The 72,089-nt window shown below is 37.1% G+C and overlaps 9 protein-coding genes and 2 pseudogenes across 11 annotated transcripts in view; 10 read left to right on the forward strand and 1 right to left on the reverse strand.

The window, feature by feature from the left end:
* The window catches only part of slc12a8 (solute carrier family 12 member 8), a 25,492-nt gene extending 22,390 nt beyond the window's left edge, over nucleotides 1-3,102 (forward strand). For all 3 annotated transcript variants that reach the window (XM_072685053.1, XM_072685055.1, XM_072685054.1), the window contains exons 13-14: nucleotides 1,284-1,344; nucleotides 1,654-3,102. In XM_072685053.1, the coding sequence (XP_072541154.1) occupies nucleotides 1,284-1,344; nucleotides 1,654-1,825 (233 nt within the window). In that variant the 3' untranslated portion in view covers nucleotides 1,826-3,102. The remainder of the gene's footprint in view (nucleotides 1-1,283; nucleotides 1,345-1,653) is intronic.
* A 1,270-nt stretch (nucleotides 3,103-4,372) lies between these two features.
* heg1 (heart development protein with EGF-like domains 1) lies at nucleotides 4,373-18,538 on the forward strand. Its single transcript, XM_072685637.1, has 13 exons — nucleotides 4,373-4,810; nucleotides 8,537-10,294; nucleotides 11,583-11,681; nucleotides 12,128-12,250; nucleotides 12,736-12,833; nucleotides 13,374-13,423; nucleotides 13,685-13,839; nucleotides 14,722-14,856; nucleotides 14,948-14,990; nucleotides 15,090-15,127; nucleotides 15,242-15,329; nucleotides 15,426-15,603; nucleotides 16,424-18,538. Exons 1-13 carry the CDS (start codon nucleotides 4,525-4,527, stop codon nucleotides 16,565-16,567), a joined length of 3,195 nt encoding a protein of 1,064 aa, XP_072541738.1. The 5' UTR covers nucleotides 4,373-4,524; the 3' UTR covers nucleotides 16,568-18,538.
* Nucleotides 18,539-22,286: 3,748 nt separating this feature from the next.
* On the forward strand, nucleotides 22,287-23,294 carry LOC140561251 (uncharacterized). Its single transcript, XM_072686339.1, has one exon. It carries the CDS (start codon nucleotides 22,287-22,289, stop codon nucleotides 23,292-23,294), a length of 1,008 nt encoding a protein of 335 aa, XP_072542440.1.
* Nucleotides 23,295-33,623: 10,329 nt separating this feature from the next.
* Nucleotides 33,624-34,628, forward strand: LOC140561252 (uncharacterized). Its single transcript, XM_072686340.1, has one exon. The coding sequence runs from the start codon at nucleotides 33,624-33,626 to the stop codon at nucleotides 34,626-34,628; it is 1,005 nt and encodes a 334-aa protein (XP_072542441.1).
* Nucleotides 34,629-36,598: 1,970 nt separating this feature from the next.
* On the forward strand, nucleotides 36,599-38,806 carry LOC140561253 (uncharacterized; annotated as a pseudogene).
* A 1,317-nt stretch (nucleotides 38,807-40,123) lies between these two features.
* LOC140561254 (uncharacterized) lies at nucleotides 40,124-42,406 on the forward strand (annotated as a pseudogene).
* A 2,948-nt stretch (nucleotides 42,407-45,354) lies between these two features.
* On the reverse strand, nucleotides 45,355-46,368 carry LOC140561256 (uncharacterized). The gene has a single exon (XM_072686344.1). The coding sequence runs from the start codon at nucleotides 46,366-46,368 to the stop codon at nucleotides 45,355-45,357; it is 1,014 nt and encodes a 337-aa protein (XP_072542445.1).
* A 2,789-nt stretch (nucleotides 46,369-49,157) lies between these two features.
* LOC140561262 (uncharacterized) lies at nucleotides 49,158-50,177 on the forward strand. The gene has a single exon (XM_072686352.1). The coding sequence runs from the start codon at nucleotides 49,158-49,160 to the stop codon at nucleotides 50,175-50,177; it is 1,020 nt and encodes a 339-aa protein (XP_072542453.1).
* A 4,921-nt stretch (nucleotides 50,178-55,098) lies between these two features.
* On the forward strand, nucleotides 55,099-56,073 carry LOC140561267 (uncharacterized). Its single transcript, XM_072686360.1, has one exon. It carries the CDS (start codon nucleotides 55,099-55,101, stop codon nucleotides 56,071-56,073), a length of 975 nt encoding a protein of 324 aa, XP_072542461.1.
* A 2,574-nt stretch (nucleotides 56,074-58,647) lies between these two features.
* Nucleotides 58,648-59,622, forward strand: LOC140561268 (uncharacterized). The gene has a single exon (XM_072686361.1). It carries the CDS (start codon nucleotides 58,648-58,650, stop codon nucleotides 59,620-59,622), a length of 975 nt encoding a protein of 324 aa, XP_072542462.1.
* A 1,225-nt stretch (nucleotides 59,623-60,847) lies between these two features.
* On the forward strand, nucleotides 60,848-61,783 carry LOC140561271 (uncharacterized). Its single transcript, XM_072686365.1, has one exon. It carries the CDS (start codon nucleotides 60,848-60,850, stop codon nucleotides 61,781-61,783), a length of 936 nt encoding a protein of 311 aa, XP_072542466.1.
* Nucleotides 61,784-72,089: the final 10,306 nt, after the last annotated feature.

Raw genomic sequence — 72,089 nt, forward strand, 5'->3', positions numbered from 1 at the left:
TGGGAGAGCCAGGAGTTACCAGAGTTCACTTCTGGGTTGTACTACTACTAAGTCGTTTGTAGAATAAAGTAGCTGGGGCAAATATAATTAGAATCAAAGCCATAAGAGTGTTTTTGTATGGTAGACATTTTGGAAAGCAAAAAAATGATTTTCCTGTATATTCTAGTTCTTTGGATGGAAGGATGCACATAGTGACATGTTTGGTATTTGTGGGCCATGTATTTATTGCCACTTTTATAATGTTCACACACTGTGGCAATTGGCTGAACAGAAGTTTGGCTTGTTTTGATGTTTCTGTGTGCACTTACCTACTTAACTAACCTATACAAACAGAGCTAAAGGCATTTTTTGTTTTGCTTTTGCTTTTATGTGTTTCATCTGTCTTTTATGAATTATTATGAATATACAACCATGAAGATTCAATAGATATCTATGGGGAAAGAAACTGCAAGCAATTTGGATGTTTAAAGTAAAAATCAAGGAAAAGTAAAAAGCAAGGATCTTCCTCAGGTGGTTGAGGAAACCAATTACTGAGTACTGGCATCACTGCTGTCCCAGTTCAGTCTAATCAATAGCCCACTCTAATTGACTGTCTAATTGCCCTACCATCAGATATTGTACTTTTTTAGGTACTGATTTGAATGTTTTTGCTGGCTTCATGATTAAATTGGGTGTGAATATGCACCTTCCTAGATTATACATACTCATATTCCTATTATGAATATTGCCGTTAACCATGATCATTACTTTCATTATTCATACCACCACTGCTTTGACTATATCAGTACACCTAAGCATAACAGTGGTATGTGGTGGCATGTTTTGACCCCTATTGTCCCAAGGTTTCTTCCTCCAGCTTTGAGGGAGTTTTTCCTTGCTACTGTTGGCTTTGCTCACCAGGGGTTTTATGTTGATGATTTTAATGTTGATTAATGTTTTGTTGTAATGTTTGTCTTACTTTCTGTAAAGATTTCTGTAAAGATTTCTGTAAAGCTGCTTTACAAACTTAGTTGTAAAAAGCCCCATAAAAATAAATTTGATTTAATGTGATTTGTATCTTTATCAATTAGACTCCAGTGCAGTATACTGACCCATTATTTATTCTCACCAGAGTAATGATCTGGAAACAGAAAATGCTATAAAGTCAATGTGCCATTATATTTCTCGTATTCATCCTTGTAATATTAAGGAAAATCACTTGCCGTTACAAAGGTCCCTGTACACATTTTAGGTTCGCCCTTTTCCCTGGAAGATGGTTATTGTACATTTTGTTCTTCTGACAGGTGCAGCGGCCCGCTTCAGCTTTTTCCAATGGATAAAGAGCTTTGTGAGCAACTTGGGCAGGTAGAGTATGATGAAAAGGTTATGTAAGATGTTTGATTCCCTTTTGTTCTTCAGGAAGCTCTTAAAGTGTCTGCTGTTTGATTGATGGATTTATCCTTTGGCTTGGCTCGGTGGGAAACCTCCTTTGCCAAATTCTGCAGATCAGAATGAGTGGATTAAACCTTTCACAGAGTGGGAGAACCATGGACAAATGATTTGTCCTTTCTGGACACTGAGAGAGTATTTGTCTGAGAGACTGTGTACTTGTTGAGACCATAAGTTAATGTCCAGTTCTAACCATGATGCCACTGATCTCTCTGACCCTTAAAGGCAAAAACACGAGCTTCAGGGCCAGATTGTGGTGACACCGTCTTTGTCAGAAGTTGGCATGGAAACCAAGCAGTTGACGGAGGAAAACGCAGACTTTGCCTTCCGGGACCGTTACCACCACTCCTCCATTATCACCACTGCGGATAAGATGGTGCATCCTGAACTCCGCTAATGGGCCTCGTCTCTCCTACCTCAGCCTTGTCAATTAAGTGCAATTCATTAGGGTTCTCAAGCAGGAGAGCTTAATAAATCTATATTAAATCTATATTAAATCTATTCATCAGCTGGTATTGGAAACTCCTATAGGATCTATTTTGAAAACATGTACATCTGATCTAATGCCAGATTAGTAGCCATGTTCTAGTAGACAGAGCTTATGCATTTAATTCTTAAACAATTAAACAATATAATTAAAAAAAATTATATATATATATATTATATATTAATTTTTTTTTACTAAATTACTGCATAATATAATCTCTGAGATAAACAACGTCATTCAAAGTTGTTGGATTTGAAAGGTGCACTGCAAAACATACAGATTCAGAATTTCTTCACAGAGGTGGTCATGGAAAACCGAGGTCCTGACCGAGATCATGGTCTACAACCATAGAGATCATGGTCTACAACATCATTGTATTTAGTAAATCTACATTTTTCCCTGTGTTTTCTATGCTCGTTATGTAATGCTGACAAATGCTGAAATAGTGGTGAGTGTTTTTGGGGTGGACTAATTTACCTTACAGCACCCTGCATGCATCTCCTCATCCTTTAAAAATACAATTGAGGCCAAACGCTAATCTCAGAACAATGTCTCAGACACCTATCCATAACCTAAAGTACTAGTTTTCTGTGAAGTAGCCTTTTGAAGACATCAAACTTTTCGGACATCTGTTTCCTATCCGCTGTTCTGAAAATTCTGAGGTGGTAACTTTCCTCAAAACGTAGGAAATGACTCTGATTGACTTTCTTTACGTCTAAATGACTGGATGATCCTTATTGAGGAAAACATCTGGAATTTCTCTTTAAGAGCACAATTGGACTTTGATGTGTTTGTTTTTGCTGTTGTTCTTTTGCTGTATTGTAATGTGTAATCTCCATGGAAATATGAAGTATGAGACAGTTTGGTATAAATGTGTCTCAGTCTACAGAAAGTGCAATAGAAATGCTGTGTACATCATCATCATCATCATTGCAACAGTGTGTGCAATCTTTTACAGACTGTATGTTACAGTGTGTGTTTGTGGGGGGTCTTATATAGTGTTTGTGAATTAAGTAAGAAGTAAAGATAACATGTATACCTCATGTTTGCTCTTGTATGGCCTGTGTGTTAAAACGAATAGTCTATAATTAACCAAACTGGACATTCCTGCAGGCCAACTCTTCTCCTTCTCAAGCGTCTTGTGGTCTGTGTGAAGAACAAAGGATGTTGCTAAGCTTAGCGTAAATCAGTACCAAGTGTAGTATCACAATACCAACCAATTCTGTGTCTAAAAATACAATCACTTATTATTACTGTCTGAACCTCATTCACCAAATATTTGTGCAAAACATTTTATTTACACAATGTTACAGTATACAGTATGGGAGGCTTCAAAGAATATTGTTGCAAAATTGCAATACTAAAAAAATGATTGACTTTTTACAATTGTGTACCGCTCTAGTCCACACAGCTCAGCTGTAGTCCACCATAACATTCATGCCTTTTGGAGCATGCTTATTTTGAAATGTGCTTTAATTTAGTAATGAAATGCTTTAATTTAACCATTAAATTACACAAATCTAATTCTGTTAAAGCTGCAGTATATGATAATTCGCATATCCTGATCCTACAGTGGGGAAGTGTAATTGTGCATTGAGACACCCCTAAAGGACATGCTGTACACATGCATGTCAGGACTTTACACAAATATGACTTATAGTGTTGTCCTGTCTGCTTCACCAGAGTTACATAGTGCAGTTAGCGATGAGCTGAGTCCACAGTAACAATGACAGACGCCATTCTTCATATTAAATGTCACTACTGGAGCATCAAGATACATTTATAAGCTGCTTTCTTTATTTATAAGTACAACTGCTATACATTGTTGCTGTGTAATTGGATAAAGAGGGGTTTCTTAGTTATCTTGCTTCAAAGGTTAAACGTTTAATAAGAAAAATATCCAAATGTTTTGGGATTTTTAATGAAAATGTCCATCTTTAGTAAGAAGTCCTGCTTTTGTACATTAACGAAGCCAAAACTTGTTTTTGTTTTTTTCTGAAATTATAATTACAGGTAATTATAGGGTACTTATAGGACCTGTGTCCTCCCTTTGCTTCAGTACCAGCCTCTACTCATTTGCCAAGTCTTTATACTAAATATTGGACTGTGAGGATATGATTGCATTCAGCCACTAGAACTTTAGTGAGGTCTGGATGATTAGCCCTAGATCACGCCACTCCAGCTCATCCTAAAGGTTCAGGATGGAGCTTATTTGGTCATGCTGAACTTAGCTGAGTTTCCTAATTAGAAGGGGTGTCCGGATATTTCCGGACACATTACAGACCACCTTGCACAGATTACTGCTAAACGCTTGTCCATTAAGACTGAAACCTAGCCAGAGAGGGGCGTGGCGTTTGTGGTGATGGGCGGGGTCTATGTTAAGGGAGGGGGTGTGGCCTGACGAGGAGCGGAGTCACAGTGGTCTTCAGCTTGTGCCTCATGGAGGGCGCCGTGAAATAAAAAACCCGCACACTGAGGAAAATGAAGCTCCAGGAACTCTCCGGGGAGTTTAGCGAGTGAGGATCTTGTTGAGGGATCCAGTTTTCCAATGGTGGCCCGGACCGCTTTTCCGTCTTATTTACATCACGAAGTTCGCGGTGGCTTTTATCATGGAAGCGCGTGCGGCGCGGCGCCCTGGCCGTGTGCTTGCCCTGCTCATCCTGACTCTCCTGAAAGCAGCGGCTGCTGGAAGTTTCTCGCCGAGCACAGATAGCTCGCTCACGGAGGGAGCCTATTTCACTCTCTCGGACTCGACTGGCTCGGAAGGAACCACTGGTTTGCTGAGGAGTCTGACGACCTCCCCAGAAGAGTCCACTGCTCCGAGCCTCGGACACTTTTCTACAGCAGAGTTCACGGATACCCACCCTGGGTTTGGGGAGAGGGGAGCCAGGACTGGTAAGTGAAGGGTCGCTCAGGCAGGTTTGCATCCCTGCTGGAGGAGAAACTGATGAGGGGCAGTTTACTGTGGGCCTGGACTGGACTGTACTGTACTGTACTAACTATACACACTGTACCTATACACTGCTGCACTGTGACTGTAGGGTAGTATTTATAAATATAAATATGTTTTTACCATAATTATTATTAGTAGATACCAAGAATAATCATTTAACAAATAAATAAACTACAATAATATTAATATGTAGGTGGTATTGTGTGGTATCTAATTATTTTTATTAGAAATTGTTAATTGAGTAGACATTCACCACCACCACCCCCCCACTACAGTGAAGAAGGTAATAACAAAATAGCATCATAATAATATAGCCAATAGTAATCATTCAAGTAAATAATCAATATTAATAAAACAACTATTCATGTTTAGGTGGTAGTGTGTGGTATCTAATTATGTTTATTAAATATTGTTAATTAAGTAGACATTCAAAGCTGTTATAACACACCCCCTCTGCAGTGAACACGGTAATAACTACATAGCATCATAATAATATAGCCAATAGTAATCATTCAGTAAGTAAATAAACAACAATATTAACATACTATTAATATGTAGGTGGTATTGTGTGGTATCTAATTATGTTTATTAAATATTGTTCATTAAGTAGATATTCAAAATAGTTCTAACACATCTCACTACAGTGAACAAGGTAATAAGAAAATAGCATCATCATAATGAGCCAATAGTAATGATTAAATAAGTAAATAAGCAGCAGGATAATGATATGGATAGGCACAGTATCTTTCCTCTACTGGGTTGCAGTAACTGCAGTTGAACAGTTTAAACACACTAATGATTAGTTATGAACCACTATGCTAAGTATGTAAATACTGCTGCACACTGCAACTCTGTTGGTTGGCATTCAGAGCTCTTACTGTGTGTTTACCACTTAGGGCATTAGTAGCCAACAGTGGCCATTGGGCCCTTGTTAAACACTACGTCTATGGGATCAGTCTGTTGAGACCTCAGGCTGTTTTCAGTATAAGTGTACAGAGGTAGGTAATGACTAGTTCCAGACTAGTTAAGAACAGTATATGTCAGGAAGGGAATCAGTTTTTTCTGGGTACCATTTGGACATTGAGCTTTACCTCCTATTCTGTTTGATAATATTCATTTTATGGTTGTCATTTTATTTTACTCCTAAACGAGAGAAAGGCCTAGTTTGACATACTTATATTCCTAGGATGATAGATGCTGTATGTACTAAGGATAGAACTGCAGTTTTTGTTTAGATACTCAAACTCAGTTTACTCAAACTGAAACTCAAACGTTTGCGTTCTTGCGTCATTAGTAAAGAATGGTTTTAGGATGCTTTGAATGTGTGCAATACTTAGATATTTTGTGTCATAATATTAATAATAATTAATAACAACAACAACCATAATAATAATAATAATAAAAATTGTTTTCCCACAATGGGAATCATGGTCCTATACTGATTTATAAACATTTTATAAATTGTAGAAATTGGGATTTCTAACATCTAACTAGGGAAATGAACGAATGAGGCCCTCTGCAACTAATCAGCTGAGGGACCAAGGGACCCCAAGGGATGCTCTGACTGATTTGTCTTTATAGTGTAGTTCAGGTAGTTGATGTGCACTAGACATGTTTATTACAGCACTCAAGATGGACTGTAGGTACTAGCCTGCATTCAGGTTTTGATGATAATGCTGTATTTGGAGAGTTCCAGAAGCAGAAGCTTTCAAGAACTTTTAAGTTTAGTGAAACAGATTCAAATAAATCTGAAGCAAATTTACATCTCAGCTTATCTTTCTCTTAATCCTAAACTAATCTTAATTAGGAAATTAAAGAATAAAGGAAGCTCTATCAGAAGATGATTTGACTTCCAGGTGGTTAGTCAGTCTGTCGCATCACCTCTGCAGAATGACTGCATCTCTACCTGTTGTGAACCTGCTTAGGTCTGTAATGTTTAGCTTGCTTATGTATCATGATGCAGATTCAACTGTGTATGACATTAGGAATACAGATTCAGCTGTTAGAGATGCACACTATTCTGGGACATATGGTTTGACAAAGCTGCACGTTATTCAGAGCCAACAATAGTTTATATCTCCTTTAAACACAGCCAGTTCAGAGCTTCTGCCTGAAGCCCGCTCTGGAACCAAGCAGAACATTCATTGGCATTGCTGTGCGGTTTGTAATGATTCATTGGTTCAATTTAATACAGGTTATTTTATTACACAGGAAATATTTAATTTAGCCATCTAAACCTATTTGAAATACCCATATAAAGATTAACATGAAATGATGAACTAAGTTTAGCTGGCCAAGAACATACTGAAACTGCAGCAGCTGTGTGACCATGTTACATTTGGCTTGTGCCTGTGTTCCAGTCTGGCCTGGATTAGAATGCACAAACTGGCTACACATCGTATATAACGCTTCACGTCCATGGCTTGTTCAGAAATGTTTTAGAGGAAGAGGGTTCACATGAGAAAGTCAAGGTTTCAGACTTGGCCTAAGTGGATTTTGTACATCATGGGAACTTGTATCGTTGCGGACATGCAAATCCTTCATTTCTGTTGTACTTTTAGTAGCTAAAAAAGTCACAATTTCATGATGAATGGATGACTCTGGATTATAAGTTTTTTCACTTTGACTAAAAGTTGATTAAAAGTTAGAAAGTTGTTTTCCTTCCTCAGTAAAGTTGCTATTTTGGAGATACTAGATTTTTGTGTGACAGTGATATGTTGTTAATTTTTGTATTTATGTATTAGCCTTGAAGTTATGTAAAGTTGGGACTTTTGCGAATTAAAAAAAAACCTCTCCAAATGCTTGGAATAGTGAGCATTTTGCTGTTTAAGTGATGTTTGTATATTGTAGATATGTGTGATGTGCTCTCTCTCTAGACTTTGTGCTTGTTAATAATGTTGTTAACAGTGTATGAACTCCGTGTAGAGAGTGACATTATTGTATCATGGACTTTGCTGGGTCAGCGCAAGGAAGGAAACAGCTATTCCCAAAGGGTCGGGTCACCGCCATTTTTAGGGCTCAGGCTTTTGTTAGCTTAGACGGGTTTGGCTGCCAATTGTTCTCCACCCAAAATCATTACATCCGCAGTCACTTCTGAAAACATCTTCTGTAATGGTTCCTGAGATTCTCAAAGTGCCTGGCTGTGAAAGACACACCCTAGTGGCACGCCATGCATTATGCAGGGAAATGAACTAATGAGTCAATTGTATGGAGTAAGTGACCCTATGGAATTTTCTGATTGGCTGTTTGGCACAAATGTCTTAATGGTCGCCTTCAGAAGGTGGACCTAGACTAGACAAGCTTTTTATTACAATTGAAATGGAATGAAGGGACTAGGAAGACCACATGCTTTCAGACGTTTATGGTAACACTTTATTTGAAGAGTTCCCTGCAGATGCCTATCGTGTCTTTAACTGACATTCACACTAAATTTGCAACTTCAAGTTGAATAAAACTCAAACTGAAACTTCATCCTAACACATAACACTTTCTCCACCAGTTAAGATAATCTAAACACTAAAATGGGAAACAGGGCCTAGGTAGTTTACAGTTGAAACGTCTGTAGATGATCTATAAAGAACTAACAGATAATGGTTATATATTTTGATACTTCTTTAAAGGCCTTTCAGAACTTGTTTTTGAAGTATCTATGCTTTGCTTTTCCACAGCCACTGATCAGAACTCTTTCTCTACGGACACGGAAAGTTGGACATCTCACAGTGGTCCAGAAGTGTCCACCGAGCTGCTGAGCTCCGGCACCGAACTCAGCACTACCATGGTCACCGAGTGGGTAGATCCGTCTACAGTAGCCAACATAACCGATGCCTATCTGGGTTTAGCAACAGAGCGGCAGCCTGCAACTGAGACAAGGACTGAAAGAGACCTCACTGTGACGAACCTCACTGTGACGAACCTCACAGAAAAGGACGTCACAGAAAAGGACGTCACAGAAAAGGACGTCACAGAAAAGGACGTCACAGAAAAATTCGTCACAGAAAAGGATGTCACAGAAAAATTCGTCACAGAAAAATTCGCCACAGAAAAGGACATCACAGAAAAATTCGCCACAGAAAAGGACATCACAGAAAAATTTGTCACAGAAAAGGACATCACAGACACGACAGAGTCGGTTTCACATACTGACAGCACCTACGTATCCACCACAATCAGCCGTGCTGGAGAGCGCACTCTGCTGTCCATCATATCAAACAGCACGTCTTCGTACACGGAGGAGTCTAGCTCTTCTGAAGTGGTTCCGCTTACCACTACATCAAGAGAGTCGAGGACAGAGACCACTGTAGGTAGGAACTACACTGAGGATGCCTTGTCCACTGAAGGTGATCATACCAGGGCAACATCTCAAAATCATCTGACCACAAATGCTTCCCAAGAGACTGCGTCTGAGTCTGTGCCCGATGACTCTCAAAGCACCCAGTCTCATATGGGACAGCCCAGCGTCACAGGGTCAAGCTTTGAGGCAACTTCTGATGGCACCGACAGCAACAGTAACTCTACTCTGCCTTTCACTGTGGTCAGTAGCTCTGAGAGTGAGACAGACACTGCAGCAGATTCTTCCACCAGTGGGACATCCTATACAGAAAGCAGCGCTTCTGAACCCTCCGTCACTCCACCCGTGTCCCCAGAAGATAGTCACACAAATATGTCGCACCAGGACAGCGAAACTATGACCACTGAGACTTCTACAAGGCCTGTCTATACAGAAGAAGGCAAGAAGCCAGAGGGGCCTCAAACCTATATGGATGAAACCACTATTCCAGCCCTGACCACTGCACCCCCCTCTTTGACCATTATGGATGATTCCCTCTCCAAGTTCCTCTCAGGGCAGCCACCTTTCATCCCCCCAACCAGTCATCCACCAGAAACTACAGAAGTGCTGACTACAGCTGCGGGACCAGTAACCCAGCGGCCGCAGCATACTGAGGAGGACACATACGTGGCTAGCACTGTTGCTAGCACTATAGCCAGCACTATCCTTCCTACCACCCTGGCAAGCACTAGCACCAGCACTTCAGCTCCACCTACAACACATCAGCTCCAACCCAGCACTGCTGCTAACACACATACACCCCACATGACACACTCAACCATAGAGACCACTCAGATGCTAACCACACCCACCACAGAACAGCTCCCTCTCACCACTGGAACAGCAATGCCCCCCCAGTCTCCCAGTTCATCCCAACCTGGAGATATTTCTACTGATGTAAGCACGCTGCACCTTGAGACCAGCACTGCTACACCAGGAAACACCACTGCACACAGCAGACACACAACTGCGTCCTACAGTAAGAGTGCCCCTACCACAAGCTCTGCAGTTGTGACCACAGGAAAGAGCACTGACCGAGACCTTACACAGGTGGCAGCCACAACCACGCAGATTCCTGTGATGTCCACCCCAACTCCTGGTGTGTAAAGGTCTTGAATCAACCACATATTAATTATTGTCTTAAACAACTACACCACCACAACCAAAAGTTTCAGTTTTTTACATTTTCTAAATATTTTGGTAGCAGATACATGTTGATAGCCATCAGATCTTAGAGGTGTAATGGTTCACGGCTTTCACAGATTCTGTCAACATGATTTTTGTTTGTAACCAGTAACCAGTTTTGATTTACCAAACAAATATTTTGCATCAATAACAAATTCAAGGATTTTAAACTAATGTTCGAACAATAATGTCGTTTTTTTGAGAAAAAGAACACAAAATATCTGGAAATAGATACACATTTTGATGTGGGGGTCCGTAATTGACTAAGAGGATTTGGGTACTGTCTAGGACGCATTTTAGTAGTTTCTGGTATTTTACCAGATATTTCATATTTAAATGGACATTGTGTAAGTTGTGTTTACAATAGAACCCAACCAATATATTGACAACTTTTAAGTTTTATTGGCATTGGTTAATTTATGATAACATGCAAATACGTACTGTACCAACAACATGGCCCATACCAATTTTTTGGGGGGTGCTTGGATTGGCCACTAGGGAACCCAATAAATGTTTTCTACTGTTCCGCTTATATTACTGATAGTTGTAGAGTTACAGTTATTATGTTAAAAATGTAACTGTAAGCATGTTTTTTTTTTATGAAAACAAAAAAGGTAAATTACAAAAGTGACAATAATAATAAATGGACATTATTTCAGACTGTATTTCTGCTGTTTGAGTTTATGACAATATGATATGAGAAACGATAATCATATATGTTAGTAAAGCACTGTTAACTAAGAACATTAGATGTAGCTCCATATTGATATTTTGGATTTCTATTTTATAAAGGTTTTAGTTTATCAGATTTTTAAACACAATATAATTGCTCAGATCTCAGTCAGACCCTCATATAAACAACCCATTACTAATCCCACAGTTGATTCCAAACTGCAGGAGTGTTTTTTGATTTGTTAGAAATTATGTGAAAGTATGCCAGGTACATGTTTTCTGGTTAAGCTGAAATAATATAAAATGTTTACAACATTATGTTGGTTCTTTAAACTGTGTTGTATGTCAGTGTGAAGTACTGCTCTGCCTTCCCAAACTCACTGTAATGCTAATATCCTGAACTATTACACTGCTTGTTTAATGTTCATTTTACTGTCTTAATGATGCTCCCTACTCAGCACTGAGGTAACTCACACCTTACTAGCAGTATAAGGGTGTCTCATACTGAGTCCTGTGATCTCTTTTTTCAGGTCTCTTTTGTGCGAATGGAGGCAGGGGTGTGCAGACTTCTGAGGGTGGCTACAAGTGTGAGTGTCTGCCCGCATGGACAGGAGCCACCTGCACTGAGGGTGAGAAGCTCAGCAAGGAACACATCTGCTCTTAAACACACATTTGACATTGTGTATTTAAAATGACATTAGGTAGCATTTTGACCTTACATAATAATGATAATAATAATAATAGTTTCAAAAACATCAAGATGCTCCACTGATCTTTAAAAGGAAGAATAGCTAACTGCACTGTGTCACTTTGGTGGAGCGGGCAGGACAACACCCATGCCTACCACTGTGTAATATTTGTGTAAAATCCTGTAATATTACTCTACTTCAACAGCCCAAAACTTCTTTCACTTTCAGTGTCTGTTCTGTATATCTCAGGGGTCCATTTTTAGTCATTTTGGCTCAAGGCACAAATTCCACTTCCCAACTGTAGGGGGAACCCAGGAGCAAGAAATGTTTGTGTTTTTTCTGCTTAAAGAAAAAAAGAATAATGGCGACGTGTCTCTGTTGTGCAGATGTGAACGAATGTGTGAGCAGCCCGTGCCCTGAGGATTCAGAGTGTGTGAACACTAATGGTTCTTTCAGCTGTAAGTGTCCTCTGGGCTATGACATGGAGGATGGCCGCAGCTGCACTCAAGGTAGGTTGTCAAATAGAGGTCGGCACAAGGCAGGTTTAAATACAGTCCCACATGATCGGTGCAGCAGTTGGTGGGTGGGATTAGTTTTGCAGCACCACAGTCAAAGCAGGCAGACAACCAACAGGTGGCAGGTTACAGTGGGTGGGTGGGAGGGTGCTTTTCCTTGGTGGTAGCTTAGAGAAGCGGGCTTGGGAGGTTAGATTATTACTATTGGCTATTCGCTAATCGTCTTTTGGAACACGATACATGTGCATAATGAAGCAACATAAACTACACTAGACATGACTTAATTGCACTAAATTGATTTGTCCTTTAATTATAAGGTTACATTTTAAACTATACAAAAAATCAAGCCAATGCAGACCTCCTATTGTAACACTGGCAGAACAGTAAACCTTCCACCTTAGATGTCAGAATGACTTATAAGATTTTTTCATCTTATTGTCTTTTGGATCTCAAAAAATATGTCTGATCCTTCCCCACAGCAAAGACGTTCCTAGGCAAGTTCAGTGTGAACAGCTCTCTGCACCTTAGTAGCACCTCAGCAATACCTCATGATCTCCACAAGGAGATCCTACAGCTGGTATGTATTAAAACACCATGTAAAACCTGATTGATTATAAAATGATCTCTGATCATTTTATAGAAAGCTGTGCTGAACCGGTCAGTCATGGCAGTATTGAGTCCATTAATTACCCTTTGCACTAAATGTATTAGAGGTGCAATGTTCTCCGTCATCTCATTCAATGAAACATACTGCATCTAGTAACATCACTTCACTTTCTAAAATTTCTTTGACTTTCTTAGGTATAATCAACGTTTTATTGAATTAAACTGAATTGTTTATTTCAAAAGTTTTAATGGACTTTTAGTGGACCATTCAAACATGTGGAATGATTTGCTATATTAATCATTCTCTGTTATTATAACTTGCTGCTGTACAAAGTTTTAAACATCTACAATTAATTTTTACAGATCATTCTCCTAATTATTTGAAACCTTTAAAAGCTCACAGTACTAGCACTTCATATTATTGAGAGCATTGATTCCAAACTTTTGAATGGTAGTGTGATTTAGTCATTCCTCACCTCACCTAGTTATTCCTCATTTTGTGTTTTTCCAGCTCAATGCCTCCCTCTCTGTTTTGCATGGTTATAGACGATCTATCCTGCGGTGAGTTAATATTTTATTTGATCAAATGTGACATTTTAGCTCAGTAATATTAAACGCCCGACAAAAATGTTTTTCAATTAATTTTAAAGGAATTTGACATTTGGAACTGATTAGCGGTCTAGAAACAGAACAGGTGTTTTGATAGCTCCTGCACAATTCCTGTTTTAAGCTGGTTTACAGAAAAAAACTACTGATGCATGGTATGTTTGTTTTGTGTTGATTATCAGACAGCGCCTTTGACCTTGTTGTTTTCATGTGCAGAAATTCGAAGGGATTGGATATTTCGAACATGTTCTCCATGTCTGCGAATGTGACCAGCGATGAGGTTGACAGGAACATTCAGGCATTTCTGAGAAACTGCAGCAAGCCAAACTCACGCTGCAACCTCAAGCTTCATTACCAGCTCAGTTATCAAAGTACAGTTTTCTTTCCATACATTCTTATAATCACTCTCGGCACTATACCCTACCCTGTGTGTACTTTCTGTTTTGCTTTACAAGTTGCAAAATGACATGTTCACTTTGAGTCATCTTGGCTCCGGCAATATTAACATAGCATCAGAGAAAATGAAACTTCTTAATGGGAACCAGTGGGTGATTTTATTCACACTTTTGCTATGCTGATTTGCTTATTCCCATTATGACTTGTTTTCTTATAATGAGTAAATGGGGAAAACCCATACATTTGTGTACCCAAGCATATTTTCACTATAGGAAGAAAACCTTGCTTCTCCAAAAAGGTACCTTTACAGGATGAGAGACAAACATTTAAGCTTTGAATAAATACATTAGAATTTTTTACCCCTTCTGTTGATCCAACCTTCACACAAGGTCTTTACTTTGACATTCTGGATATTAAAATGGAAAAATGTGTCTTGCAGGATTTGAGTACAGAATACAACAATCAGTTGTAGTTATACATTCATTAGTGTATCTTATACTGTTGGTTCAAAACTGGTGGTGAAATTGTTTTTGTGGCTCATTACTTGTGCATGTCTCTAAGATTTTGTGGATTTCCTCTTGTGTATGTTCTATGTTCCTTCCCCTTTTAACAAACCAAGACTTAAATTTGAATCATGCTGTTATTTTTATATTATATTTATATGTATTTTATATACATATTTATATATATATTAGATTCTAATTAGGCTCTATAATGTAGTAAGTGGGGTGAAACAATAAGGTTTTCTGAAGAATAAAATAAGCTTGATTTCTTAATGTCTTGGGAATTTCCCCACTGCGGGACTAATAAAGGACTATCTTATCTTGTCTCAGTTTGAGTTCTTGTTCTACTTTTAGAGGACAGTCTGTGTCAGAAGCAAGAAAAAAGATGTGACTTCCAATCCTCTGAATGCAATGATAAGGATGGGACTCCTTACTGCAAGTGCAATGAAGGCTTTTTCAAAAAGAACCCAGAGGACACCACATGCAGAGGTAAAAACTGGATTGTGATTTTAAAACTGAATTGACTTTTACTTTACTTACTTACTTACTTAAGTCATTCCCTGATATTCCAATATTTCAGACTGTGGTGATGGCTTTGAGCTGGTTAATGGAACGTGTGTGGGGTGAGTGTTAAGACTAAACAATGCTTCCCTAAATTTAGCATCAATTTTCATGTTGTTTTTTCTAAAATACTGATTTATATAATGTGTATTATCTTGTAGGTGTACATTTGGATTTGGTGGTTTCAACTGCAATAATTGTGAGTGGCCTTTTTTATGTCTTATGTATATTTTAATCTACATTTAGACAATAATGTCTTGCTTTTTCCAGGCAACTTGCTTTTTTAAAATTAATTTATTAATTTATTTAACAGTTTATGGGCTAATAGCGAAGGTGGTATCTCCTGCTGCTGGGGGGCTGCTACTCATAGTCATCATCGCTCTCATAGTCACCTGCTGCAGGTACGCATTTACTCGTAATGTACATTCATTAAAATGACATGATAAATTTGAGGTTTTATGACCATTAAATCAAATGGCACTCTCCTTCTATTACAGGAAAGACAAGAATGACATCAATAAAATCATCTTTAAAAGTGGGGACCTTCAGATGTCTCCTTATGCTGAGTTTCCCAAGAGCAGCCGTGTGTCTATGGAGTGGGGCAGGGAGACGATTGAGATGCAAGAAAATGGCAGCACAAAGAATCTATTACAGATGACTGATATATATTACTCTGTACGTTCTCAAGTTATCTGCTTAATCATGTTTTACTTTATTTAACTTTAATTATTTACACAGACAATTTGACATGTTCTCCATTTACCTAAAAAGCAGTGAAAACTTGTTGACTTGGAACTCACCTTTAATTGAAGCTAATGGCCAAATGTACAAATGTACAATACACTATGTGGACAAAAGTATTGGGACACACCTATTATTCATTGAATTCAGTAAATTCCAGGGTGTGTGTGGTATTATTTAAAAGTGGAAGTGTTTAGGAACCACATTTAAAGTTACAGAGCGGGATCGCCGAGTGCTAAGGAGCAAAGTGCAGAAATGTCTCCGACGCTCTGCTGACTCAATAACTGCAGTGTTTCAGAGCTGCAAAGGGGGACCAACTCCATATTAATGCCTACATATTCAGTGTAATGTGTCCCAAAACTTTTGTTCATACAACGCATATGAAAGAGTGAAATCACAGACAGGCTGACGATGCAGCTGTCCATGCAGAAGGATTCCCCCAGTCACCTCCTTTTGAAGGGGTACCAGGCATGACCAATTGGAAGGAGACCCTGTTTGATTAAGTTTTTACTTTTTCGAGCACTGCAACAACAGAGGAAAACACAGTTCTAGCTACATTTACTTTCCCTAAACATGGCAAAAATGTGAAAATATACATATATTAAAAACAGATTTTTAATAGATAGTGTTTCAGGTCAGTGTTTTTCCCCATTCTATGCAGGGCAACAAAATTATTTTCTATCTTTGGATACTCAAATCATTTGGATATTTTTTTCACATGGTTAATACTGGTTCCCCTTGTTTTTGGTTACAGCCGGCTCTGCGGAACGCTGACCTGGAGAGGAATGGGCTTTACCCGTTCTCCGGCCTCCCTGGTTCACGCCACTCCTGCATCTACCCAGCACAGTGGAACCCGTCATTCATCAGCGATGACTCGCGAAGGAGGGACTATTTCTGAAGCCCCCAACTCAGCAGAACTGCCTTAGACTGGGGCACGGGGCCTCTTGCTGGGAGCGCTGTGACAGGTGCATAGTGAGATGTGATGCTGACCACGAAGCTGGACAACACTGACCACTAAAAGGCCTTTGGAAGTGAAAATGAGCTGGCATGAAAATGAGCTGGCAGGAAAGGACAATTATCTGAGGCAGACTGGAGAAAAGCCATAGAGTTCCGATCAGGCCGATTTGAAGGCCTTCAGCATGCCTTTTCAGGTTGTGGTTGCGTTCACTTCTTTGTGTTTTTTCATTTTAAATTTTTTTAAAACCATTTCGTATTCACTTCCTTGAACTGTGAAATGATCAAGATAAATGGGGAATTACACTCAGTATAAACACAGTTATTAATTATAATTATAAAATACAGTGTTGCACTGCCGACTCTTAAACGAAAACGAAATAAGCCATAAATGTAACATATTTATACGGATGGAATGATGCACATTTACACATTGTGAAATTGCGTACGCATGACTGTTAAACTTGTGTGTGTGAATGTGTGTGTGCAGTTCTGTTTGCATTTGCATGTAGTTTTGTAAGTTTGTATGTTCTATAGATGAGAGAGGAGAATAATATCTGTAGAAAATCTGTGGAAGCCGTTGAGCTTAGCACGGGTATATTGCTGTAGATCATGTTATCAGTAGATGTAGCAGGACAGAGCAGGTCATTACCATTCACTTAAATGTGGGGTCATTGTTTTTGTCAGAATTTAGCTGACAGTAGCCGTTTTGAAACACAGACTGTGATTGTTCTCTTCAAAACCATGTGGATGTGTGCTGCCACAGCTAACTGGCTAGTTAACATCAGCTTTCTCAAGCTATCTAGCTACCTAGCATTACCCTTGTCCACAGATCGTTTTGTTTACTTTGGATGTACTGGGCAAAATAGTGGCAATGTGGAGATTTTCACTACCTTAACTGAGGTAGAGAGTGTTCTGTGTGATGCTTACTCGATAAGCAAAGTTGCTTTCAGGAAACCCAGCCCTGTCTGGTGGCTGTAGAGCAAGGTGTCATTCTTAATGCCCTTAGTAAGGAGCCCCCTCCAGCTTTCTCCAGCAAACCACAGTGAGGTTTACACAGTGAGGTTCACAGTGAGGTTTAAGTTAGTCATAATATTTCTTTTTTTATTACTGATCTTGTGGTTTTTTGGTCCATGACATTTAAAAAAATTTAAAATGGAAATTGGCCTTAAGCTTGTGAGCTACAGTTTATGCACTGTGGATCCATAACCTGTATGACAGACGTGTAGATTGTATTTTTGTTCTGATAGCTTGAATCTTGTTTTGTTGTTTTTGGGTTTTTTGTTTTTTGTCATTTCTTTTTTGTCTCCTATTTGGACCATTAACAATGCCTGAGTGTATTGACAGCTGCTGAAATGCGAGGAGAACTTTCTATCAAAACATTAAATATTAGAAAAAATGTTTCTAATATTTTTTTTCTAAAATGTTTTAAATGTTCTGAGTTGAAATTGATGACCCCACCTTTAAGGGCCTTCACTGAACAGAAATGCGCTTGGTGCTGCTTCTTTACACAGTGCAGTTAATGGCACTGCAATCGTGATAAGTAAAGAAAAGTGTTGCCATGTTGTTTAATTTATTCCGCTAACTTAATGTCATTTCCAGATACACATGCGATTCAGTTGCATGTTTGGAAGTACCATCTCCACTGTGAGCGTGTTTGGTGTTTGTGCAAGAAGGAAACAGAAGGCGAAGAAAGTGGCCTAATTTGGAGGCAACTACCTGTTATCTCCTGCATGTGTGGTTAGATGTACTATATTTCTAGATGTACTAGATGTATTATATGTCAGCAGCTTAATGCTTTTTAATATCAGAGATATGCTTTTACCTGTACCAGTATTCTTTCCTCCTCTGTGGATGGTCACCTAAATCTGGCGTTTTAGTCAGACATATTTAAATAAAGAAGCAGTAATGATGATTCATGTTTTCATGGGCTTTCATTCTTACACCTCTAACAGACAGACGCGGTTCAGTCCAGGACAGATTCACTAATATCTGATGAATCTCACACATATTAGTGAGATTCACACCTTTCTACACAGTAAGTAGAAAGTAAAATGATCTTGTACTGAAGTTAAAGATGAAACATTTGCTTCAACATTTTAGGCAAAGTCAGTGTATTATTTTTGAAGATAAGATAATCCTTTATTAGTCCCACAGTGGGGAAATTCACAGTGTCAGAGCCAGCTAAGGGATAGCAAGACACTCAGATGCAAAACGTAGATAAATTATCACTATATAAACAATTCCTTCTAGTAAAGAGAAAAAACAATATTATTTACAGATAATTGCAAAATGACCCTTAATTGCACATGTATTGTATTGTAGTTAAGTGTGTGTGTATGTGGTCCGCTGGGAGGAGTGCTGGTTGTGGAGTCTGACAGCAGCAGGAAGGAAGGACCTGCGATACCGCTCCTTCACACACTTGGGGTGAAGCAGCCAGTCACCAAAAGAGCTGCCCAGTGCTGCCAGAGGCTCATGCATGGGGTGGGAGCTGTTCTCTAGCATGGATGCCAGCTTGGCTGTCATCCTCCTGTCTCCCACCACCTGCACTGTCTAAGAGTGAGCGATGATGATTCAGAAAAAATACTGACTAAAGGAGATGCCTACCTGATAGAGCTTGTGATGTAGTGGGTGATTAGAGTATGGGGGAAGGATATGGGCTGGGCCCTATGTGTAGTGTTAGGTGCAGGATCATCTTCCTGTATTAATTCACTTGTACAATTTTAGAGTGTGTAGAATGAAAATGAGCAACTTGAAAGAATTGAGCTCTCAAAAAATTTTATTATTATTTTATTTTCTGTTAAGACAAATATTAAAGCTTTATAAAGACTCTGAATCCTCAAACTGTGTCCCAACAATCTAAGCAGCTGTCTAGCACTCTGACAATTAAAACATTATCAAATGAAAAAACACGCCTGATGCATTTAGAAAGTCCTGTAGATGGATGAAGTCAAAATAGAACAAAGGCATATAGCCAAAATGTCAAAGTCATGTTTGGAGAAAAAAGAGTGCAGAGCTTATTTGTTTGTGTTATTTTGAGTTGTCGCTAAATGTCCAGTAAACACTTTTGTTCAAAAAAAGAGCAGATTCAATTAATTACCAGAAAGTTCTGGAGAAAACAAATCACACCTTTTTCAAAAAGCTTCAGATAAAAATTAATTATTAATTATTAATTTTTAATTAATTATTAAAAATTAATAATTGACCATGACTGTGGCGTTATCCTTTTTTGTTATTTAGAACCTGTAAATGAAACAAAAGGGTCTATGTCTATGGTCTAAGTCTAAAGTGTGATCTATTTGCTTTTTGGAAATCTCACTAATCTTTTACTCATTTAACTATTCACAGCACCAAATATGTTGACCAGGGAAGTCCAAATGTTTGCATGCCACTGTATATGATTCATTAGAGAAATGTCACGCTTTAACATCTAATGGCCCAAAACTCTACTGCAGTTTTGCCTTCTTGCCAGATGATTTAGCAACATGGAAATAAAGGTTACTCAGTGCACCCGGAAAGGCAGGGCTCTCGGATCTTTAATCTATTCGCTCTTTTAGTCTTATTCTCCTGCACAACACCCACACAGACACATAGCGGTAGTGCAGTGTATATCCTTACTAAAAGGAACAGAGGTCAAATGCAACGAAAAGGGGAGAACTTTAAATAGTAAATTAACTGGATTTGTAAACTCATTTTGTATATTGCTTGGTTTAGCTTTACAGCTTCCCAACATCATCATTTCCATTGTAAATACAGAAGGAAATGGTTATGGTAGATTGAACATCATTTGCATAGCTATGACACAGTGGAATGCAAAGTTTTGGGCACCCTGGTCAACATTTCTGTTACTGTAAATACTACAGTAGTACTGATCCCTAGAAAGCATTATGTTTATGATAAAAGTTTTATTTATTGTTTTACATTGTATGTCAGACTAGTGTGTTATTTTTGTTCAGATTTTTTCTTTCTTACAAAGTCTAAAAAGTCTTAATTAGCTTGTTAGGGCTGTGGCTTGCTAGGTCTAAGGCCAGGTAAGTCCTGTCCTGTGGACTGATAAAGTTAAAATAGGTTTTGTTATATGTTTGCAGAAACACATGTGAAAAAAGTGTGCAGAATTGAATGAAAGTCCTCTCCAACTGTTAATGCCAGGATGGATTTATCATGCTTTGGGCTTGTGTTGCAGCCAGTGACACAGGGAGAATAGATTAAACTAAATAGCAGCAATGAAAATAAACATTACACCTTCCTAAAAAGCTGCAGATTAAAAGAGAATGGCTTGTTTAGCAGGAGGATGATATCCCACCCCAGTCCCCCACCTAAACATCATTGAAAAACAGTGGATAGTGCATTCAAGAAGACCCAGGAATCTCACAGAACTAGAAGCCTTTTGAATGGAAAAAACATTTTGGCCAGGTGTGCCCACGTTTTTTGCATGTCACTGAATGTGTGTTAATACAGCATGGAGCTGCCGTGGACTATATGTCACCATGGCACTTGACAAGAGTAGTTATTTACTGAATTAAAAGAGGAGGATCAAATTATACAATGTAAACTATAAATATTATTGAGGCAGGGCTGTCCGTTGCCTTCAGCAGTGTGAGCAACTGAAATTTGCTATATTTAAACTTTTAAATTAATTAATAGAATTTTAAAATACAGATGTAGCGCCATGTTCAATAGTTTGTAGGTACAGCTACCAGAAAATTACACTTTATGTCATGTGTTTGGTGCAACTCTACATCACTGTCCTTAAAGAAGCTTTAATACATTTAGTTGTGGACCTAAAGTTTAGCTATACACCTGACTGTTTGGCACATTGGCACCTTCAGTGGCAAGTTAATATCTGCAATGCAAGTTTCAGATATAAAAAGATCCCACCAGTTCTCATGCGATTAGTCATTGTGGTCGATGACAATGCGACAAAATCAATATTTTAAGTCAATGCATCATTTCAACATTATATTATAATTATAATATTATAATGATAATATATAATATTTTTTTACTTTAGTTTTTAGGTCTCTAAAATGCTTCCGTTCAAGTTTCCTCGTTACCACTACGTAACTGCTCCATGAGGTCAGTTGTTTCTGGCTCCAGCCTGAACGGCTTTGTTAAAAAAAAACAAAAAAAAAAAACAACTGGGGCTGCAGCAGAGTCCGACCCGACTGTGAAATAGATGTTAAAAGTTTCCAAAGACACAAAACAATGAAGGTATGAGAGGACCTGAAATTATTAGCATTAAAACAAAAAGGGCAAAGTTTTTCTAGGCAGACCACAGCAGTACTCGCACGATGAGATTAGATTTAACAACTAATTGACAAAACAATCAACAGATTAATCAATAGAAAAACGGTTGTCAGTGGCAGCCCTAGATCCCACAAGTGGGACTATGCCTCATTGTCTACAGTGTGGGCAGTTTATATTGGTAGTAGAAATGTAATACTTCATAAACAAAGTAAAGATGAAGTACTGCAGTAAACAGCAGTAAATGGGAATCCACTGCCTGTTGTAGGTCACTGTAAGTTACCGTCTTTTGCTAACCCACTTATCTGGCTGTTTTTTTCTGAGGGAGTGACAGATTTAGAAGGACGCACCTTCTCACCTATATATGATACATGGCAGATTTCTGGACATCTACAGTTCACAAAGACAAGGCAAGCAAAATGTCTCCCTATTATTCTTGGAATGGCCTTGAAGTGAATCATGTAGTTTTTGCTTCAGTGAACATCACACTCTCCCTTCCCAGCATGCTTTTGAACATCATTTTTATCTTCTGCATGGTCTTTCCGCAACCAGGAACAGAGCGGCTGAAACAACCTCTCAGTGTTTTACTGGGATCACTTGTTGGGAGCAACATCGCACTTCATGTCTTCACTCTTCTGGCTGTCTTCTTTGATCTGATGTTATCATTCAATGCACTAATCTACGATATTACAGCGGCGGTTATGTTGTTTACCATGAGGATCAGTATCACCTCAACCCTTTGGCTTAACGTGTTCTACTACTGTCAGATCGTTCCAGCTCAGCATTCTGTCTTCCTCTGGTTGAAGAAGAACATTAGAGTCTTCATATACTCTGCTCTGATCATGGACAGAATCTTCTTTTTGTATGGATTCATAGCAACTGTTGTGTCTCTCCTTAAACAGTCTGGAAACTGTGCTCCAAACGATGCTGCTGTCGAACTTACAAAGCAGAACAACACTAACTCAAACAGAAGTCTACTGGTTAATACGCTGCGGCTAGAGTTAGGCTATTTCTCAGTCAGTCTTTGTGTGATGTTGGCATCAAGCTGTGCGACTATTCTCTACCTGCAGAGACACATGAAGAGCATGAAGGAGAGCAGCAGATCTTTCTCCTCTCTTCATCTTCAGAGGCAAATGAGAGTGACCGTCACGGGCATCATACAGGCTCTCCTTTACTTCTTTTGCTCGTCTTCAGTTGTGGTTAATGAATTTATCTCAATCCTCATGCCTTCATTCTTTGGTTTGCAGCAGCACATTATCTGCACACTTATTTTGTTATACTCTTTTGGGACAACCATTAACATGGGTTTTGGTCAGTCAATATTTCGCCAGGGTGCAATCAATGTTTGGGAAAAGCTGCTTCAAAAACGTAATCTTTACACTTGTTTGAGCAGATGTTCCAAAGAGGAGAAAAGAGAAGAAGCTTGAGCGATTTAGCCACATTTGGGAAACCAAACAAAGCTTCTTTTACCTGTCTATGCTTTTGCTTGGGCATGTGCATCAATGTTTGATAAAGAAAGCTTTTCATGAAAGAGCAAATACCAATGTTTACCGCCACACCTCTTCTTAGACAGTGAGTTATTTGTGATCAGAAGGACAATAATTAGGCAACTACATTGAGAGAGAGTTTGCACTGAGACTACCTTTCTCAGCCTTGCTGCCAGGGTAGCTATGCACTCTTAGTGAAAAGGGTTCAAGATTATGAACTCATAACAGTATGTACTGATGCTCTATACAATCATTTTCAGTAAAGAACCATGTACACATTTCTGTAAAGAAACAAGTACACATTTCTGTAAAGAACCATATACACATCTCAGCATTTCTATCATTAATAATTTCTCAGTCATTAATTTTGACATTCAATGATTTCAGACCTTACATAAAACCAAATCATTAGGGAATAGAGAGGGAATAGAAAGGGAATAGAAAGCAAGGACATTAGATTACCCTGTAGCATAAAGGAATTTGCCTTTACTTAGTAACTGACAACAAAGATGTGGTGTAGCCTTATCTCTGAGATCACATTATCATCAGACCACACTTTCCATGCACAATTAAATGAAATTGATTGCTCTTTCAACACTACTCATTCATATGTCTGTTTCATGTTATGGTTCACAACATCATGCAGCACTACTTTTTTGGCAGTATCAATCAAACATATAAAGCAAGGTACAGTATTTCATTAACCAATAACATTAACATTAATAATAACTACTGCAATCATCTGGGCCATCTGTGTGAATGTATTTCTAATATTTCCCAAGTAGGATGTGTACCCATTCTCTATAATTTATATTGACTTTGAGTCTTCTATCTAATATTTTATATTTCATGTTTTATACGCAATTGTCTGGTTGCTGTAGATCTGCAACCATATAGTCTGGGAAGTATTCCAGCAGCTACAGATTGCATATATTGTGTGCAGTGTAACCCAGTTGTGATGGAAGTAGGCTGTAGACTGAACAGTTATGCTGTAATATAGTGTTTTGTGGTGCTCCTTCTGGTAATACTATCTTACAGTGCACATATGTACACAATGTATTTATTGATTTTTGTTTTATATTGTAATTACTTCAAATGTGCATGTAAAGTTACTTTGAAAATTCAGACATGTACTCTAAACATAAAACTACTACTGTAACAGACTTTATTCTCAAAATCAGAAAGAAATCTATTAATAGGTTATATGTATAACAAGCAATAGTAATAAGGACTGTAAAATAAAGTTCTACCTTTTATTTAGCATATTTTGCAGGATGAAGCATGTTATGTTTAAAATGTTCAACAAACTAATGTTCAATAAACATTTTTAATGTGAACAACACAAAGTAAGTCATTACTGTGTTTGTTTAATTGCCTTTGCTATGGGACTAAAACACTGGATACTGGATCATGATAGAAAATAAAATTGTCTGGAAGGAATTATAATATCCACTTATGACAAACATTAAGTATGCATTTACATTATAGCATAAAATAACTAATAGAGCTGATTAAAAACAACAATCAGCTATACTGAAATATAAATCTTATATTTTTCACATGTGCAGCCCAGTCAAGTCATTTTCAGTGTGTTACTTGTTATGAGCTCATTGGTGAGGCATTATATTAGGCAGAGCCATTATATTAGTTTTATGGTCACATAAACTATATTTTTAAGGTTTCACATTTTCATAAACCTCCCTCTGTTCTGGATGAATTGGCCAGCAAAGTGCATGGGTGATTATTTAACCTCAGAACTGTACTGAGAAGTGTACTGATAACTGTAGAAGTGTAAAAGCACCAAATTTGTTCACGCTACATTACTGGTTTGTTTATGGGGTGGTTAATGTCAAAGTGCTCTGGCATGCTTTCAGTTCATAACACCATTACCCTAGAGCATTGAAAAATAACCTAGAATTAACAGTGTTAATTTGCATTGCAAATACAGATGGAATGAGATTTGTAAGTAAGAAAGAGCTACATCAGGAAACGAGTAAGAACTCTGAGCAGCTCTATTTTTGTGGGGAGAGTCTCTTATAAAGGAAGGAAAGGACTTTCCACATCCCGTCAAGCTGGCTTTTAATGCAATTGAATACCATGTTTTCTCCATTGAACGGGTTCCACAGCTTTTTACTGTACATGTGCCTTCCTTGAAGTCAGATTTTGTTGGGTGTATTAATAATTATGGCTGTTCAAGTAGACCATGGCTGGTTCACCATTACAATTGAGTGATTTGAATTTGACATTTTACATTTTCACAACGTTGTCATATGGCAATAAACATGCCAGCAGAAAATTTTCTAAATAAATGTAATAAATAAATGTGAGAAACACAATAAATAAAAATGATTTTGGGGATATTAATGCACAGATATTACATGGGTTGAATGTTCTTGTGCAATATGAGGTCTAGCAAAAGTCTTTAAAAGAAGTCTAACAGCAAATGCTTTCATTAGTGAGTGACAAAGTAAAAGTCATCAAACTGAGTATCATATAGAGCGAATGGTCATTGGCAAAGTCACAAACATACTGGCAGCCTTTTTTAATACAGCAAGAGAGCCATTCAAAAAATCCTGACAGCATATGCCAAACAAATTTATGTTTGTGTAAAGCTTAACTATGTTGTTAAATAGCGCTCTGTAAACATCACGCTGGGTGTTCCATGATCATACTGATATATCCAGACATAGTGACCCCAACTATATGTGTAGAGAAAACTATTATGGTCTTATGTCAAAAAAATATTTTCTGGTGATCTCAGCAAAAAAGAGGTGATTGAAGAAGATAATCACTGAATTCTTCCTCTATCAAACATGATGGAGGCACTGTTATAGCATGGACATATATGGCTGGCAATGAAACTGAGTCCTTATACTGAGTTATAATATATTGACAAAAGTAGAAGAATGAATTATGAAGTGTATGCAGCTATACTTTCTGCAGAATGTACAAAAGTGTTTGAGGTTGTTCATGGTCACTTCCATGTTTTGAACTCTCCATTATTCAACAATGTCAAAAAAATACAGTTTTCTATTTTAGGGCTCCTTTAAAAAACATGTGCAATGTGTAACTAGCTATACGTGTCTAATCTAATTGTTTAATTAATGTGTTTAATCTGAAATTAACCAAAATGCCCAGTGCATTTCTGTTATGTTCCATTCTCCCAAAGATTGTTAGATTGTTATTGAATACCAACTCTGTGCTGTTCAACAGTGGTGCCGGCAGGAATACATTTCATAGTATGCACAAGAACCCAACTACCTGTTTTTATTCTTACTCTCTGAATTTGGCATTTTGGCACAGGTAGATTGAACAGACAGATTAAACAGTAAAATAGTTTTCCTACTATTTGAAGTTCATTCCGATTTTTTGTTTATTTGCTTGCTAACATACAAGAAAAGCTAAATCCATCATTGCCAGCAATCACGATTAAGCACCAGAAATGTTGAACTTGCAGTGACCTATAGATAGACATTAACACCAATCTTTAGCCCTCAAATATAATGCATCATAACATTATGAGTGTAAAGTGGAGCTTATTCTCAGACACATTATTCAATAAAAAATCCAAATAATGTGCTGTTGTCACAGCTTAATGTTCAAGTAAGAATGGTGTATGCATGGTGAATACAGGATTACAGCTTCTGGCGCCAGTACTGTTCATCGGTTGGAAGCTTGTCATATTTTTCACACTAACATGCCTGTTTCAAATTCCCTTATATTAATACTTTGTATTATTCTAGCGTCTTAAGAGCAGATTCTATCCGATAAATTATTTGCAATGAGTGCAATCTCTGCAGTACTGACGCCACTTGTAACAATGGCTGCCCCTTCTGGCCTCAGAGGGTTCTGCAGATGGCTAGACCATGTGCTTTGGCTTAAGCTCTGCCCCTCATCTGACATTATACACCAGACTCAACTGAAGCTCATGCCTGGACTCATTAGGACTCCTTTGAAGCTCCTGGCTTTCAGCGTGACTTAGCGAAGCCTCTGTGCTGGCTTTTTAAGCTGGCTTTGTTTTCTGGAATTTGAAGTATGTTTGTGTTTGTTATATTCCTGCCTCTGCCTGCCCCAACTACAAACATGGGAAAAGCCCAAATAAATCAATTTAGCACATGTAGCCTGCCTCAACTGTGTCAATACAACTACTGCTTGCTTCATGGGTGCTGTTGCAGACGCCATAATCATGCTGCGACATACTGCATGTGGCTGGGGCAGGGGGATACATGATCCAGTAGATTGTTTTCCCAACAATGAGAAAGTAATTTTTTCTTTCTTTTCCTTTTTTTGTGCAGTTTAAATTAGGATCATAGTAGGTGTGCATGTTTTGCCTGGTATTTTCTCAGTGTCATTTTACATAGTCTGGAGAGTAACTTAAAGGATAAAGGATAAAGGTGCACGTATTCGTATATAACTCGTATAACTTCCATTGGGTGGTATCGTCATACGAATGCAGAGGGGCAGGAGAATCCTGATTTGTACTCATCACTACCAGTAATTGATTCTTTTTTCATGAATTGCCGTGAGCACATTAACAAAATCAAGGTGGTGGTATGAAGGGCTCACAGTGGACTGAGAGGATAAGCTCTTATGTGCAGTATGATCCTTCAACAAATTTGTCTGGTCTGATCAATTTCCAATGTAAATCCACATGGAAGCAGATGTAAGGCATTGCATAAAATTTTCATATCTGTCACAGGAGTGACGGCCTGTAAGTTTCACTAATCATTACCGATTCCAGGTAGAAGGAATGGACATATGAAAGTAAAATCAGTTGGGCATTGTGTTATTATTGCAAATAACTTCTTTGAATGTACAACATTTTTTCCAGTGTTTAGTTCAACCAAAATGAAGTCTTATCACCAACGACTGATCGTTGAAATTATGTTATTTCCATACTAAGCTATATACCATAAAGTCTATAACCATTCCTTCTCATGAATATGAAACAAATGCTGTAAATCAGGGGATTATACAGCAGGTAATATGATTACTAGATAGGAAGAACACTGTAAAAGAAAGGCCATCACATTGCATGATGAATACAGTTGTGGTTGTACATACAGTACAGTCATCATGGGTATGAACATCATGCCAATATTGGTCTTTCAGTGCTTTCCTTAAACTGTTCTTACACACGCTCCTGAGTTTGATTCACTCGTACCAGCACAACACACATTAACACACCAGCACCATGACTGTCAGTGTCATTACAGTGTTGAGAGTGACCCACCACCCCAATAATTGCCATCAACAAGCTTCTGGGTGGTAGAGTTCAGCTATATGTGTTGATTTCCTGGCACTGACCAGAATTTAAGCCTGTCCACATATTTTAGAACCATTAAAAAACTTTTCAAAACCTTAGTGCTTGCCTGCTTTATCCTTTTCTCAACAAGTGTGCAAAACATGTGTTGACTGTAGAGTGCGACACTGGTGTTCCAGCAGCTTCCAGTTCGTGCCTGGTGGTTCTTGGTTTGTTCCTCTTAGCTGAGGATGACAGTTTTGCACAAAATTCTGACCCTACCACGTTGTGTGTCTCAGTATTCTGAATGTGAACATTATATTATGCTGCTGGCTTGCATCTGCATGATTCCATGCATTACACTGCCACATGACTGGATATTTAGATCATCGCAAAAAATAGTAGTTGTACAGGTGTTCCTAATAAACTGCTTGGTGTATAATTCTGTTGCAAGTTACATTGACGTGTTTCCAAATAGTTGGAAAAAAAGCACAGTTACTGAAAGAGAGAAAGCAGTCCCGTGTTGTTGATCATTGATGTGAAAGAGCACTCTGAATGTCCTAAATCACTCGTGCTTCTTTCCAGTGGGTGCGATTTGCATTGTAAAAACAACTGAGACGTATACATTACAAAGTTTTCATATCTCAGTAAGATGAGCTGGCTTACACAATCACCAAATTCACACCTCAGAGTTGCATCCAAATAGCAGGTGTGGATTTGGTGGACATTTCGACTCAGGTTTAATAGTGACACCATAATAAAGCTCTCCTGTGCAAATTGTCATGAATGACTGGAACAAATGACATATATGATCTGACCCCATAAACTCACTGCATATTCATAAAATGACAGTGAGTAATACTGGTTGACCTCAGGACACCTGTCATACAAGCTTTACAATGCCACGTTTGTAGTGTCAAATACAAATTTGTTCTTGCTTTGTAATTGTCTGATCTGACTTTCTAACTTTCTACTCTCTCCATCCCGTATATAAATGGTTTATAGGAGATTTTGAAAGTTGCCATTTTAGGAGACGAATTTCTATACATCAGCAATGTGTAGGTCAATCCATTATTTGCATTCCCGTTTTCTGTGAGATGTTGAAAGTAGAAAGGTAAAGCAAATACAAAATGGGTGTGTGGGGTTTTATGGATACTGCTGACTTTCCTTAGACACAACTCATCATAAATGTCTTTAACGAGCGTTTTGTGGAACCCCAGTAATAGCCTGGTCATTTATGTTACCTACTGACCCACATTCTGAGTCAATGACAGTGAAACAGCACAGATCATTCCCGATTATATGTGCTCAATGTGTATTCATCTGAAGAACTTTCTTCAGGTTTATCAGGAAATGTAAGTATCATTATGTCTTTTTGACCCTCTAGGAGGAGTTGAGGGACTATCAGAGAACCTCAGTAAGGCAAACCCCGAGAAATTTGTAGCTGTTTCATGAATGAGGCCAAGACCATGCCCTCAATCCGGTCTCCTATTATTGAAGAGCTTCTCTGTGTTGTTGGAAATGTCATCGACACCATTGGACAGTGCATGTACTATTTCACTGTAGCAAAACAAAACAAACAAACAAACAAGCAAAAAAGATTTGGAGTATTTGTACTTTATCATACACTTTTTGAAATGCCTTATATCATTGATTGGATTTTCAGGTCTTGATCTGACCAGGTTTACTCCATTGTATAATTCCCATTGAAATATGCGCAAAACATAATACAGTATGTCTGTTTATTCTCCAAAATTGAGCTTGAAGGATGATTAGTAACATACCTGGAATCCTTACCTTAGGACTTGTGTAATGTCAAGTTTTTGTATGAACGCAGTCAACCGTGAAGAAAACCGTGAGCAACTTTGCCACATTGTCTGGGTCGAACACTTTGCCTTTTTGGAGGGTGTGTTATTAAGGAGGAGACACCTCCTTACCAATAGAGAGCATATATGACGGACTCGAGAACATTCGGGAGGGATCTGAAAAAGAAAAAGTAAAGAAAGCTGACAATAACCCTGAGGGCGTCTCTGCTGAAAAAAAGTTCTACACTCTGCTTCAAAAGGAACGAGCCTCCAGAAAGCATTTAACTGCTTATTTGTCATCCGGAAATAATGTTTCTCAACGTCACATCAGTTTCAGCAATTACAATGAGTTCCACGGCTTTTGCTTCAGTGAATGTTCCTCTCGCTGTAGTTAGCATCATTGTGAACATTTATTTTGTTTTCTGTATGACCTTCCCTGGGCAAGGGTCAGAACAGCTGAAGCAACCTCTTAAAGTCTTACTAGGATCACTGTTCGGATTCAACACTGCTCTTCATGTCTGCAGCCTTCTTTGGGCTTTAAGGGATTTTCTGTTTTTTACATTTTCTGCATCAAATATTGTATTTACTTATGTTGTCCTAGATCTTGTGTTGTTTTCTGTAAGGGCCAGTGTCACATCTTCTCTTTGGCTCAATGTGTTCTACTACTGCCAGATCGTTCCTGCTCGACACTCTTTTTTCATCTGGTTGAAGAAGAATATTAAACTCTTCATATACTTTGCTCTGATCTTGGACAAAGTCTACATTCTGTTGGGATTGGTCATAAATGTTGCAGACACTGCTGTTTACTTTTCTACATATTTTAAATATATTGAAATTGTCAATTACACAAATGTAAATTCATTGGAAATGTTTGCAACAAGTATTTTACTGTCTCAAATAGTGCTGATAAACTTTTGGATAAGATTCTGTCTAAATTTGGTCAATCTTTGTGCAATGTCGGCAGCAAGCTGTGCGACTATTTTCTATTTGTGGAAGCACATAAAGAACATGAAGGGCAGCAACAGCTACATCTCCTCTCCACATCTTCGAAAACAGATGAGGGTGACCATCACAGGCATCTCACAGGCTCTCCTTTACTTCTGCTGCTCAGCCTGGATGACACTTGATGCACTCCTTAGAATTAAATTACCTATCATGTTTGATATGGATCGCCATATCCTTTGTACTTTTATATGTTTTTACTCTTTTGGAACAACCATTAATGTGTGTGTTGGTCAGTCAATGCTTAGGCAGCGGGTTGTTCACCTTTGGAAAAAGATTCTTCTTTTATTTTCAATTCTGAAAGACTAATTCTTTATTCTCATAATACACCACCCTCAAGTTTACTATTTATGGTAGAAATTAGTTTTTCTTTTTTGTTTTGTGTATTAGGTTGTCTCTCCTGCTTAGAAATCTGATATGAACTTATTGCAATTGCATATGAACACTATCAAAACCAAGTATCTGCAAAATGTCACATTTACAAGATATATTTTTATTTTCATTCTAAAGGCTGGTTATGAACACACAACATACAAATGTCTATTTCATTCTAATACTTCTGAAGGGCAATGTACTTTATGTGACCTTTATGGTAAAATAGTTTAAATACAGTGCCCTTTCTTTGTTCATTAATGTAATCATGAAGGGCTTAGCTTAAAGGTCCAGTTTTAATTTCAGCAGTTTTTTGTTTTATTGTAATGAGGTATGGGACTGGACTTCAGTGCTGTACGTTAATCAGTTTTGCCATTATTGGATTGTTAGAAAATGTGTTGAAATTAAACTCTTTAAACACCACAGCTTTTTATTTAGAGTACTGTCATACTGCATGGTCCCTTTAAACTAACCATATGAACATAAAGTTCCATTAAGTCTCCACACTGTTTTAATTTTACAAGACATTACATGGTCTTATCCAAGAACTGTTTATTTTTTAATTTACAGACATTTATTGTCATCTGTAAATTTTACGAAATAATTAAGTTGTTTAATTGTCTGCACGTAAACACTGTCCATGAAAATGAGCCAGAAATGTTTACAACTTGCTTAATATGAGTCTAAGTATAGTCTTGAGAAAGTATAGTCTCTGGGTTGTGAGGGGATGAACTGAGTCTTAAAATGTTAGAGATTTTTAGTTTTGTCTTGCTATGAGCAACAATCCTGGCATATCATTCTAAAACCCTTTTATTCTGGAAAAACTGCAGCTTGGAGGTCAGAACTCAGGCATTACACACAGTAAATGCAGTGTTTAAGAGAAAGTCACAATTTTTTTTTTTTTTGTGATCAGTTTTTAATCAGTTGAAGGTTTAGTAAGTTTTCAAGAGTTGTGATCATACTTGTATACTTGCATAACAAACTATATGGAAGCCAAAATACAACAAAGTGAACTGTTTCAAGTTGTGTTGCTTCTTTCCTGCATTTACTTCACATAACACTTTTTTCTGTCCATCATTTCTTTTTGTAACAAACTGTATGGCTGGGAGCTCTGCCATAGCAAAAGTGAAAGAAACAATCACAGAAGCTTAGAAGTCATTTAAAAAGAAACAATTCATACATTAAAGCTGTTGGTATATCAGTTAAGGGCGGGTCTGAGTCAGTCTACATGTGTCCCAAGTTTAAACCACCGTCTTAAGCAAGGTCAATTTGCATTACAAATCCAAGTGCAATGAAACCTACTGGGCTATGTTGAGATACATAACCTGATTCTCACACACTTCACTAAAGAACCCAAAAAGGGGTCATTTTAATGTTGGATTCTAAGGGGACTGCAGATAAAAGAAACCGTGGCTAAGACATGCAGCCTTTCAACTGAAATCCTGACATTCTAAAATCTCTTTAGTTTAGCATTACGCATTACAATAGTGTTGGTAATGTCAGATACTGATGTAAACAAGGTATGGGTACAACCCTGTACAGATTCAACCGACATGTCAGACATATATTGGAAAATGAGGTGGTTAAAAAAAGTCAAGGTACTTAATATTCAAATACAGGTAAGAATTCAGGCAGACAGCCAGTGCTGTAAAGAATGCAGATGTGCACTCACTGACCTGTTTGTTCCCTTGAATAGAAGGGGCGTATCACTGCTCAGTGATCAATCATGCAATTCATGCAGAAAGGTTACTAGAAAAGCCCTAGTTCCCTAGACATGGGTTAGAAAACGGCACCATTTTACCAGTAGAGAACATATATGATGGACTTCTGAGGACTACATTTGCAAAAATGGCTCCAAATGCCTCTGGGGTTGACCTTTTTAGAATGAGTTCCAAAGCTTTTGCTTTGGTGAATGTGTTTGTGGCTGTTTTCAACATCCTTATGAACCTGTTTTTTATCTTCTGTATGGTCTTTCCACAACAAGGGCCGGAGCATCTGAAGCAGCCTCTGAAAATCTTGCTTGGTTTATTGATTGAGTGCAGCATTGCTGTTCATGTCTGCATACTTATTTTTGTTCAGAATGGAGATGTCATTTTCGCCCCAGAATCAGCCGAGTTCTTAATCTACCACATTATAGAGGAAGTTATGTTGTTTACCATGAGGACCAGCGTGACCTCCCACCTTTGGCTGAGTGTGTTCTACTACTGCCAGATTGTTCCAGCTCAGCGTTCGTTCTTCATCTGGTTGAAGGAGAACATCAGAGAATTTGTTTACTCTGCTCTGATCATGGATAGACTCTTCTTTTTGTCTGGCTTCATCAGCAGCGTTTTATATTTTTCTGAAATCCATAATTTTCCTGAGAATATTGCTGCTGCAAATCCCAACCTCCCAGACACACAACAGAATGCGACATCTGCAAAGTATCGTAGGCTGTTTGATTTATATGTGATACAGTATTGGATAAGATTTCCTTATTTCTTGCTCAGTCTTTTTGTGATGTTGGCATCAAACTGTGCGACCATTCTCTATCTACGGAAACACATGAAGAGCATGAAGGACAGCAGCAGATCCTTCTCCCTTCCTCGTCTTCAGACACAGATGAGGGTGACGATCACGGGCATCGTACAGGCCATCTTGCAAATAATCTGTTCATCCTGGATAATATCTGATGGACCCCTTCGATTGACATTACCAAGCAATTTTGATCCAGATCGACACATATATAGTACTGTTATCTCTCTGTACACCTTGTGTTCAACCTTGAACTTGTGTGCTGGTCAGTCAATATTCCGACAGCGAGCAGTTAATGCATGGCAAAAACTTGTGCAATATTTCACAACCCTGAATGACTGAACTAGTGATAATACATACTCGTTACATGCAATAGACCAAGGTTCCTAATCCCACTGCTGATCCCATTCCTGAATGTTTCCAGTTTTTCCTGCTCTAGGACACCTGATTCAGTCCACAGTGAGTTTGCTTAACAGGTAATGAGTTGAATCAAGTGTTCTAAATGGAAAATGCACAATGTGTATAAAGTTGGGTTCCCAGGGCTGGTGTTGGGATCTCTTACAATAGAGTTTATGTAAACAACTTGTGATAATTTATCAGACTCTCAGTGGAAACACCAGTACTTTACAAATGCAAATTCAGCCCACGATTTGTCTGGATAGTTTACCTAAGTATGGCTAGAGATGACATCTTGACTTTTTTAATGTCCAGATTTTATCTAAATGTAAATAGCTTATAAGCTAACAAATGACATTTTTTGCTTTATGCAGGAGCTTACTTTAATTTTGAAATGAAAATTAATATTAATTAAAAAATAGTAAATAGGTTTTAGGCTAAGTGCTAATTGGCTGTAAAGTTGGCTGTAAACATTGGCTGAGTAAAGTTTACACTCACTGATCTCAAAAGTGTACATAAGCCACTGTCAGAAAGTCCTACAACTGCAGTGGAAAAGCATAAAACAATGTGTAGTGTTGTTTTATAACAACACTACATATTTGTAACATTTTTGTGCTATTCTGTATTGAAGTGCATTGTCTGTAGAAAAGCTTTTGCACAAAGCTCCATATGATACTATTACATTTTAGTATCTCTTGGAAGCATCCTCGAGCATCCTTTACCAACCAAGGCATTATTAAATCTTCCTAGAAATTCTCTGGTACAGCTGTGTGGCCTCTTTAACGTGTTTATAATAATTATGCATTAGTATTGTATATTTAAGATTGTATTAAACTGTGACTCTCTGTACCTTTGGAGACACATAAAGACCATGAAGGACAGCAACATCACATTTTCCTTTTTTCTATCTACCGAGACAGGACTATCATAGGCATCTTCTCTTTTTTTGGCATTTGCAGCAAAACATAACAAAGAGGTTACTACACTGTACTTCACTGTCAAAAAATGGTCCTGGATTTACAATTTTACAAGTTAAAATAAGTGCCTATTTTATGTACATGTCTGTACACCAATAGACACACAGTTATTTAAATAACTATTATTCCTATCTGTACTATATCTCCCAAACTGTCTATTATAATATGTATGTATATATTCTTATGCATATATCCAAATTTTATATAAATATATGCAAATGTCTGTGAACACCCATTTTATTCTAGCACTTAACTACTTTAGGTTGCACCTGTTGCTGATGGTGCCAACATCCTGACCTCACAAACACTCTTGTTGCTGAGTGCAATCAAAATCTCACAGCAGTGCTCCAATATCTAATAAAAATCCTTTTCTGGACAGTAGAGACAGTTACTCCAACAAAAGCAGGACAAACTGTTGATTCCAGAAGAATGATGTGTGTGTATAGGTGTAAGATGGCTTTTTTAATCAGTGGCTATTTATTTTGGTAGAACTTACACCCAGACACAGACCTACACCCAAAGTAAATTTGACGAATAAAGATTCTGAATCTGATTCTAATTCTGATTTATACAAATATTGATAATTATAGATATTAACCACTGGTTTCACAACTCCATCTAGTGGTTGAAATGTTTCACACGTCTTAATGCTAATCACTTCCATTGAAGGAATACTCCAGCTTTGCCATCTAGTATCTCTATCAGGCATTTCTGCATCATACAGTTGATTCCATGGACTATACCTCTGTTAGAAACAAAGAGAAGAACAGAAACATTGAAACACACCTACAATAGAGGCCATTGAGCATTTGTTGAATTCCTCATGTCCTGTGGCATTGCTGTAATCTTATACATGCAGGCTTCTTGTTCTGAAATACTGAAATATTTAGGAAATAGCCTTTAATGTTTTATTTCACACACACAAACTCTGCCCTATACATGAGCAGCACTTCAACGGATTCCCTAGATAAGAATGAAGCTCTACCCCTGCTGAAAAATCCAACTCAAGACCTCAATACAACTCAAGACGTCAAGCTACATTTTGCTGGTAGCTGGTTTTGGTATGTTGATCCAGTTTTGCCAGTCATGCTGGTCATGCTGATGAACCAGACTGGTCGCACTGCTCAACCAACATGCTTGATCTAGCTTGCAACTAGCTTGATTAAGTTGATAATGATCATAGACCAGCTAAACCATCAAACTCATGAGACTTAAGGCATGAGACTTAAGCTCTTAGATAACTTTTACCAAGGGGTCAGACCTTAACTGGCTTGATAGGGCTATGGCTTGTTCACAAACATTGTCCGGAAAGGCAATGCACATTTCTAAGTTTATATGTATTCTAACTCCTCAATCCTTGTCCCAACAATCTCTGAGACCTTGCCCAGCACACTGGACTTTAAAATAATTGTTGGCCACAAAGCAGAAGAAAAACTAAAACCAGGCAGTTGTTTTCTCTGTTTATAATGTACTTAAGAAAATGCAGGAAAGGAGGTTATGTTGAGCTCTGGAAGAGCAGACAGAACAGTTAGAAAGGCATTTCAAAACTCCTGTTAGACTGCAAAAGACCCATAGGAAGATTTATCAGACTCTGGAGTGGTGTTGCATTGTTCTACCGTTGGAAGAATCATCAGACGAAAATCTTGCATACATCCTAGCCACAGAATTCATCATCACAAGTGTTTATTTGCTCCAAAGAGTCCCATTCAAATGGCAATGCTTCTGTACAGTCGAGTGACCATATGTCTCATAAAAAAGCTGATGATCGAAGAAGAGGATGGATTTACAGCAGGATGACAGACTACCTCAAAAGGCGCAAGCTGAAAGTTTTGCCATGGCCCTTAAAGTCCCCTGACTTATCGTATAGAACTAGAATTCCTTTATATTCATTAACAAGCTGTATTACTAGCCGTGCCCAAACTTTGTGCCCAAACCTCTGTCTCATGTTTGGGTGTCCATTCAAACAGCAGGCCACACAAGTGATTGAAAATCATTAGTGTGTTTTACCAATGTGAGTATTTTGCATTGTAAATACAAATAGGAAGAATTACGTACACCACAGAAGATCTTTCATACATTTATCTGATTATTTTGAATAAATAGTCAAAATGTAAGACATTGCCGCCCCCTACACCTGTTAGATAATGAGGTAAACCTTCTGTTTGATAATCATTCGTGATTCAGAGAGTTAAGATTTGAAAGCTAAAACCTTTTTTGTTTCAGTGAATGTGCCACTCTCTGCTGTCGGCATTCTTTTAAACATGTTTTTTATCTTCTGCATGGTCTTTCCACCACAAGGAGCAGAGCAACTGAAAAAACTCCTCAAGGTTTTACTGGGATTACTTGTTGGGTGCAACATGATTATTCATTTTTGTTGCTTATTTATTGTTTTCTATGAGTTTTTCTTATGTGAGGTGGTTTTGGACTGGTACACATTATTGGTCATGTCAGATCTGATTTTGAATGTTATGATGTATACCATGATGACCAGTGTTACCTCCTGCCATTGGACAAATATGTTTTACTTCTGCCAGATTGTTCCTCCTCGGCATTCATTCTTCATCTGGTTTAAGAGGAATATAGGAGCGGTAATTTATTCTGCTTTGATCTTAAATGCAGTCTTCTATGTGTTTGGGATGGCTGTAGATGTAGCTTATTCAGTGGCACGTCTAAAATATTACCATGCATATAATGTATCAAGTGAAATGGTGGAGGAACTGTGGAATTCAATGTTTGTAAACAGTTTAAAAATTAACGAACTTCTGGACCAGATTAGTCTTTTTCTCGTTCAGTCTTTGTGTGATGTCGACATCAAGCTTTGCAACTGTTCTCTACCTGTGGAGACATATGAAGAATGTGGAGGAGAGTGGTGTCTCCTCTCCTCGTCTCCAGAGACAGATAAAGGTGATCATCACAGGCATCACAGTACAGGCACTGCTTCACTTCCTCTGCTAAGATGGAATTTTAATAGATGAAATCATGGCTAAATATGTCAACATGGGTTTTGACATGAATGCCTATATCCTCTACACTTTCATGTCTTTGTACTCTTTTGGGACAACCATTAACATGGGTGTCAGTCAGTCATTGTTCCGGCAAGGGGCCATTCATGTTTGGCAAAAACTTTGCCAGACTCTCGGTTTCTAATTTTACTACCTGAATAAATGACTGTAACTATTCATCAATTGTTTCATGTATGTAAAACATTTGCTGTAAAGAATATTCTGTAATATAAATTTATATTGAACCTGATGTTGCAAAGTTTACAGATTGTAAACTTTATAATTGGCTTGATATTAACATTAAATATTGCAAATATCCCAATACACAATGTCTCCTGAGTATCATTTCCATGGAAAAATATCACATACACATAATGTTCAATATTTAAACATATTACCAGCTTTAAGGTTTTCCTGTTAATATGGTTTGTTTGTTCGTTTTATATTCTTTGTTTTTATTCCACTATAAAATGAATGCAAATACAAAGTGAGCAATAACATGTTTAATGGTTTATGCACTGTAACAAATGTTTATAGTTTTTGCAGCATTACTTTAATGTACTATTTATTTACCTCTTGTAATATCTTGATCAATGATTTGGTTTGAATACTCTGGTTACTCTTAAACCTTAATTGTGTAAAGAGTTAAACATATATATACATTTTTACAGAAAATGGCTTCTTGTTGTAACTAGTATGTGCAGAGTGGATCAAGCTGAATTACCTTTTTAAATGTGGTACATTAAATACATAGTAATAGAGGTCACCTTCTTAATCAAGGTTTTCTCTGTTTTATATGTTTAATACTAGTCTAATTAGTCATATTCTTTAACTTCCTTCCCTGCACACGTAACCAAAACTAACATAACATCACACAGTGACACAGTGTAAGGGGTAGCTCTAGGTTGTCACGCAGGCCACAAATCAAGCCCAATGCACAACACCTGGGCAAAAGGCTATATATTATATTCAGCTGCCCACTGCTGGATAATTTGACTTTCTCTTTTGTGTGTTTCTCCCATGTTTTTTTTCCCTACTGTCTAAGCTCCCAGTGCCCTCCCCTCTTTCCCTTGAATTGTCTGTGTGTGTGCGTGTTTGCACACATACCCTGGTCACGACCTTTGACGTGAACTGGCTTCCCCGGTCAGACACTATGTCCCTTCGGACTCAAGCAGGTCAGTGATAAAACCGAGCTTTCCAGAAGGGAAAGAGCTATGTTTCAATGAGAGCTAAAACCTTTGTTTCAGTGAATGCACCACTCTCTGCTGTCGGCTTTCTTTTAAACATGTTTTTTGTGTTTCACTGCAAGGAGCAACACAAACTTCTCAATGTTTTAGTGGGATCCCTTGTTGCGTTCAACACTGTAATGAATTAATGTTGCTTATTTATTGTTTTCTATGAGTTTGTCCAATGGAAGTCATATCTGGATTGGGATATATTATATGTTATTTCTTATCTGATGATGACCAGTGTTACCTCCTGCCATTAAAAGAATATGTTTTCCTCTGCCAGATTGTTCCGCCTCAGCTTTCATTCCTTATCTGATTTAAAAGAAACACTAAAGCACAAGAGCTATGATTTATTCTGTTTTGTTCTTAAATGTAATCTTGTGTTTTGTTTTGGATGGCTGTAGATGTAGCTTATGAAATTGACAGATTAAATTTTTTATGCAGCATCTAATTCATCAAGTGAGTCTTTGTGTGATGTTGACATCAAGTTTTGCAACTGTTCTCTACCTGTGGAGACATATGAAGAATGTGGAGGAAAGTGGTGTCTCCTCTCCTCACCTCCAGAGACAGATACAGGTGATCATCACAGGCATCACAGTATAGGCACTGCTTCACTTCCTCTGCTCAGATGGGATTTTATTGGATGAAATCATGGCTAAATTTGCGAATATGAGTTTTGACATGAATGGATATATCCTCTACACCTTCTTTTCTTTGTCCTCTTCTGGGACAACCATTAACATGGGTGTCAGTCAGTCATTGTTCCGACAGGGAGCAGTTCATGTTTGGCAAAAGTGCCAAAAAGTGCCATGTTTGTTTGTTTATTTAATTGTTTTTATTCAACTTTAAAATGAATATAAATACAAAGAGAGCAATAACATGTTTCATGGTTTATGTGCTGTAACACATTTCTGTAGTATTCACAGCATTACTACTGCATAATGAACAAATTCTAATTGTAGAATCTGAATACAGCATGTCGATCTGTAAAACATCATGGTCAAAATTCAGTGGCGGGTAAATCTATAGTAATCTATAGTATATTTTATCCTTTAATTTTACAGTGCATAATTATTTTACCATTCTTAATTTACAGTGTTAAAATGAGTGCAGTAATGCATTTTGATGTGATTGCCATATCAGTGCTGTATTTGCTGTAATAACAGTTACATTACTGCCATTATTATTGCTGTATTAACAGTTACAGTACCATGATTATTACTGTAATAACAATCAAAGTTTTTCATATGTACTGTGAGTAAATTTACAGTATGCATACTGAATAATTTACTGCAGCAACGTACTAGGTAATTGCTGCCAGCACATTACTGTACAATTCACAGTGTTCTTTTTACAGTATGTATACTATGATTTACTTGGTTTAAATTTATTAAATAGAATTGATTTGCATATTCTCATATTGCAAACAGATAATATAGGAGCTTTTACTGAAGACTAATTTGTTAAGTTTCTCATCTTCTGAATGAGTTTGAGACTTTTCTAAAAATGTGAAACTTTCTTTTATTGTTTTGACTTTTTGGTTCATCGGTTTGATGAGTCTGTCTGTCTTTCAGTAGCCTTGTTTTTGTCAGTTTGCCAGTGATGTGAATCTTGATTGTTTATCCTAATGTCTACTAAAAAACTTGTGATTGCATATAAATTGTAAATATCCCAAAACAAAATGCGTCCCTAGTCTCATGAACATTTCCTTGGTAAAATATCACACAATTGAATGTTTAATATTTAGTTTCATTTTGTTACATTTTGTTACAATGGAAGTTAAAATGGTTGATTTGGTTATATGGTTGGCAATAACTTGTTTCATGGTTTATGTTCACTGTGAGGTTCATGGTTTATATGGAAATTGATTTACATATTCTTATCTTAAAAATATGCAGTACAGGAGCTTTTCTCTCCTTCTGACTGAGTTTGGGATTGTTCAATTTGTTTAACTTTCTTTTAATGTTTTGATGATAGTGGACATGAGAAAGGAGAGGAGACCTCATCAGCCACTATTTATCCAGGACCTTGAGGTAGAGAGGGTTAGCAGCTTTAAGTACCTAGGGGTCCACATCAGTGATGATCTCACCTGGACACTGAACACCACATATGTGCTAAAGAGGGCTCAGCAGCGGCTGTACTTCCTCAGGAGGCTGAGGAAATTTGGCATGTCACCCAGAATCCTCAGCAACTTCTACAGCTGCATCATTGAATCAATCCTGACCAGCTGCATCACTGTGTGGTATGGCAGCACTACTGTGAGGGACCGCAAACGCCTGCAGAGAGTGGTAAAGACTGCTACCAAAATCACCAAGATGGCACAACCCTCTCTGCAGAGCATCTACAATCTCAGAGTCCACAGGAGAGCTGCCTCCATCATCAAAGATCCCACCCACCCCCAACATGGACTATTTACACTTCTACCTTCAGGTCGGAGGTACAGAAGCGTGAAATGCCGGACTACCAGATTAAAGAACTCTTTCTTTCCCACAGCCATCAGACTCTTAAACAGTTGAGCTGATGGCTCCCCTCATAGACATCACTGTATTTATAACAATTGCACTAACTCATATCATTTTGCACATTAATAGTTGCACTACTGTACTTGACTGTTTGTGTCTGCATACAGCTGCACACATCGTTTTGCACATGTAACTGTTCTGGTATGGTTATATTTCAGCTCATTTTGCACAAACACCACTTTACTACAGACTGTTACAATGTAACTAATGTAGCACACACCTGCACAATGTATATAGCCTGTATAATTCTAAATTGTTTACATTTTATATTTTTATTTTATATATTCTCTGCATGTTTAATTTTTGATCCTTGTTATTTGTCTATTTATATTTATACTTTTATTCTATGACATCCAATGTGGGCAGCAAAGTAAGAATTTCATTGTACAGGGAAACTAGTTTCCTTACTGTGCATATGACAATAAAGCTTTGAATCTTGAATCTTGAATCTTGAATCTTGAATCTTTGCTTTGTCCGGTGTATGATTCTTTCTGTCCTGCCATAGACTCTTTGCCAGTGATGTGAATCTGGATTGTTTATGCACACATGCGTTTTTGGTGATCGGATCATATTCAGATTTTATTTGCTCACATGAGAAACCAGGTGTAAACACCTCCAAGTGTGACTGGATTATGATCGGATCACTCAAACCACATTTAGAGATGGGTCTCATCCACATTTAATACAACTGTAAACGGAGTGTGTTTTCTGTGTCTGGATTCTGTCAGTCAAGTGGGAACATGTCTGTCAAGAAAGATATCAGTGACAATTACTGTGGATCTTGACTTTTCTCTCCCTCTTGCTCTGTGTGTTTGTGTGTTCCTTGTGCTCACTTACCAGTAGATGAGAGCAGTATTACAGCGTTTATTCCCTCACAGAAATAGTCCATCACATTTTCTGATCCGTTACGACAATGTAAGAACCATCTATTTTCCAACATTAAAAAGCAATTTTAATAAGAAACTATTGATTACAGAAGGTAACATGGGAATAACGTATGTGTTTATGTGCTTTTAATGTGGGAAAGCAAAATCAGGAAAGTGACCAGAAAAAAATCATCCTAAAAATGACTGCTTTTCCCACCGATCCTCCTTCTCTTCTCCATGACATGGAAACTGATTGTGTGATGCAATCTTGTCACCTGTCCAAATACCAGAGGGGATAAAAGAAGCTGCCGGAAAATACACTGAAGCGGCTTCCAGTGGAGGACACATGGGAGTACCAGGAAGTCTTTTAAATATTTTGAGTGACATCACCACATGCACGCCCAAAGAGTATACAATGGCATTTTTTCCTATTAAAACAAGAAGTACAGTCAGATTATACTGTTCACTGTACCATCGCAGTGAGCAGGTGTTTGAACATTCACAAGTAACACATTTAAATAGATGGAATTGCTGTATATCTACTGGCAACTATGATTGGCTCAGGCGTATATGGAGTATGGTGAAAGCAAACATTGTAATCAACATCATATTTTAAATAAAAAAGAGATCAGTTGTCCCATTTCCCCATTAACTGCACGTTCTCTCCGTCTCTCCTGATCCTTCTCTTCTCCTCTTACACATAAATCTAGCATTAGATGCTTATCCCAAGACTCCTATTGGTATAGTTGGGTGTTCTTTCCTGAACAGGGAATCAGACTCTAGCCTGTTATGGGGAGTTCAGCCATGTTACCCACCCAGGTGACACCACCTCCCTCACAAGACAAAGCCACACCATTTGAACCAGGCTTTTGGAGCCTGGCAAACAGTTATGGCTAAATAACATTACTTGTTTTGTAGTGAACTAGGTGAACAACACAATAGGGGTGATATTTTGGTTTTTAAAAAAGATAATATTGGGGACACATGAATGTCTACTTCATTTGTATGGCAATATAGACATACATAAAATACATTAAAAAATAAACTCAGTTTGTGTTAACATATACACTGTTCAGTCCGTCTGGTGTGTCTGCTGTGTGCACTGCTTTAGAAAGGAAGCATGAATTTCTCAGGTTACTAATTAAGAATTTAATGTCATTAGCAAATTTCAAGTCGCAAATGTCTTAACGAACCTGTTCATTAACACTGTCCATATTAATTTTAACCTGTAGAATTCATACACTTTAGAAGCCTAATTTCACACACACACACACACACAAACACACGCACACGCACACACACACACACACACACACACACACATGGAAGCCTATTTACAATTTTGTTGTAATCATATTTTTATTTCTTATGTATCTTTACAAAATTAAACACTTCAAACATACATCTTTACACACATTAACATAACTACCCACACACCAAATTAATGTAAACACAGTTACAATAGGGGTCATAACATGCATAGTATTAATTGCATTATACCAAATATTGATATTTGCTTTATTAGCACCATTACATTTAAGCAGTTGAAAGTTCCATGTACATTATATCCATAGAGGATAAACATGCTCTGGGGTTTCCAGCAAACTGCAACCATTTTTATTGCTGGCGACAATTTCTTTTGGGTGTTATGTCAGTTTGGGATATGTGGATCATGTGACATGATTTCTTGGTTGCTTCGATGGTTGTGGATTACTTTTGTGATCATTCAGATTCTATGCAATCAAAAGGTTTTTAGTATACTAGAGTGCATAAACAATCAAGATTCATATCACTGGGAAAGAGGCTTCTGCAGGACAGACAGACTCACAAAACTGATGAAGCAAAATGACAAAGGTTTTCAAGGAAACTTTAAACGTGTTACTGTGTTTAAATATTGAACATGAAATGGCATGTAATATTTCATAATGATTAATGGTGATTAATATCAAGCCAATTATAGAGTTTACAATCTGCAAGCTTTGCAAAGACAGGTCCAGTTTTTAAAGTTTACTTTACAGCATATTCTTTACAGCAAAAGGTTTACATACCTGAGGAAATTTTCAGATGAAGTTACAGTCATTTATCAATGCAGTGAAATAAGTAGCCGAGAGTCTGGCAAAGCTTTTGCCAAATATGAACGGCTCCCTGCCGAAACAGTGACTGACTGACACCCATGTTAATGGTTGTCCCAAAAGAGTACAAAGAGATGAAGGTGTAGAGGATATATCCATTTGAGTCAAAACTCATTTTAGCATAAATTGCCAAGATTTCATCCATTACAATTCCATCTGAGCAGAGGAAGTGAAGCAGTGCCTGTACTGTGATGCTTGTGATTATCACCTTTATCTGTCTCTGGAGACGAGGAGAGGAGACACCACTCTCCTCCACATTCTTCATATGTCTCCACAGGTAGAGAACAGTTGCAAAGCTTGATGTCGACATCACACAAAGGCTGAGCGAGAAAAAGACTAATCTGGTCCAGTAGTCCACCAATCTTATCCTACGGTTTACAAGCACCGAATTCAACAGTACATTCTCTGTTTCACTTGATACATTATATGCATTGTAATATTTCAGACGTGCAACTGCATAAGCAACATCTACAGCCATCCCAAACACATAGAAGACTGCATTTAAGATCAAAGCAGAATAAATTACCGCTCCTATATTCCTCTTAAACCAGATGAAGAATGAATGCTGAGGAGGAACAATCTGGCAGAAGTAAAACATATTCTTCCAATGGCAGGAGCAAACGCTGGTCATCATGGTATACATCATAACATTCAAAATCAGATCTGACATGACCAATAATGTGTACCAGTCCAAAACCACCTCACATAAGAAAAACTCATAGAAAACAATAAATAAGCAACACCAATGAATTACAGAGTTGCACCCAACAAGTAATGCCAGTAAAACCTGGGGGAGCTTTTTCACTTTCTCTGCTCCTTGCGGTGGAAAGACCATGCAGAAGATAAAAAACATGTTTATAAAAATGCCGACAGCAGAGAGTGGCACATTCACTGAAACAAAGGTTTCAGCTTTCATTGAAACAATAATATACTTATAAGAAGAGCTGTTATAACCCATGTTGGTATCTTAACTCTTGAATCACAAATGACTAAGAGCAGATCATAAATGCATGTGCTTTTAAATAATCTTGAGATAGAAGGTTCTCTTGTAATTTAATAGCTCCCCAGAGGTGTAATGGGTGGTAATATCTTACATTTTGACTACATATTCAAACTAATCAGAGAAGTTTATGAAAACCACATGAACTGTGGTATATGTAATTCTTTCTGTCTGGATTTACAATGCAAATTACTCACACTGGTAAAACACACCTGTGCTTTGCCTGTTTACATGTGACACAAACATTATAATTATTGTTGTGCAAATTTATGTAGATGTGAGTTTGTGTTAAAAAAGACACTTTTGATATTGTATTTATTTAAGTAAAATATTTATTTAAGGCTCTCACCAGTAAATTCTGACTATTGTGTAAGCACCTAGAAAATAAGTCATCAGTGAGTAAGGACTACATCAGTGAGGTGACAGACTGAAATGTGAAAGGGATGACGAGGGAAAATCACAGTGATGCTCTGAGAGTACCTGTTCTAATAATCTGCTGAGAGTTGAGTTCTTTAAATAAGCGGCTAAACTCAATTAAAGCCAGGACTGCATTTATTCTTGCAAATCCTGGACATTTCATGCATTTTTATGCACTGGCTGCCTTTGAGAAGTCTTGGTAGGAAAGAAAAAGTTCTGGTATGCCAAAGAATAAAATTCGAGCAGTGCATTCACCGGTTACCCCTTCTGCTACACAACCTCCTCCGCCCCAACCCTACATGCATTTTGTTAATGCACAATAAACCACGTTAATCATACTACAAATCATAGTATGGATTTCAAAATACATATAACCCACAAATGCAGCTAAAAAAACAAAAGTGACATAGACGAAAGGGAACAACCCATTTATTATAGATGAATTTTCTGAGAAAAGCATTCCGAAACGGTCAACAAATCCATTCATTCAACAAACAGATTATGTATTTTTTATGCATACTGTCAATTTCAGCTTCACAATGCACAGCAGATGGCTTTTCAATTAGGTACGACACAATATCTGCCTCGTTTGCAGTCGCCATTTGAAGTTAAGCTACTAAGCTACTTGCTTAGTATCAAAGAGTGGGTGTGTAGCACTCTGAGAACGCTTAGTGGAAATCATGAATCTGAGTTTTCTGTGATTTTGTCCGGTATGGGATAGACTCACATACCGGCCCTTCAAAATATCATTGGACATCCCTAAATTAATTAACAGCTATCAAAACATTGCTATAACATGTTAATGTAGTATCCTGAATTGGTTGATGTTTTCATTTTACTTCATTAATGAAATATATCTTTATATAATTTTTACATACACCTTTATTATCCCTTCTCTGAAGGGTTAGAAGGGCCTGGCTGCACATCACTGTGTATACACAATACTATTAAATTATAAAAATTGACTAAGTATAAGATTAGTACTGTAAGTATTCTTGAAAGATATGATCTTTAATCATCATTTCAGTGCATTTGAGTGCTTCTTCAGTGACTAGACTTCTTTCATCACAAACAAGTTTTGTTCTGCCTTTTCAGCAGATTGTTAGAACAGAACCTCTGTCTCTTTGGTGGTATGTGGGTAAGTCCAGCCGTCCAGTTCTGTCTATGCCAGCTCAGAGTCACTGGCACTATTGGGCATGTTCCCAGAAGATCACACATTACAAATGATACACTTGTGTGAGCTCTAATACTCTAGACTTATAGACTTATAGACTTTCCAAAAGTAAAAGAAAATTTCTTTGAAAGAAATTTAAAAAAGAAACAACAATGAGATATCCACTATTACCTACATGGCTGGTCTAGCACTAGTAAAACTTAACCAAACAGAAGGCTTTCTGGCTAGAACATGTTCTAATGTTTTAGGTTAGATGACCTACACTTAAAAGGTCAACAACAAGTAATAACCTTGGATTTACAAAAAGGATGTCCAACAACCGATACACTAAGGCACCATGGCAACACACCCAGCCAACAAAAATGTGAACTGTCAAACCAAATCTGACTGTACCAGATGTCCAATACCAAAAAGGTGGAACTAATTTGTTTTTATTATGCCACTGAAATAAGTGCTTTCTAGTGTTACAGACACAGTAGTTTTGGATAGTGGTCCTCACTTTGTGTCCTGTTTTAATGCCTTTGTGTATTTCTACACTGACTAGACTTCTTTTATCATATAAACCAAGTGTCATTCAGATTTTTCAGCAGGCTGCTAGAACAGGTAGTCTCAGCTCATCATTATGATTTCAATGTATCATTCCTTTCATATATTATCATACATTATCATATTATCATGTCTGTCTCCCAGCAACTGACTGGAATGTACATAGTCCTCAATCGCTGCTGACTGGTTTTCTAGGTGCTACTGATTTGTAGGTGAGAGCCTTACAGAATTATTTCAACATAAAAAAAAATAAATAAAAGTAGTAGTTAAAGGGTTATTTGTATTGTATACAAACTATATAAAAGGTAAAACATAATGAAAATGTAAAAGTATTATGCTTATTTTCCCTTTCATGTTCCAGAAAAAGTCGTTGAAAATCAGTAGTGTGTTTTACCAGTCTGAGTATTTTGCATTGTAAATCCAGACAGAAAAAAGTACATACACCGCAGTACATGTTGTTTTCATAAACATCTGATTAGTTTGAATATGTAGTAAGAGATTACCACCTATTATACCTCCAGAGGGCTATTAAATTAAAAGAGAACCTTCTAACTCAAGATTTATGACATGCTCTCAATCAGTTGCCATTTAGAAAGCTAGGATTTTCAACATGAGTCTGAACAACACTTGGGATGATTTCTATATTGTAATGAGAGCTGAAACCTTTATTTCAGTGAATGTGCCACTCTCTGCTGTCGGCATTCTTTTAAACATGTTTTTTGTCTTCTGCATGGTCTTTCCACCACAAGGAGCAGAGCAACTGAAAAAACTCCTCAAGGTTTTACTGGGATCACTTGTTGGGTGCAACATGATTATTCATTTTTGTTGCTTATTTATTGTTTTCTATGAGTTTATCTTATGGAAGATAGATCTGGATTGGGATATATTATTTGTCATGTCAGATCTGATTTTGAATGTTATGATGTATACGATGATGACCAGCGTTTGCTCCTGCCATTGGAAGAATATGTTTTACTTCTGCCAGATTGTTCCTCCTCAGCATTCATTCTTCATCTGGTTTAAGAGGAACATAAGAGCTGTGATTTACTCTGCTTTGATCTTAAATGCAATCTTCTATGTGTTTGGGATGCTTGTAGAAATTGCTTATGAAATTGTCAAATTAGATTTTTATACAGCATCTAATTCATCAAGTGAATTAGAGGATGCCCTGTGGAATTCCTTGCAAATTAGCCGTCGGATAAAATTAGCGAACTTCTGGACCAGGTTAGTCTTTTTCTTGCTCAGTCTTTGTGTGATGTTGACATCAAGCTTTGCAACTGTTCTCTACCTGTGGAGACATATGAAGAATGTGGAGGAGAGTGGTGTCTCCTCTCCTCGCCTCCAGAGACAGATAAAGGTGATAATCACAGGCATCACAGTACAGGCACTGCTTCACTTCCTCTGCTCAGATGGGATTTTAATAGATGAAATCATGGTTAAATACTCTTCGGTGGATTTGGACTGGAATGGATATATCCTCTACACCTTCATCTCTTTGTACTCTTTTGGGACAACCATTAACATGGGTGTCAGTCAGTCACTATTCCGGCAGGGAGTCGTTCATGTTTGCCAAAAACTTTGCAAGACTCTTGGTTACTTATTTCACTGCATTAATAAATGCATTCAATAAATAATTCAGGAAAGTAAAACTCATTCTGTACAGAATGCAATTTAATGGTGCAATAGAATAGAGTAATTTACAATTGTTTTGATATGAACATGAATTATTATAATATATTATAATAATTATTAATATTTCATCAAATACATTTCCTCTGTCTAATTTTTCAGTTTGTTAAAAATGTACATTTGAAAATTAACAAACAGCTTAAATCTTAAATCTTATCTTTAAGTAAGTAATGGATCAACTTTTTACTTTTTACATTATTTATGCTTATACTTATCAAGCATTAAACATCAAGGCTGGACACACAGCAATTAACTAGTTGATTTTCCTATTTTTAATACAAATACTGTAAAGTAATTAATGGAAGATTAAGGTAATAGTCATTTTCTTGCAACACACCTTACAATTATCAGTTAATGTTATGTATCTCATTTAGTCCTTTTTGTCAATAGGTGGAGCACTTTTCAATCTATGTACTGTGAATACTCTCTTCCTGGAGAGTAAAGAAGCAGGAAGACAAAAAAAGCCCCTTCACCATCGCTGTTTTTTTTTTATAGAGGGTATGCATTGACGTCACATTCCCACTAGAATATGCCCCCATTAGTCAGACTGAGTGGCAAAACGTTCTACAACATAGCTTTATTAAGGAAAACAGCCAAACCGGGAATGAAACAAGCAATTATCTGCACTGGACTCAAGAGCGATCCATCCAAAGAACCAATGGTCCATGAGTGGTGATGTGTAGCTAGGAGCGTCCAACTAAAGGCTCAAATCACACGTTTAGAGGATAAAACCTCATATCTGAAAGCAAAACATTGACTTAGGAACGTCCTAATAGTCTTAGGAGTGTTTTCAGGCACATTCAGTAGACTGATCATCCAGGTCAAAGCACATCGCTAAACTTGCATAAGTTGGTTTGTTTTTCAACCACTTGTTTTCAAAAGGTGACGTCATATTTTGGTGCCTGGATTCCAGTTGTTTCTGCAAATCACAGCAATTCAGGAGTTCCTCCTTTCTTGAGCTTTCAACAATCTGTAAAAAAAAATAGCTAAGAATTCTTGCTCAATCTGTCTGTAAAGTCAACTGCACAACAGCTTTCTCATTTTTGATGTTTCAGTGTTTTAGCAGCATTCACATTGAGTACTCTTTTTGACACTTAATGGGTGTGACCGCAGTGATTCCTGTCACCTGTGACATTATGTACATACCTTCTGTTTGTGTTCCCTATGTAAATTTTAATGATGTACTCTATATCCTTCCTCCATATCTCTGAGGTAATCAGATCAGTTGTCTTTGGCTGTAACACTGTCTCTGCTGAAACTGTGATCAAGCCTTTGCAGTTGCAGTGCTGAGACTGTGGAACACCCTACTCTTGGACATTAGGTCCACACCCTTCATTGCTGCTTTAAAACTTTTTTAATTTTACTGGTTAGCCTTTATCTCTTCTGAATTATTGTATTGGTCTGTTGTACTGCATTCATGTGTTGTTTTTTTATTTATTAATTTTTTGAAAATTATGTATAGCACTATTTTTTAAATATTATTAAAAACCTACTTACTAAATTGTCCCAAAATGGCTGTACCGTTTCAACTGTACATTTTAAAATACATGTTAGCAGTTAGCAGTATCCAGTGTGTGGTGTAGATTTGTCTCTTTACTGGTCCTACATTCACACAACATAAGCATTTGTCACTTGAATCAGCTGTATAATGAATTCTGCCATGACTATTTAGTATTTACTACAACAGTAGTAATAAAGTGTTATCCCTTGGACCATCAACTAATTAGTATTCTAAATGGAGGAAATGAGATAGAGACAAAGATAGTAGTTGTGTAACATATTGAATTGATGAATTATGGTGATAGTTTATAAATGTCCTGCATGTGGTTAAATCTATTATGTTACATTAGTAAACAGTAGGTCATCAAGTTTTCTTCTAAAATCACAGGTGCCTAGAATTCAGTATGTATTGTTTTTAACTAGGATCGTAGTTGATCCGTGCTGACCATCAAAAATCCAATGATTTGTATACTCACCTAGGTACCTTTCTGCACCTAGATAAGGTATGGTTGTGTGACAGCAGTAATTTTCATAAACTGCACTCGATTCATGCACAATTTGAATTGTAAACACAAGTGGAGTTATGTGTTTTCTTTAAATCAGAACTGTTTACTTTTGCACCAATAATGCTTAGCTTCTTGTCCACCCTGTCACATTCTGCTTCAACCTGTCATGGCCTTGTCCACTCAATCATCTTCATGTTTTATTTAAATAAATCAGTAATTCTTCACAGGTAAATAAACCATTTTAATTGATTTATCATACTTAACAGGGTCAAGTGTTTTTTTTATGTAAATATTCTGTGTTTGTACATGACAGGGTGGACACAACTTGTGGTTGCATGAGAATATTTATATTTGTTGTTGGAAAACTGATTAAGCTTGACAAACGTGTTTTCTGTGTCATTTTATTAAGGAAATGAATGAAACAAAGCTGAACAGATTCTTCTGTACTAACATCAGTTCGGTCATGCGAGTTAAGGAAGGACACATGTAAAACAGCTGCTATGATGGGCAATCAAATACTCTGACTTAATGAAAGAAAATGTATCTCGTGCATGACATTGGCATCAGTTCCTACTTATGTTTTTGGAGAGCAGACAGACTCGTAGCACGTTCCTCCTGGTAAAAGGTCTTGTAATTTGAGACCCAATGTAACCGATCATTTGTGTAGTGTGCAAACTACAACCACTAAAAGATTTCTGATTACAAGACAAGACATTGTGTACTAAATAAACATCTATGGTGGATTCATGAACATTGACATTACTCATTGCAAATGAATAGGCCTGTATGTCCTTGGGTGTTATTTGTGATTTCCCAAAAAATATTTACTACACTTTTGAAATTGAACAACAATTTGTTAGGAGAGTAATGGTGGTGCTGAATTTCTTCCATGTATACATCATCTCTCTCACAGTGGACTGGTGAAGGTCAAAGTCCACTAAATCTGTCCACTACCGCCAATATTACTGACTGGCCCCTGGACATGGATAGACCTTTGATGAAGTCCAGATACAGATGTGTGCATGGGCAATGTGGAACAGGTAATAGGGCAGCAGTCCAGGGGCCCTGAAATATTTGTTGTGTGCACACATCTCACATGTAGACATAAACTGACAGACATTCCAAGCCATATTTGGCCACCAAAATCTCCTTTGCATCAATTCTAGAGTGTGCGTAGATCCTGACTGGTGTACACCTATTGCATGACCTTAGTCCTGACCAATGCTGGGACATAAAGGCATTAAGTGGGTGCTCCTCCTGGGTCAAGTTCAGTCAGAAGAGCCTTTTTAACCACTTCCTCAGTGCCCCAAGGCAGAGGGAGAGAGGTACTTTGAAATAATGGACTGCCTGTTAAATTCACACCTGATTGCCATCACCTTTTTGGAAACCCTCCAATTAGCCCTAAATGATCTCCTATGATACTCCTTGAGGTTCACATTTTTTCTGACAAATATATTAAATGTTGGACAATTTTCTTAATATTTTTCTTAATATATAATTTTTTTTAATTATTCAACAAACATATACATTGCCCATGGTCAGACCTGTCTCTGGACTTAAATATCTACCCAAATCCAGGGACCAGTCAGTGATATTGGTGATAGTGGACAGATTTTATAAGGCTGCTAGATTAATCAGCCTGCCAAAACTTCCCTTAGCCAGAGAGACAGCCCAGATCATTTTTCAACAAGTTGTGTAACACCACTACAGAGCGGCCTGGCAGTGGGCTCAGGTGGCTTTGGTAGCCCAAACTTAAGGTTAGCGATGTGGGGACATAAAGGCATTGAGTGGGGTTGGGTTCAGTCAGAAGAGCCTTCCTGACCATTTCCTCAAGAACAAGAGAGGTGGGATGCAACCACTCAGCCACTGCCTTGAGCATAGCTGTATCCATAGCCAGCTTTTCCACAACCTTTAGAAAATGAACTTTGGGTACATGGACCTGGGATTTCTCCAGTTTCACAAAGAGGTGGTTCTCTAAGAGCAGCTGCAGGACCTGGCGTACATGGATGAGGATGATGAGGATATTGTACACAAAGACGTAGAGACTTAGAGAGTGCCTTCCAGAGGACGTCAGGGATGCTGGAAGATGGCAGGTGCATTCATCAACCTGAATAGCATAACTAAATACTCACAGTGGCCAGTAGGAGTAATGAATGCAGTCATTCCACTCATCCCCTGGTCTGATTCATATCAGGTTGTAGGCGTTGCATTTTTGAGTGAAATTTTGAGCCTATAAGGGGCTTGGTCTGTCGGCATGAATGGGTCCATACAGTTTTAACTCTTTCTACTACTATCATTAACAACACACCTGCACACAGGGCTGTGAGGGTTACTTTTTACATGCTTACATGTTGTGATAGAGATTACTGAGGGCTGAGGGCTGAGGGCATACTGAGGTATGTGGTTTCAATGCAATTTGGCAGGTAATACCACTTCTTTATAATGCAGCTGTAGTGCAGCTTTCTTTTATCCTCATTATGTCTCTTTTTGCATGTATTCTGTTTGGACCCTGTGAGTTGTAATGTGGGATTAGGTTATCCTGTGTTATGTGTGTGTGTGTGTGTTGTTCTCTCACCATATTGCCATGATCCATAATTGTAGATGCACATGATTAGTCACCACAAGATTTAGCTGTTAGTAAACAGCTTGTAGCAACAATTAAGTCACTGTGAATTACAGCTCAGTATTTAGCAGCAATGCAAATGTTGTATCCTGCATTTTTATTAATGATTTTTGAGGAAGTATTACCAATTGCTTTGCATAATATGAGCTGATATTAGATGAGGCAATGGCAGTAGAAGATTTCTCTCTGGAATGATGCATGGGAAGTAAAAGACTCCTGGACTATAAACCAAAATGTTTCACTTTATTCCTTGGAATTTCTCTATTTCGATGAGTCTTGAAACCTTTCAATCAGTGAATGTGCCTCTCTCTGTTGTCAGCATTCTTATGGACATATTTTTTGTCTTCTGTATGCTCTCTCAGGTTCCAGAACAACAGCGAAAGAAACAACCACTTAATGTTTTACTAGGCTCCCTTGTTGGGTGCAATACTGCTCTTCATTTTTTCACTTTTTTGTTTGTTCTCAGTGATTTTATAGACTCTTTGTCAGAATCAGACAGTCATGTTTTTTATTATTTTACGGCACAGTGTTTGCTGTTTACCATGCGAGCCAGTGTCACCTCCTGCCTTTGGCTGAATGTGTTCTACTACTGTCAGATTGTTCCTGCTCAACATCCTTTTCTCATTTTGTTGAAAAGGAAAATCAGACACTTTGTCTATGCTGCTTTAATCCTCGATAAATTCTTCTTTTTGGGGGAGTTCATTGTTCATATTGCATCCTATGTGATAAGTCAACACAGCTCATACACAAGCTGTTATAATTCCACTGATAAAATAGACAATGTAATTGACAATGCATTAAGGACGGACATATGGTTAAGACTAGTTTTTTTCTTGCTCAGTCTTTGTGTGATGTTGGCATCAGGCTGCGCAACTATTTCATACCTGCAGAAACACATTAAAAGCATGCAGACGAGCTGTAGATCTTCTCCATATCTTCGGTCACAGATGAGGGTGACAATCACAGGCATGGTACAGACTCTCCTTTACTTGCTCTGCTCAGTCTGGCTAGTACTTGATGATTTTGCTTACTATGTCACTAATGCAGATTTTGACAAAAAAGCTTACATCATTTGCACTGTTTTATCATTGTACTCTTTTGGGACAAACATTAATTTGGGTGTTGGCCAGACAGTTTTCCGGGAGCAGGTAATTCTCATTTGGCAAAAGCTGAAGTTGTATATGGATTCCTGGATTAAATTAACATAATTACATACACTTTCATACAACATTTTTTCAGATTTTTTTTTATGTTTCAGTGTTGTCTGCATTTATATTTTCTCTCTAATTTTTATATTAAAATATATATTTTACTTAGACAACTTTTTTTTGATGCTTCCTAAAATGATTTTGATAATGATCTATTGATATATTTTGATGTACATCCTGTTTTTTTCTACAGCTGGTTTTTGTGCATTTATTCCTACTGTGTGAAAGGAAAAGGTAACAATGTACCTTAGTTTAGCATAGATTTGTTTAGTTGCCAATAAAAGCAAAACATTCCAGTCTGTTTGCCAAGGATAACACAATAAAATTTGATACGTATTTCAAGTATTTGATATATATATATATATATATATATATATATATATATATATATATATATATATATATATATAATGGATATTACATTAACACAGGTAGCATCCAGTCCATTATACATATGTTCATAAAAAGTGACATATTTGAAAAACAGATTTTTCAATGCTTGTGCACAAAAATTAGTGTATCCAGAGTGCCCGCCAACCCATAAAGTGTGAAATAAGACTGTTTAAGCCATTATATTTTGACTTACTTGTGTGCTAAGAGTCATTGTCTTGCTGCATTACCTACTTATGGTTAAGTTTTAGTTTATAGAGACATATCAGGACTGGGCAGCACACAGACAGAACAACATAGCCAGGGCATTCCAATGTATGGAAAAGAGAGAGGATAAAGTGAAACTGAGAGGGAAAAACAGTGGGGTTATGAGGGTTGTGGCAGAGGCAACTTCACTCTGTGGGAAAACTGGTCCAGTAGCGAGGCAGGCAGTGGCACCCAGTCCCAGTAAAAGTATTTAAAACAAACTACAAATGTATTAATAATAAACATATACTTAAAGTAGTACAAGACAGAGGTAAAACAGAATGGGGTAATATGTAAACCATCTACAACATAAATAAAAACATAGCCTGTAATGGATGGTTAACCAAAAGCTTAAATAAAGGGTTTTTAATCTAAATTTAAACATTGAAAGTGTGTCTGTATCCTGAACAGTAACAGAAAGGTAATTCCGTAGTTGGGGAGCTTTATGAGGATAAGGCCTCTCCTCCTACATAGTTTTTCTTTTTTAAGGGACTTAAAGTAAGCAATCATCTTGTTAGTAAGATACTGCCAAGATACTGCAGGGCCAAACCACTGAGAGTTTTTTTACATCAGGAGAAACATTTTTATAGTCAGTGTCTAATTTAACAGGTAGCCAGTGAAGGGATGAGAGGTCAATCAAATAGAATCTAAATCAAAAGAGAGCAGATTCTTTCATTCCTACCAGATTTTCCAGCCCATCGAGTTATATTCTCTAATAGAATTTGTCATTTTCATATATAGTTCTGCACTCATTAAATGTGTATTGAGGAATGTATGCACCACATATCCACAATATCCCAATGTATCTGTCAATAATTTAATTTAATTTAATTTAAAAGTAGTAGAAACCCTCCATATAGTGCAAGGTGGTAAATATCATGCAGCTGATGAATCTTGTAACCTTTTCTCATCCCTAAAATAACACATCTGCTCTATATTGTGTTCTGTGTGCTCTTTGTGCTCGTTGAGCTTTCATATATCTGAAAAGACTTTGATAGCCAAGCTATTAATTTAGCTAAGTACCTTAGATCAGCATACTTTCTGATATAGTTCTGCATTTATTAAATGTGTAATGAGCAATTTATATGTCACAACTCTACTATAATACCCCTTTGTATCTGTCAATAAAATATAATTGAATTAAATTGAATTTAATAGTAGTAGCAGTAGTGGTAAAAGAAACTCATAATAGTAACAGCATTTGAAATTGTTATTACTTTAGTATTTAAGTGATGATTTAATAGAAAAAATATACTTAAATAGGAACATGGATACCCAGCTCTGTATGCTTCTCCACTTTGTCAATTATGAATAAAAATCAATATATGTAAACATTTGTCATGCACTTAATCAAATCTGTTGTTTGATTTTTCAGTCTCTGAATTATTATGTGATTTGTCTTGTGTTCTCCTAATATGAAAATTAGTTTTAATATGCTAGTTCCATCTTCCTCATTTATTTTAAATGGTTCTATTCTCATCTTAGTCTCTCATATGTGCCAGGTTGAAATTTTCCTAATTACATTGTTCACATTTTCTGGCCATTATTTTCATTTTCCACTCATTTAAAATCCTGTATATGTTTTTATATGATTTGGTGACCAAATCCTCATTCCTAAGCATATAATTACAAGGGTCTTAATAATTTATGTTAAAATACAGTCAGTGTTTGTCAGGTGTTCACAGTCACTGCTCAATATTTAGCCAAAATGCCAATGCTGCACGTTGCCTATATATTTCTGTCCATCGTACATGTTGTTATTAATCAATTTTGTGGAACGGGGAGTATCACCAACTGCTTTGCATAAGATGAGATGATATTAGAGGAGGTGATGGCAGAAAAAGGTTTCTCTTTGGAATGACGTGTAGGAAGTAAAAGACTCCTGGACTATGTGATGCTAAGAGAGAGCGAGAGAGAGAGAGAGAGAGAGAAAACAAAATGTTTCACTTCATCCCTTGGAATTTCTCAATCTCGATGAGTCGTGAAGCTTTTCAATCAGTGAATGTGCCTCTCTCTGTTGTCAGCATTCTTATGGACATATTTTTTGTCTTCTGTATGCTCTCTCAGGTCCCAGAGCAACAGCGATTGAAACAACCACTTAATGTTTTACTAGGCTCCCTTGTTGGGTGCAATACTGCTCTTCATTTTTTCACTTTTTTGTTTGTTCTCAGTGATTTTATAGACTCTTTGTCAGAATCAGACAGTCATGTTTTTTATTATTTTACGGCACAGTGTTTGCTGTTTACCATGCGAGCCAGTGTCACCTCCTGCCTTTGGCTGAATGTGTTCTACTACTGTCAGATTGTTCCTGCTCAACATCCTTTTCTCATTTTGTTGAAAAGGAAAATCAGACACTTTGTCTATGCTGCTTTAATCCTCGATAAATTCTTCTTTTTGGGGGAGTTCATTGTTAATGTTGCATATGATAGGTATGTGATGAGTCAACGCAGCTCATACACAGACCGTTGTAATGTCACAAATATAAATGTAATATGTTATGCATTAAGGACGGACATATGGTTAAGACTAGCTTATTTCTTGCTCAGTCTTTGTGTGATGTTGGCATCAAGCTGTGCAACTATTTCATACCTGCAAAGACACATGAAGAGCATGGAGACGAGCTGTAGATCCCCTCCACACCTTCAGTCACAGATAAGGGTGACTATCACAGGCATTGTGCAGACTCTCCTTTACTTCCTCTGCTTAGTCTGGCTAATGCTTGATCATTTGGCTTACAATGTCACTAATGCGGATTTTGACTCAAGAGCTTACATCATTTGCACTGTTTTATCATTGTACTCTTTTGGGACAGAAATTAATTTGGGTTTTGGTCAGGCAGTATTCAGACAGCAGGTCATTCTCATTTGGCAAAAACTTCTGTTCTTTAAGTTTTCAATGCCTTCAGCTTTATGAACTTTTTTTTTTCACAATCTTTCCACAGAATTCACAGAATGAGTGAAACACTGGCTTAAAGTTTTTGTCACATCTAAATACATGTATTTAATATTATCAATATTTTGATTTACTTTTGAACTATTCTTTAGGTCCATGTTACCATCAGTACCAACTACATTTGTAATATACTTGAGCTGATTTAATGGGAGTTCACAGTTCACAGGTATCCACGCTTAAATCCTACACAAAATAATTAGTGATATATTGATATGATATGAGGTGCAATGATCTCATTCTAACATTTTGAAGTCAGGTTATGTGGATTAAAGTTGATCAGTTTATCCAAATAATGGCCCCTGGAATTCTTGCTTTGTCTTTGTGTGGTATTCTCTCACTGTGCTTCTGCTCCATCAATTTGATTACTTCTAATGCTAGCAAGGATGACTACAGCAATGTCGGTTTGCTGCTTACATAATATATTTAACTTTCATACATCACAAGACAACATATATACAGCAAGAAAACTTCAGTGGCACATTACTGCTTAATGTTTGTCTTTTAAATGGTAGCACCTGATAAACCAACTGGAAGAAGATTTTTAAACATTGTCATTTTATCTTGTTTTATGGACTGTAGATGTATTTTCTACCAGTTCATTTTAACTTTTAATTTATCACCGAATGTGTTTAACAGACTTTATGAGTTTAGTGACTGATACTTTATATGGACAAAACTATTGGGATATCTGCTCATTCATAGTTTCTTCCAATATTGAAGGCATTAAAAAAGAGTTTATGCAGCTTTGTTGGAATAACTGTCTCTACTGTCTAGGGCATGCTTTATATTAGATTTCGAAGCACTGCTGTGAGAATGTGATTGCATTCAGTGACAGGACAGTTGGTGGGGTCAGAATGTTGGATGATCACCACCCCTCCTCATCCCCAACTCTCCAGCTCATCCCAAAAATAATGTTTGAAGCTTCATAATTTCAGAGAACACAGTTGTTCACAGTGCAGTGATTCACAGTGCAGTATTGCGCAGCAATTTTGATTTTCTGTATATCTAATGATTTCTACTAATCAATTTTGAGGAAAGGGGAGTATCACCAACTACTTTGCATCGTATCATCTGATATAAGATGAGGTGATGACAGAGAGACATTTCTTTCCTGAACGACATGTGGGAAGTAAAAGACTCCTGAACATTGATGATATGTGATGCTGAGAAAGAGAGAAAAAACAAAATGTTTGACTTCATTCCTTGGCATTTCTCTATCTCAATGAGTCGTGAAGCTTTTCAATCAGTGAATGTGCCTCTCTCTGTTGTCAGCATTCTTATGGACATCTTTTTTGTCTTATGTATGCGCTCTCCAGTGTCAGAACAACAACGAATGAAACAACCACTTAATGTTTTACTAGGCTCCCTTGTTGGGTGCAATACTGCTCTTCATTTCTTCACTTTTTTGTTTGTTCTCAGTGATTTTACAGACTCTTTGTTGAAATCAGACAGCCATGGTCATTTTCTTACAACACAGTGTTTGCTGTTAATCATGAGAGCCAGTGTCACCTCCTGCCTGTGGCTGAATGTGTTCTACTACTGTCAGATCGTTCCTGCTCAACATCCTTTTCTCGTCTTGTTGAAAAGGAAAATCAGACACTTTGTCTATGCTGCTTTAATTCTCGATAGATTCCTATTTTTGGAGGGATTCCTTTTACATGTTGCATCCTGTGTGGTAAGTCCATGCACAGACCATTATAATTCCACTAATATAAATGTGGCACGTGATGCATTAAGGACGGACATATGGTTAAGACTAGCATATTTCTTGCTCAGTCTTTGTGTGATGTTGGCATCAAGCTGTGCGACTATTTCATACCTGAAGAGACACATGAAAAGCATGGAGACGAGCTGTAGATCTTCTCCAAACGTTCGGTCACAGATGAGGGTGACTATCACAGGCATTGTACAGACTCTCATTTACTTGCTCTGCTCAGTCTGGCTAATGCTTGATGATTTTGCTTATTATGTCACTAATGCAGATTTTGACAAAAAAGCTTACATCATTTGCACTGTTTTATCATTGTACTCTTTTGGGACAAACATTAATTTGGGTGTTGGCCAGACAGTTTTCCGAGAGCAGGTAATTCTCATTTGGCAAAAACGTTTTTTGATTTTTTGATTGTTCCACAGAAAAGAACAAAATGATTGAAACAATCTCTAAAATCAACATTATGTAGCATTTGATAATATTGTGATGCTCTACTGACTTATACTAGTGATAATAGCCTTTCTATCATACACACTATGGGCTTGACACACTGTTTTCTCTACTATGTAACATTAGGGAAGTTGACAGGGCAACATTTGTGAGAATGCATTAAATATTAGTGTAAAATCCTAAAATATTAGTCTACTCCATCAGTCCACATGCTTCTTTCACTTTAAATGCCAGTTTTTGGGTTGGCAATAATTACATCGTAGGAAGAGCCCAGGAAAAATAAATGCCCATTCTCACATAATGCTGCCCCAAAGCTTTACTGGTATCACTTGTTGAATGCAATATTGCTGATGCTGTTTTTTTCCTTTGTGATTTGAGTATGTTCAGGCAACTGTGTGGTTTTCCATGTTCTCTTTTTGTAAAATAAATGGCACTACTCATGATTGAGTTGATTCTTTGCATAATGAGGTTACTGTATAATAAGGTCATCTTTTTAATTCCAATTTTTACTACATGTGTAGATACTACATGTGTAGAAATGTAGTCTTGGGGTCTTACAAATACATTTCTCTGTTGTTCAGTGTATTAAAATGTTAATACAAGTCTATAAAAGTATATCTTGCCTAATTAAAAACAAAAAAGGCTTTACAAGATCTTCTAGTGTTTTATTACTACAAGAACAAGAACTCAAAGTTTTCTTTCCCTTGAAACAACAATTTGCCAAAACTGTGTGTGTGTGTGTGTGTGTGTGTGTATATATATATATATATATATATATATATATATATATATATATATCATGATTTTTTTGCTGGCAGTATTTTACACAATGTGTCCTTTCCACAGGGATCCAGTGGACATCGAAGCTCAGATTATTTGCAAAGCTCTCAGGAACATGTGATTAGACCCCTGTAAAACATTTTGCCATTTCCTGATTAATATCATTAATAATAATTAATAACAGTCTTAAGACATACATATCAAATATTATCGTATTATTATATTATCATGAATCAACATTCACTTCTCAGCAGATTTTATGCATCATGCTTTGTTTTTTGCTGAACATATGGGCAGGGTAATTGCATATCCCATTAAACAATTTTGAGTTGTTCCCTCAGTAAATGCCTGTAATGGACATCAAAGTTGAATTTAAAGCAAAAAAGAAGAACCCGCATTCACATTACAGCATCTTCAGAAAACAAGAGGGTTGTGTAAATAGACAATTCTTTCATAGCATTCATGTAAACATTATAATATTTAATAAAAAACAGCATTTAACACTGAGTTGCAATTCACTGCCCCCCCTCCTTTATCAAGTGATATTTATGTAGAGCTGTCAGACACAATTTGCAATCACTACATCATTAACTGCTACATTCCTGCACCTTCACCCATATGATTCATATCAGGTCATTTAATTTCTTATTATTGTCATGATATTTTGTGTCTTGTAAATAAAAATACGAATGGCAGTTGGTTCAGTTCCATGTCATTTTTCATGACCTATTATATAGTAAGAACAATTATTTTTATGCATCCACAGCACCTAAACCCACCTTTAACTTATACTCAGGCAATACTCAAACCCAATAGTCCCTTTACAGGCAGCTTGACAGAAAGACACAATGATTATGTTATGGTCAAATAAATAGCATTCTGTGTTTTGAATATTTTATATATTCAGTGAGCGCCATTAACAAGTTCTTACATGTCAGCTGAGCTCTGGGGTGGATGGTATCTCATATGCTTGGGAATTGCCAGTCACATTCTTTTAATGGATAATCACACACACATTAGCATGGCAGCTTTAATGAAATGCTGTGCTTCATTTTCAACATATTGCTCTGTAAGCCTCCCACATCATCCCATTCTGAGGCAGCTGAAATGGTTCCTTCATCATCCTGTAGCAATAATTTGTTTTACCGAGATGTATGCAAACCCATCAGGTGAGCTCTGGGAACATTCAGATCATTTGCAACTGCAGGTGGCTCAGCTTCTGACACAAGAAAGTCAATCACTGTAGAGAGATGGCATACACAAAAATTACATACAAGGCGCACAGGTTACCAGAAGAAATTGGATAATGTGAATTAAATTTAAATGAGTACATCCACAATTAATGTCCCCTGTACATCAATCAAGAATAATTATTTTCACATGAATAAAATAATTTAACATCAGGATGTCCCTCTTACCTGAATTCCATTTCCCTGCAAGTTCTTTCCCTTTAAACGCCCCTTCCTTCCCCTTCAGTTTTTGTGGATGTTAACTTGTGGTTGTTGTGCTCACCATGCTCAGGTAAACCTGTGGACTTTCAAGACTTTTTTGTATCTCCTGCTTTTAGAATCTTGTTGACTTTTGTGCTTTGTAGTTTTGAACTTCTGGTTGAACTTTTTGGGTCTTTGTCTCCTTTTTGACCTATATGGACGTCTTATTACAAGTCTTTTCATTTTCTTTTGGACATTATGGAGTTTTGTCTTTTGTTCCTGCCTTCTGTTTGTTAAATAAAACCTGCCTAATGGATCCTCTTCCTGTGTCTGAGCCCCCTAATTACAAAAGGGCTACAACAGATTAAATTAGATTGATTAGATTAAATCATTTCAAGTGCTTGACATTAATTTAAGGATTCATTAAACTATTTTACTGTAAAATAATATTTAGTAGGTTATCATGGAAAAGACATCTAGCAGTGTGATCCATTTTCCTTTTGTGTGCTTCATGCAGAGTGACCTGCAGTTTGACTCCTATAGAATTATCAGTAGTATTATAGCATATTACTTTATTATAATTAGTAATAGTGGTTAGTTAGTAGTATTCTTATGTTGGTCTAATAAATAAACATCATCATTATTATACAAATTATATAGTTATCTAATTATTACACATTGTTTTTAATGCTTCTTTGTATTTTTTTGCAATCTTTGTTTAGAAGGTTTAATTTCTGAGTCTCTTTAATAATCTTTCTTTCAGAGGCTATATAGTGCTCAGGAAAACCAGAGATCTATCAAGGAAGGGGCTCCTAATCTACATAAATATGTTTATTGAAAAAAATATTTATTTATCAGTTCCTGAGTAAACTTTTGTTGTGTTTTCTTGCAGAGAGATGTTCCTCCATGGGATCCCCTTACTATATTTCCAGTAATCAGGAAATTGTGGATTTGCCTGATGTTTCTGAATTTGTCTTTTCTGAATTTACTGTTTGTGGATTTGCCTGATGTTTCTGAATATACTGTTTCTGAATTTGCTTGTTCCTTGTGTTTGTTTCTTAATTTGTGATTATTTCTGTTTTTCTATTTCTATTTTTTCTGTTGTTTCTCTGATTTTGGCACATTTTAATGAACCTATGTGTTTCTGACTTTGTTGGCATGTTTATAAATGCAATTCCTAAAATTGTTAGGTTTTTGAAAGGCTGTTGCATTTTTGGTTTGTTAATGTGCTTTGCAATTAGGAGCTTTAATAAAATGTAATATTGCACAGTTGTGTGCATTCTTTATGAGAACATATTTGTTAGATGTTTCTTAAAATGCTTAAAATTCTTAAAATCTTCCAACCCCCAAACCACCTTTAGCCTCCAGACCTGCCCCAATTTCCGAACCTGCCCCTGCCTTAGATACCTGATGTGCCCAAGTCCCTAAACAAGCTACAGTATTTGAACCCACCTCTGATTCAAAGTGGGTCACAGGTGTGATAAGTGATTGTTTCTACCTGCTGGTGTATACCTTGTGTTTTACAACTGGCTAACCAGGCAATGCAAATGAAGGATTAGCTTTCAAGCCAGCATTGAAGCAAGATAATCACTCATCTGCAGATGTCTCTTTGCATATCAATGCTATTTTGGTTATTTGCTTGTATTATTGTTTTTGTAGACATTGTATAGGAAAACATCCCAAGGAAAGTAATCAAGGCTTTGCTCTGAATACAAACTCCCTCTAAGATAAAAACACAATTTAGACAATAGATGTTGTAAACATGATGCAAGTGCTGTACATTGGTTGGCAGTTTTTTTGGCCCATATTGTTTACACATAGATTTTTTACAGCTTTGAGATTTGAACTGGTTTGGGAAGTATGTGGGTCTATTGTATGCTTTAGTTTATAAATTTTACTTTCACTCCAGTGTTTTGAATGATCTTGAATATAAATGGGGGGGTTGTTGTGCTTCCTTCTGCTACATAATCTGTCATACTTTCTAAAATGTCAGTATGCTCAACAAAGAATATTCTTTCTACATTATTATAGCACCTTACAAAAGTATTCAACACCCTTTATCAGATTATGTAGATTACAAAGGAGTATTTGCAGGCAGTATGCTCTTAAAGTAAAAAAAAGAGATTAAAAATGCCTTATTTGTTGGTAGATACTATATTTAACAACATGACATGCATGAAATGCCTTCGGGCTAGCACATTGTGGAACCACTTTTTGTTGCAATATCAGTTTGCCTGTGCAGGTAAGTTTCTATTAGCATTGCACACAGGTTGGGAGTGGTTTTGGCCTTATTATCGCTTTTGCTGTTCAGATGATTTCTTCAGGTTTGTTGGACAAAATGGATGAACATTGTGCTGTAGATCCTCGATTGCATTGAGACCTGGAGTACAATAGACCTACTATTCCCATATTAATATCCATTCAATAGAAAGCAGCACAGGAGTGGTTGAACAACAAAAAGAGGCCTGAGATCAGTATTCAGCTGAAAGACACATTTTCTAGTTTTTTAGTAAATAAAGTCGGTTTACTTACAGTATCATCAATTTTGAATCGATCCTGTCTTCAATTCTGTCTAAAAGCTCAATATTTGTCTCAGTGTCTCAGTGTCTCAATGTCTCAGTCTATGTCATTCAGTCCGTTCAGCAAGTGACCTTCCGCTAAACCAGACCTTTCCATGAGAAAGATGGTAACATCCAACTTTTCAAATGGTGGTTGATCTTGTGCCTTATAACTGTCCTAGTGTCCACAGTGGTAGTGGTTGGTGTGGCGCAACCGATAACACCACCACCTACCATTGTGTTACAACAACACCATGTGGGAGACCAGGGTTCGATTCCTGATCTGGGTGACTGTGCTGCGCTACACCAATAAGAGTCCTTGGGCAAGACTCCTAACACTACATTGTTGTACATGTTGGGTGTGCAGGAGTATGAGTGAGTAGAAACACCAGCATTGTCAAACCAGATGCTGTTCACACAAACCGTTACACAAACTCTGCCTCCCCTTGACTTCACAGATTTCATTGTCTTATTGTCTATGCTGTATATAAGATATCTGCCGGTTGGATGGTGTGGTTCATCACCGCTGGGCTTGCCCAAAACTTGGTGAAGCGGAGGAGGCTGCAGTCTTGAATGTCTCTCCTGACCTGATTGTCAAGCTTTTTGTCTAGAGAAAAATGGCTTCAGAAAAAATTAACTATATGTTGGTATGTCATAAATTTCTGTCTTTTTAGAGTGTCCTGCAGGAACCTCTGAAGGAATATTCAGAATTTATTTGACAGTGGTTCAGCTGGACGCCTTCATGATTACTGAAAACCTGTCCACCAATCATATTAGTAGTTGGAGTCCTGTTGGAGTTTTTTGTAATTTGTTCTAACAGAGCGATTTGCATAGCAAATGGAGATAAAACAGCAATGTGTGCAGTACAGTAAACTGTAAAAGTGAAAAACTTTTTAATGGTATTAGCTGCAAATGCCACATTGAAGTATAAAAAAAGAAAGTGTGGGTGAGTTAGCTAGAAACAGAATGGATGTGCAATGAAGGTGAAACTGACCAACGATGTTGCTCAAAATATTAGAATTCACAGCCATTGCTCAGCAGTACAATAGACTGCAACCCATCCATGGCAGTGAATACACAGACACACACACAAGTGAATTGGGGGTGAAAACACACACCCATTGGTGGACATCCACCTCTTTAGGATAGGTGATGTGCTCAAGAGTACCTTATCCTTGAATGTTGAGGGAAGTGAAAGTCCCCCAAGTCCCCTTCACTAACCTTTCTGCCATGACTCCCCTAAGATTGATGATAATAATTAGTACTTAATTATTTGTTTATTTTCCAGAGTGGTCCTTGAGTTGTGCAACCATGCTCTGATGGTGAGTACCACTGTTTGGGCATAAACCAATCCATGCTGAGGAGCTGGTAGTGAATCAGTCAGTTTGTTTTAAAGGGTGGGACTTTCTTGTACAGAGGACATATGCTCATCATCATTTGCAGTTCAGGACAAGTCCAAAATGGATCCTGAAATGAGCAGTGAAGCTTTTGTTTCAGTGAACGTGCCGACCTCTGTTTCCAGCATTCTCCTGAACATCTTTTTTGTTTTTTGCATGATCTTTCCACAGCAAGGAACTGAAAAACCAAAGCAACCTCTTAAAGCTTTACTAGGATCACTTGTGGGATGCAACATTTCTGCTCATGCCTGCATTCTTGTGATGGTTTTTAATAACTATTTTAACTTGTTTATTTTATGGTGGTATATGTCTTCCATTGCGATTTATATCATGATGATTAGCATCAATTTTTCTCACTGGTTGAACATCTTCTACTGCTTCCAGATTATTCCAGTGCAACGTCCGTTCTTCATCTGGTTTAAGAGGAACATCAGGGTCTTCATATACTGCGCTGTGCTCATAAATATAGCTGTCTGTCTTTTGGGAATGAGTGTGAACGTTTTAGTAATGACAGTTTCTAGTAATAATGTGACAGATTTGACAGCGATCTTTGTTTCAGACCGCGTAATGTTTTGGACAACATTAGGCCTTTATTTCCTCAGCTTTTGTGTGATGTTAGCATCAAGCTGTGTGACAGTGGTCTTTCTGTGGAGACACATGAAAAACATGGAGAAGAGCAGTGACTCCTTTTTCTCTCCTTGTCGCCAGAGACAAATAAGGGTGACCATTATAAGCATCATTGTACAGGCTCTCCTTCATTTGACCTGCTCAGCCTTGGTCATTATAGATGAAATCATAATTGTTGTATCCATTATTAACTTTGACATGGACTTTAAAATCCTTTGCACAGTCATCTCTTTGTACTCTTTTGGGACAACTATTAATCTGGGTATGAGTCAGTCAGTATTTAGACAGCGAACAGCTTATGTTTGGCTAAAATGTTTCAGACCTTGCAGATTTTTTTCTGCATCAACAACAGCCCAAACCTTTTTATCTAATGTATATAATAAATAAATAATAAATTGTCTAGCTTAGAGTAGTGTTTTTTTGTAAATGTATATTGCATATTGTGGATATTGTGTATATATATATATTGCCAAATTAGACAGATAGTAGTCAATAGTCACCTTTGTACAGTTCTACAGTTACCAGATCAAGCCAACTTGACACCCCCCATAATCAATTAATCATTTCAAGTAAGCATGTAGCTGTTCACAAATGTCATTTTGTTGATATAACCATTGAGAATGGTTGTAGTGTTCATTAGCTTTAACTGCTCCTGCACATAATGCATCAACATAATGCATGCAATATCTGCATCAACAACAGAACAAACCATTTTATCTAATATATTGTCTAGTTAAGATTAGTGTTCATTGTAAACTTATGCTGATTGCAATAAATACAATATATACTTTAACCATTAACTGCTACTGCCTGTCTACCTCTATCAGTTATAGGCACAGGTTACAAATTATACATTTATGTCATATATAACTATTCTTGACTCTTCTTGGCTGTAAAATCTAATCATTTTTTTTTTATAGAAAATATTATTTGTTTATTTTTCATATTTAATATATTATATTTTTTCTGGAATATACTGGTTTTCATTTTGTTTATATGTTAGTATTTGTAGATAACAATAGTTTTCTCAACTCTAAACAATTGTTTTTATTATATTTATGATTTTCATATAAATCGCGTTTTTAACATAATAAGTAATTATTGTTCATTTCTTGTCACAAAGCCTTCATAATACAGTGCTGTTTTATCATTTACAAAATAAGACTGCAATTGAAGTTAAAATGTTAAAATGATATTAAAATGTTAAAATGATAAAATGTTAAATGAAAAGTCTTTTCACTGATAAATGGTAAACATGAAGATCATGCATAGTGATTTAGTCTATTTAATACAAAACCATTACTCCTGGAAAACCACTTTTGAAAACAACCATCCTTCATGGTATAACTAGTAGCATAATTCAGTTACTGTTTAAAATAGTGTATTATTTGTGTTTTTGTAAAATTTTGAAGTGAAAAAAATAAAGACGTTTGGGGAAGCCAAGAGATATGAGATCTCAAAAAGATCAAGTTATCATGGACTTAATTAGTTTGTTAGCTCAATAGATGTTAGTTCATTGTTGGTATTGGCCAGGTGATGATTTCAAAATAAATACTATGACTCCTCAAATCTAATCAAAACAATCAGCAGCCATGGAGCCCTCAAGCAAATGCTTAACACTCTTAAATGATTTGCAAGAAAAGACTATAAGAAGAAAGCAAAATAATTTAGGTATCCATTGTAATGCAATTGTAATTGCATTGCAATTGTATCCATTGTAATGCAATTAAGAAATGGGTTGAGGAAGTGCGGAAGTCAAGTTGAGGTCTAGAAAACCAAGAAAATGTTTGTAGAGAAATGTTTGTAGGATTGCTAGGAAGGTAAAGCATATCCTCCATCTGACTGCAAAAAGCATTCAGGAAGATAAACCAAACTCAGAGTGGAAATATCGTTCACAGTGTGTCTGCAGGAATTACATTTCAGCAAGAATCCACCGTGAATTTTTTGTAAGGGGTCTGAAGAGTTGAAACCATTTAGAGATGGAATAGAAATGTGTGCAGAAAATGTAAGCTACAAAAGCAGTTTTATGCTATTAGCTAGAATTCAATGATCAGAGGTTCTGTGAATCTACACTGAAGCAAAATAGAAACTGTGGGTGTATTACCTGGGACATAATGGATACATAATGTAGATGAAACAGATCAAAGCTGTTCAAGAGAATCATTTAGTACATTAGTCATGGGATTTAAAAAATAAATAATACATACTTACTTGTTTACTTTCCATAGTGGTCTTTTGAGCATGCAACCATGCTCTGTTGGGGAGTACCACTGCATAATCCAATCCATGCTGAGGAGGTGGTGGTGAACCACTCAGTTTGCCTTCATAAAGGGTGGAATTTTGTTTATGCACCATTTGCAGTTCAGGAGGACAAGTTCTAAAATGGATATCTATAATTTTTCACATTTCTCTGTTGAAATGAGCAGTGAAGCTTTTGCTTCAGTGAATGTGCCAGTCTCTGTTTCCAGCATTCTGCTGAACATCTTTTTTGTTTTTTGCATGATTCTTCCACAGGACGAATCACAAGCTGTGTGACAGTGGTCTTTCTGTGGAGACACATGAAAAACATGGAGAAGAGCAGTGACTCCTTTTTCTCCCCATGTCGCCACAGACATTTAAGGGTGATCATTATGAGTATTGGCATACAGGCTCTCCTTCATATCACCTGCTCAGCTTTAGTTATTATATCCCTTGTATCCCTTATCAATTTTGACTTCAAAAGAAATATGCTTTGCACAGTCATCTCTTTGTACTCTTTTGGGACAACTATTAATCTAGGTATGAGTCAGTCATTATTTAAAAAGCAAGCAGTTCATATTTGGCAAAAATGTTTTAGACCTTGCAGTTCTTTATCTGCATTGACAACAGCCCAAACCATTTTATCCAATATATTGACTAGCAAAGATTAGTGTCTGTTGTAAAGTTGGTTCTGTAATAGATATGTTGCCACATGAGACAGATAGTAGTCAATAGTCATCTTTTTACCATTTGACAGTTACCAAGTCAAGCCAACTTGACATCCTAGGTAATAAATTAATCCTTACTATTAAGCATGTAGCTGTTCACAATGGTCATTTTGTTGATATAACCATTCATAATAGTCGTCTCTAAATGGAACCAATTTGGTAAAATGTCTGCAAGGCAACTCTGCATATCATAGATTCATGCTACTTATTTAATATACTGCATACTCAGGTAGTTGTGATGGGTGTGTAACAGGTTTGGCTGCAAAGGTCATACAGTTTCCAACAGACTGTATAGATGTATTGTCTTAGTTATTTAGTAGAAGGGCATGTGCCTTTCCAGTTTCCACAAGTTCAGACATTTTAGAGTGGTACATTAAACAGCTGTAATCAGTGACTAATAAACACATGGAAGGTGCCAACATCTGATCAAATGTTAAATACATACAGTTCTTCAGCAAATGTAAAAGTTGTGGAAAACACTTCAAGAAAACCACTTTCATCAATAGTTT

The sequence above is a fragment of the Salminus brasiliensis genome, chromosome 8, assembly GCF_030463535.1.
Source record: "Salminus brasiliensis chromosome 8, fSalBra1.hap2, whole genome shotgun sequence".
NCBI classification, from domain to species: Eukaryota; Metazoa; Chordata; class Actinopteri; order Characiformes; family Bryconidae; genus Salminus; species Salminus brasiliensis.

Coding starts and splice junctions, on each gene's coding strand:
- heg1 (XM_072685637.1), top strand. CDS start 4,525: ATGGAAGCGCGTGCGGCGCGGCGCCCTGGCCGTGTGCTTGCCCTGCTC. Junction 15,128..15,241: donor TGGTTTCAACTGCAATAATT/GTGAGTGGCCTT, acceptor TTTATTTAACAG/TTTATGGGCTAATAGCGAAG. Junction 15,330..15,425: donor CTCATAGTCACCTGCTGCAG/GTACGCATTTAC, acceptor CTTCTATTACAG/GAAAGACAAGAATGACATCA.
- LOC140561251 (XM_072686339.1), top strand. CDS start 22,287: ATGTCTCCCTATTATTCTTGGAATGGCCTTGAAGTGAATCATGTAGTT.
- LOC140561252 (XM_072686340.1), top strand. CDS start 33,624: ATGGCTCCAAATGCCTCTGGGGTTGACCTTTTTAGAATGAGTTCCAAA.
- LOC140561256 (XM_072686344.1), bottom strand. CDS start 46,368: ATGGGTTATAACAGCTCTTCTTATAAGTATATTATTGTTTCAATGAAA.
- LOC140561262 (XM_072686352.1), top strand. CDS start 49,158: ATGAGTCTGAACAACACTTGGGATGATTTCTATATTGTAATGAGAGCT.
- LOC140561267 (XM_072686360.1), top strand. CDS start 55,099: ATGTTTCACTTTATTCCTTGGAATTTCTCTATTTCGATGAGTCTTGAA.
- LOC140561268 (XM_072686361.1), top strand. CDS start 58,648: ATGTTTCACTTCATCCCTTGGAATTTCTCAATCTCGATGAGTCGTGAA.
- LOC140561271 (XM_072686365.1), top strand. CDS start 60,848: ATGTTTGACTTCATTCCTTGGCATTTCTCTATCTCAATGAGTCGTGAA.